Source organism: Schistocerca nitens, chromosome 2 (assembly GCF_023898315.1).
Source record: "Schistocerca nitens isolate TAMUIC-IGC-003100 chromosome 2, iqSchNite1.1, whole genome shotgun sequence".
Classification (NCBI taxonomy): domain Eukaryota; kingdom Metazoa; phylum Arthropoda; class Insecta; order Orthoptera; family Acrididae; genus Schistocerca; species Schistocerca nitens.
This window is the reverse complement of record NC_064615.1, coordinates 209546755-209618843: the sequence shown is the minus strand read 5'-3', so window position 1 is coordinate 209618843 and position 72089 is coordinate 209546755. Positions and strand designations below refer to the sequence as shown.

The following is a 72089-nucleotide window of genomic DNA, read 5'->3' as shown; positions in this document are numbered from 1 at the left end:
TTACAACCAAGCCACCTTCTAACCAACCCTCCGGCGTGGGGGGGGGGGGGGGCAACTTTGTGTTTTCAAATGGACCCTTCCCCCCCATTTTTTATTGAATATTCAGATTCTAGGCCGAAAAATACGTACGGACTGGTCAAACCATTCTTTTCCATTCGTGGTAAGTTAGATGGCACTGTAATGGACAAATATCAAGCGTGCCTGTTTTTGGAATTACGGACCGACGCATTTGAGGAACAGACATATTTTTATTATGTAAAACCTTGTGTTTTCAAATGGAACCTTCCTCTCATTTTTTATTGTATATTCAGATTCTACCCCAAAAAATACGTACGGACTACTCAAACCATTGTTATCATTCTTGGCAAGTTAGAGGCACTGTAATGGACAAATATCAATGCACCTGTTTTTGGAATCAAGGACCGACACATTTGAGGAACAGACATACTTTTACTATGTAAAATTATTTTTGTGTTCCAACGGTTGCTATTTAGGTTCGAAATTTACTTTATCATTTTAAATTTGATTGAACAGCACAATATGGTTATCCGTTTCTGGTTAGACACTAGGTTGAGCCAGGAACAATGACAAGGATGTAACAGTTTTCTGTTCCCAACGGGAGGCATTACATGGTGAGTCCCCCTTGCGTTTCACCATTTGGGTGCTTGATTTTGGTGAGAGGCCTTGCCTGTCACCATTGCGGTGCTTGATTTCGGCTAGTATCCATGACAGGCGGCGCCTCTTCATGGACATTTCACCTTATTACAACCATTATGGCTTGTATTGGGCCTATAGCCGTGTCGTGGTCATCGTGAGAGTTACGATGGTTGAAAGGAAACACACAGCGAAATCAGTCATACTGATACCGGGACTCGAGGACGCCGACCGAGAACATGCATTTGGGGACTCAAGACAGCCACCGCCGCAGGGTCCAGAAAACTATGTAACCATACAAGTAGCTTATTTGGCATAAATGTCAATGTCCAGCCATATTGTTTCTACTGTACAATCACATTTCCAACACTCAACTAATATCAACCGTTAGTCACCGCCGCAGAGTCCAGGAAATTATGTAACCATACAAATAGCTTACTTGCCAGAAATTTCGGTGTCTAGCCATACTGACTTTACTGTAAAATCACATTTCCAAAACTCAACTAACATTTGAACATCAATATCAACCGTTAAAGCACGAAGTTTACATTTACATCGTAAATGAAATGCAAAACCAAATACATCTGTTAGTAATTGCTTAAACAGGCAACCTTGTTGTTTGTCGATTACAGCGGCATCTACCACGAGTGAGAAACATTGGTTTGAGTGAACCGTACGTATTTTTTGGCGCAGGATCCGCACATATGTAACAACAATGGGGGAAGGGGGTGGGGTTCCATTTGAAGATACAAAGTTGACCCCTTCCAGGACGGACGGGTGATTAGGAGGTGGCCAGTTGTAGCACAGACGGAGGTTCCCTTAAGTAACATTAACTTTTCGTCTAGAAAATTTTTTTCGTACAATGCGTCGTTTTCGACATATTTAGTTTCCTGAAGCTGAAACAAAAACCCTCTAATACAGTTTTTTTAATCAGCCTTCTGACTAATTTGATCCGCCCCGCCACGAATTCCTCTCCTGTGCCACCCATTTCATTTCAGAGTACCAGTTGCATCCTACGTCCTCAATTATTTGCTGGATTTAGTTCAATCTCTGTCTTCCTCTACAGTTTGTGCCCTCTGCAGCCCCCTCTAGTGCCATGATAGTTATCCCCTGATGCCTTAACAGACGTCCTGACATCCTGTCCCTACTTCTTGTCAGTGTTTTCCATGTACTCCTTTCCTCGCCACTTCTGCGGAGAACCTCCTCATTCTTTACCGTATCAGTCCAACTAATTTTTAACATTTGTCTGTAGCACCACATCTCAAACGCTTCGGTTCTCTTCTGTTCCGGTTTTACCACAGCCCATGTCTCACTACTATACAGTGCTGTACTCAAAACGTATATTCTCGCAAATTTCTTCCTCACGTTACGACCGATGTTTGGTACCAGCAGAGTTCTCTTGGCCAGGAATGCCTTTTTCGCCGGGGCTAGTTTGCCTTTTATGTCCTTTTTGCTCCGTCCATCATAGCTAATTTTGCTGCCTAGGTAGCAAAATTCCTTAAGGGGCTCCGGAACGCCCTATACTTGCAATGTTAAAATAACGCTTATAAATTACATCTTTCCTCACAAAGTATTTGAGGTAGGAAGTTGAACTTTTCACAGATTATTTATTGGAATATGGGCTACAACTTAACACAGGGATTTTACAAAATTTTAGTTCAGTTATTAAAGATGATTTTTTTCAATTGTAATGAAAATTCACAACATTTTTTTGCAATTTTTTATTTATATATTCAAAAATATACAGTTTTTTGGAAAAAGGCTGTGTTAAATTATGCAGAAGGTACTGTGTAACATTTACTGAAAGTTTGAAACAAATATGTTTTGAAGATCCTTAGAAAACATGTAATTAGTATGAGAAAATAAAAGTTTTGGGAATCGAGCGACAAAGATTGGATTAACTTTTTAGTGCATTCCAGGTCCATAGGATGGATTATCTTCATCCTCTGCAAACTCCTCCTCCAGCTTCCTCTTGTTCCTCCTCCTGTTTACTCTTGCTTGTATTTCTAGACTCTTTACAGCCATGTCTGCAGCCCGAAGGTGTTCCTTGTCCAAAGCAGGCATCGCTCGTACCATGTTAGAACCTATCTTCATTCCCATATTTCTAAATACCTTTGGCTTTCCAACATTCCTCCTTTTCTTAAAAGCCTTCAGAGGATTTCTAATAAGTTTACTTTTACTCATTATTATACTTCAACAAAACAGAGACTCAATAAACAGAATTAATTACGAATATTTTCGAGATAACGACAGAGTAAATAAACATGAAACAATCGACAATCACACCAGCGATATACACTCCTGGAAATGGAAAAAAGAACACATTGACACCGGTGTGTCAGACTCACCATACTTGCTCCGGACACTGCGAGAGGGCTGTACAAGCAATGATCACACGCACGGCACAGCGGACACACCAGGAACCGCGGTGTTGGCCGTCGAATGGCGCTAGCTGCGCAGCATTTGTGCACCGCCGCCGTCAGTGTCAGCCAGTTTGCCGTGGCATACGGAGCTCCATCGCAGTCTTTAACACTGGTAGCATGCCGCGACAGCGTGGACGTGAACCGTATGTGCAGTTGACGGACTTTGAGCGAGGGCGTATAGTGGGCATGCGGGAGGCCGGGTGGACGTACCGCCGAATTGCTCAACACGTGGGGCGTGAGGTCTCCACAGTACATCGATGTTGTCGCCAGTGGTCGGCGGAAGGCGCACGTGCCCGTCGACCTGGGACCGGACCGCAGCGACGCACGGATGCACGCCAAGACCGTAGGATCCTACGCAGTGCCGTAGGGGACCGCACCGCCACTTCCCAGCAAATTAGGGACACTGTTGCTCCTGGGATATCGGCGAGGACCATTCGCAACCGTCTCCATGAAGCTGGGCTACGGTCCCGCACACCGTTAGGCCGTCTTCCGCTCACGCCCCAACATCGTGCAGCCCGCCTCCAGTGGTGTCGCGACAGGCGTGAATGGAGGGACGAATGGAGACGTGTCGTCTTCAGCGATGAGAGTCGCTTCTGCCTTGGTGCCAATGATGGTCGTATGCGTGTTTGGCGCCGTGCAGGTGAGCGCCACAATCAGGACTGCATACGACCGAGGCACACAGTGCCAACACCCGGCATCATGGTGTGGGGAGCGATCTCCTACACTGGCCGTACACCACTGGTGATCGTCGAGGGGACACTGAATAGTGCACGGTACATCCAAACCGTCATCGAACCCATCGTTCTACCATTCCTAGACCGGCAAGGGAACTTGCTGTTCCAACAGGACAATGCACGTCCGCATGTATCCCGTGCCACCCAACGTGCTCTAGAAGGTGTAAGTCAACTACCCTGGCCAGCAAGATCTCCGGATCTGTCCCGCATTGAGCATGTTTGGGACTGGATGAAGCGTCGTCTCACGCGGTCTGCACGTCCAGCACGAACGCTGGTCAAACTGAGGCGCCAGGTGGAAATGGCATGGCAAGCCGTTCCACAGGACTACATCCAGCATCTCTACGATCGTCTCCATGGGAGAATAGCAGCCTGCATTGCTGCGAAAGGTGGATATACACTGTACTAGTGCCGACATTGTGCATGCTGTGTTGCCTGTGTCTGTGTGCCTGTGGTTCTGTCAGTGTGATCATGTGATGTATCTGACCCCAGGAATGTGTCAATAAAGTTTCCCCTTCCTGGGACAATGAATTCACGGTGGTCTTATTTCAATTTCCAGGAGTGTATATTGAACCATCACAGGTTAGCCACAACACATACTTTATCTCACATCACTAAAATGTACCTGATGAACACGGACGTTAATAATAACACCATTTGACAGCAGTTTAACAGCGCCACAGTGGGTCACGCCCATGTAGAACACATTTCAAAAAAAATTTAAAAATAGTTGTAGTCTTCGAAATTGAATAAATTACATATCTATTAAAAGGCAATAGTCTGCAGATTCAGAAAACGCAAAAAAGTAAAAATTGAACTTTTCATGATTTTGAGCCTTTCCTGAGCCCCTTAACTTTGTCTACTTCGCAATCTCCAATTGTAATGTTAAGTTTCTCACTGTTCTCACTGCTACTTCTGATTGCTTTGGTGTTACTCCGATTTACTATTAATCCACATTTTGTAATCATTAGACTCTTCATTCAATTCAACATATCCGGTAATTATTTTTCACTTTAACTGAGGATAGCAATGACATAAGCGGATCTTATCATTGATATCCTTTCACCTTGAATTTTAATCCCTCTCTTGATTCTTTCTTTTATTTCAAATGGCTCCAAGCACTATGGGACTTAACATTTGAGGTCATCAGTCTCCTAGACTTAGAACTACTTAAACCTAACTAACCTAAGGACAACCACACAAATGCATGCCCGAGGCAGGATTCGAACCTGCTACAGTAGCAGCCGGTGGTTCCGGACTGAAGCGCCTAGAAACGCGTGGTCACAGCGGCCGGCTTCTTTTATTTCCGTCAATGCTTCTTTGATGTATAGATTGAACAGTAGGTGCGAAAGGCTGCATCCATCTCTTACACCCTTTTTAATCCGAGAACCTCTTTCTTGGTCTTCCAGTCTTATAAGACGTGGTTCTTGTACGTGTACCATTTTACATTGTCGGACGCTTTTTCCAGATCGACAAATCCAATGAACGTGTTCTGATTTTTCTTCAGTATCCAGTATTAAAGGATAAAGTTTTTGGTACCTCAAACCCAGAAGAATTTTATTGACCTTTATGTACCTACCCGTGACAGGGTTATTGCCCTGTCTGCAGATAGACTGCATCCTTTCTTCACCACGGCAGTGCGAGGGGGCGGGTGGCGAGCCCAATAATTCGGCCGCTTTTTACCCCCGGGAATGATCCCAGGTACTCCCACGATAGCGGCCTGATCTGACCTACGGCTGTCCTGGAGGTACTGGAACGAAGAAAATCACATTGCCCCTAACCCAGGAATTAACATGAGACCACCAGGGACAGATTCTTAGCGCTCTACCACTACGCCACAACGGCTAGAACATAATACCTTCCAACTGCTCTAAATGTCTTTCTGCCAGGGAAAGCTCGTAAAAGTCTCCCACGATTTGTAGGCATCGTTTAACTGTCTTCCTCTAGCTGAGTCGTGTATTTGAGACTTTCGGGAAATGAATTCTTTAGGAGAATGAATTCTCTTTCTAAGCAAGCGTACGTTTGTTCAAGAACCTAGTGTAGTAACAATAACAAAGCCAGGTGTGTGTATTAGATTTATTTAATTGCTACCAGTTTCAGTGATACAATCGACTATTTGCAGACCACTCTGCAAAATAGGGCGATAACGCTTACAACAGGTATCCTCGCAATATCACCAATAAAAGAAGCAGCAACCACCTGAATCTGCGGAATTTACCGTTTATACTGCATGGGGTTCCAGTACATCGAATCAAACTTTGTAGATGATGTGCTGCAACTCGGTGCACCATAAACGATAAATATGTTGATGTTCATCCCACAAAACGGTTGTAAATTGTGTTACCTCGTAATGTTGAATAGAGTGTACAGTGAAATTTTAAGAGGATCGTGTAAAATTGCCGTTGACGTAACTGACATAATGAATCAACCAAATATGTGTTACACTCATTTATTACGTACCACAATCACACGTATAAATCCTGTTAGGCGACCGGTATTCATCGGGCACTTGTTGTATGCATATTTACATCTACATCTACATCTACATCATTACTCTGCTATTCACAATAAAGTTCCTGGCAGAGCGTTCAGTGAACCACCTTCATGCTGTCTCTCTACCGTTCCACTCTCGAACCGAACGCGGGAAAAACGAGCACTTAAATTTTTCCGTACGAGCCGTAATTTCTCTTATTTTATCGTGATGATCATTTCTCCCTATGTAGGTGGATGCCAACAGAATGTTTTCGCAATGGGAGGAGAAAACTGGTAATTGAAATTTCATGAGCAGATCCCGTCGCAACGAAAAACGCCTTTGTTTTAACGATTGCCACTTCAATTCACGTATCATGTCTGTGACACTATCTCCCCTATTTCGCGATAATACAAAACGAGCTGCCATTCTTTGTACTTTTTCGATGTCATCCGTCAGTCCCACGACAAGCGTAGTGTAAGCAGTCTCTTTGGTAGACCTGTTGCACCTTCTAAGTGTTCTGCCAATAAATTGCAGTCTTTGGTTTGCTCTACTCACAATATTATCTATGTGTTCGTTCCAATTTAGGTTATTTGTAATTGTAATCCCTAAGTATTTAGTTCAATTTACAGCCCTCAGATTTGTGTGACTTATCGCGTAATCGAAATTTAGCTGATTTCTTAAGTACTCATGTGAATAACTTCGCACTTTTCTTTATTCAGGGTCAATTGCCGCTTTTCGCGCCATACAGATATCTTATCTAAATCATTTTGCAACTCGTTTTGATCATCTGATGACTTTACAAGACGGTAAATGACAGCATCATCTGCAAACAATCTATGCGGGCTACTCAGATTGTCTCCTATGTCATTAATATAGATCAGGAACAATAGAGGGCCTCCTTGGGGAACGCCGGTTATTACTTGTGTTTTACTCGGTGACTTTCCATCTATTATTACGAACTGTGACCTTTCTGACAGGAAATCACGAATCCAGTGATACTCCGTAGCCATGCAGTTTGATTAGAAGACGCTTGTGAGGAACGGTGTCGAAAGCCTTCTGGAAATCTAAAAATATGGAATCAATTTGACATCCCCTGTCGATAGCACTTGTTACTTCATGAGAATAAAGAGTGTCAATTACATCATGGATACAGAGAATTTCAGGTGCAAAGAATGTTTGAAAATTATAGTAAAAATACAAGCAATACTCACAGATTTTTGTCAACAGCAAGAGTTACATACAAAACATAAAAACTGTCGTGACTGTAATATTTATCAACAATGTTTAGCCATTCAGAAGTAGATGGACTATGTGTCAATTACAGACAGCTATGCAAGGGATACAAAAAATGATATGCCAAGGATTCACGAGTAGCCATTATTGTAAAACAGCCATTATTCTAAAACATAGCTAATCTGTAAAAACCGTAGATTTAGTTCTAATCAGTTGGGCCTCGTGATTAATGTTACATTTGAATCATGGTATCACAAAAATTTTCAGTAAATTATTGTTTTTTATTTCGAGTTGTTCATTCAAAATGGAATTAGGTTCTTTAACAGCTGTAAAAATCTTTTCTTTATGAGGTCCACATATTTACCATTCTCTGCTTTAAGTAAAATTATAATACTCTACTTAATTTTATCCACTGTGTGCTTCTCATCTCTTAAATGTTTAATAAATGTCGGTGGCTTGCTTTTGTCGGTAGTACAATGTTCTGTGTATTGTGTTCATATTTACCAACTGGTTTCTGCAACGCAATACTTATCACAGTCGTGTAATATTTATCGCTGACTGAATATAGGATATGTAAAGCTGAACTATCCCAGGTGTGAATGATTTTTCCGAGATTATTACCGGTTGTCTTCACTTACCACCTCACCATGCTTTCATATGCGTACAACAAGCAGTGCTATGTGTTTTACAATATGTAACTGAACCTTTCTCTCTCCAGATATCTCACGCTAGTGGTTGCATAGCTAATTATTTTGATCACTTTTAACTTTCAGCACCATAGGATAATTTGGCGAGCAGTGCATACAATGACCTCATGCAACACATTTCGTGGATTCAGAATCTAGCCTCCTATCTTCACTTGCTGAATCAATATGCTTATAATTTGCAGCCAGTGGCGTCTGCTCTTTTGTTAGCTTTTTCAATACAGTCATATGGGTTTGCATGTTATAGACTGCACTCAGATGTGCAGTGGACAGATGATTTCTGTAAGAAAGAATCCACTTACTTTAATATTCTCAGATGCAATGTTGTACGTTATCAAGCCAGTAACCATAATCCTATGGCATACCCTTCAGCAGATTACTTTAAATTGTCTTACGGTGGCAGGATCTATCCCCTGACGGAAATACAGTAACTTTTAATCATCAATCTAGTAAGCTTCAACGCTTCGTGCTCCATGCCAGTCCAGAATCTCAAACGTATTACATACTGATGGCTTCGAAGTACAGCAAGAACCATTAGTTGACTACCGTAGCTTGTATTTCACGACCTATATGCATCAAAAAATGGTTCAAATGGCTCTGAGCACTATGGGACTTAACTTCTAAGGTCATTAGTCCCCTAGAACGCAGAACTACTTAAACCTAACTAACATAAGGACATCACACACATCCATGCCCGAGGCAGGATTCGAACCTGCGACCATAGCGGTCGTGTGGTTCCAGAATGTAGCGCGTAGGACCGCTCGGCGACCCCGGCTGACCCTATATGCGTCACTGATTTGAATGTGTAGTGAACAACAACCTAACAAGGAAATGTTTATTAGCAAAAAAACTGTGTGTGTGTGTGTGTGTGTGTGTTTGTGTGTGTGTGTATGTGTGTGTGTGTGCGTGTGTGTGTGTGAGTGTGTGTCTGCTTTTGTGTGTGTACGCGCATGCACTTGCGTGGCTTGTTTACTGACAAGCTCCTAAGACGACCCAAATAAAACGCTTTCCGCCGTCTGGCATGAGAATGCTGTTATTTCAGAATTACCAGAAGTTCTCGCGGACGACGCTGCACTCAGCTTCATTTCCGAACCCTGGCTGTACTGAAACAGGAAAGTCATAAAGAGCTAACTTATAACAGGTAGCTACTACGCAGGCTTCTCTCGATTACTCCTCCGCTGTTTATGGCGCTCGTAATGTCCGATTAAATGAAGTTATGGAGCAGTAATGGGAATATATGTATCTGAAACATTCTCGATGTTCGTTGTGCTCGTTTAGCATCGAATGAGTTCTGAGAGAACTGCTAAGTCTAGGTTTCGTAGATTACAATTATTTCTCTTTTAGTACTAAAATCTATTGTCAGAAAGATGGCTTAGCAATGGGCAATTCTTTGGCTGGGACAGTTGCAGACATTTTCGTGAACCACACTGAGATGCAATTCCTGAAAAATAACCCTGATATCGCAAATAAAATCGTATATTACAAGCGATATGTAGATGATACATTATTGCTTTATAATGGTCAAAAGATGAAATTGAGAAGCTTCCTATAAAATTAAACTCTATGCATCCGAAGTTACAATTTACGGTTGAGCATGAAATTCGGAAATCTATTAACTACCTAGATCTCACTATAACTAATAACAATGGGAAACATTTCTTCACCATATACAGGAAACCTACAACCACTGATGTTATTATTAATGCCACATCATGTCATCCTGACAAGTATAAAAAAGCATTTTTTAAGTCTATGATACACCGAATACTAAAATTACCGCTAGAAGCTAATGAGATCAAAAAGGAAATGACCATCTTAAAACAAATTCCAAAAACCAACTCGTTCGACACACGACAGGTAGATATCATTTTTAATAAAGTGCAACAATCACAAAGTACTCCACTAATAGGTAATCCAAAATATATGAAGACGACATATATGGGAAACATATCAGGTAGAATTACTAATTTATTCAAATATTCTGGAGTAACAATAGCATTTACAACTGACAATACTTTACAACAAAAATTAAGACTTACCGTAAGTAAAGATAATGGAAAATTTACTAGATCAGGAGTGTACAAGATCCAATGTAGAGACTGTGAGAAAATATACATCGGCCAAACAGGTCGAAATTTTGCAGTAAGGTACAAAGAACATATGTCGGGTACCTCACGAACAAAGTCTGTATTCGGCCATCATATAGCATTCAATAATCATGCTGAGGGGACAGTAGAGCAGAATTTACCAGTTCTTCATTATGCAAATAAAGGCCTACTTATGAATATCTTAGAAGAAATCGAGATATATGCTCATTTGAAAACCAAATCATCAATGCTGCTCAATCAACAATTAGATTTTAGCGAAAAATATTTTTACAACCTTTTTGATGAAATTTTATAATAAGAGCACCTACTCTTTTGTTTTAAAATATAAGGCTAGTTATACCCATGGCAAAAGCTATGTATGTAAAATATGCTGTACAACATACAAAAAATTTTATTAAATTGACATTGATTATTATAAAAACTATTATATCGATGAGTTCTAAAAATTTAATCAGCGGTCTCATCAGTTATTCAGACATACATAATGCGGAACGTACTCTTGGCTGCTACCCTACTGCTATAAAGAATACTGCCATGAAAACTACAGTTAAAGTAAGATGATTCTACAGCATCCAAAAAAGATGCAATTGTGATGTATGCGACTCGGTATAATCGATATATACCACAACTCCAAGGACTTTCGCATCTTTGATGTAACCGACACTGTAATAGTATTAAGGTTGTCCATAGAGGGCACAACTATTACACATCGTAGTTTACTGTCTGTATGTAAAATATAAATAAGCTGTACACATACTAACTATCTGTTAATCAGACATTTTAAATGAATCAGTTTTATGCTATTAGTGTATATCCTACTTTTATACTTTGACGATGGCGTCATATTATGAACGCTGATTGGCAGTTGTGAAGTAGTGTGACAGGAAGCAGGCGGAGCCTCTGCATATTTCAACTTGTGCTCAGCACTCATAACCATCAGTTAACTTTGTAGCAGCTGAGGAGAGCTCCGCCTACCATCCTAAGGGAGCCATGGGTATAATTAATTTTATTTTATCTTGTTAAATTTTGACGTCATTAGACACTTTCATTTTATTTAAAGATTGGTTTCTAGTATTTCCTAAAATTAATCCACAGGTCTGATGATGGTTATGTAAAAATAACCGAAACCGGTTACCTATATCATTGAAACATAAATGGTGTGATCAAGACTGAACTTTAGTCAAAATATGACAAAAGAAGTGATTCACAAAACTGCCGCTATCATTCCACTTTGCATTGGCACAAACTAATATACCCAGGTATTTGTATGAGATGGCTTAGCTGAATTATGACTCTCTGATATTTTACACAATTGATACTACGTCTCTCTTTTTGTGAAACGCATAACTTAACATTTCTGAACACTTTAAGGAAGCTACCAATATGTACAGCACTTTGAAATCTCGTCATGATCTAAACATACTTTTGTATCTTTATTCCAATAGAACTTCATCACATAGGTCTGCATCATCTACAAAAATGCTGCTACTATTAATATTATTTGCTCTATATTTAGTATACAAAACGAAAGGCAGGGGTCGCACTATGCTTGAGTGGTGCACACCTGAAGTTATTTCTACATCTGTCGAGGACTCTCCATCGAAGGATGTTGCGCTCTCTTTATCACAAAATCCTCAGTCTAGCTACAAACTTGATTTGCTACCAATATGAACGTACTTTAGTTACTAAATGTTGGTATTGCTGGGTCTTGCCCACACCTTTCATATAGGGCGCCTAAAGGATACTGCATTCTCGGAATGCTATACAAAAATTCAAGCAAATGAAATTAGTAGTTTTATTTCAATAAAGGAAATTGACAATACTTAGCTTGTATTTACACAGGTGTAGGATACGATGGGCCAAATACAACATAAATCAGACACTTCACCTATATGTAATATTCCTGCAAGTTCGACACACATCACTAATAACTGATTTGTGTGTGCTGGTCTACAACTGTGCCTATACGGTTCACTAATATCCGTTACGGCGCGAATACTCGGCACTAATGTCCGTGTTCTGAGCCGAGGCTGTTTTTTTTTCTTTATTGTGATTTCATTCCCCTGCCCCATATGGGTAGGGGAGGGGTGCCAGCGGCACAATACACCGTTCTTCAGCCGAGTGACATAACAGCTAATAAAAGAAGAAAATTATACATATAAAGGCGATGAAAAAGGGGGACATAAAAACAGAGTAAGGGGAGGTAATGGAGGTAAAAATACACTGACATGGAGACGTTCATGGGGGGACAATTGAAAAATTCGACGTATTAAAAAAGTCGACATTCCCCCCGAGGATGGCAGGAGCGGCGCTTACATTCACTTTTTGCAGGTTTCGCTCCTGTCGTGGCCCTGTCCTAGTCAGTGCACCATTTGTCAACGTCATTTCACCGCCTTCTCTGGTCTTCAGTTCTTCATCTTCGTTCCGGCGCTTGTGGTTACACAAGAACAGGTATGCCCACGACTCCAGTGTTTTCCAGAAGCCAAGAAGTACGGCAGCTACCTGCCTTAATACATGTATTTCAGACTGTCATGTAAGAAAAGCTAGAGTTTAGTTCAGAATGACCACCATTGTGGTTGACATAGAGGACATCATTTTGTTCGGTGTTATTAAGTTCGAACCCAGAATATATTCCAAGGTTCTACGACAGATACTTTCTAACAATATTGACCTACAATTTTGTTACTCACTCCTGCCATATACGTGGAAGAGGGGTGTGACCTGTACTTTCTTCAAAGCATTGTGCACAGTTCTTTGAACGATATACAGCATAATTGACTAAAATAAGAGCTAACTTATATGGAAACTACACTCCTGGAAATGGAAAAAAGAACACATTGACACCGGTGTGTCAGGCCCACCATACTTGCTCCGGACACTGCGAGAGGGCTGTACAAGCAATGATCACACGCACGGCACAGCGGACACACCAGGACCCGCGGTGTTGGCCGTCGAATGGCGCTAGATGCGCAGCATTTGTGCACCGCCGCCGTCAGTGTCAGCCAGTTTGCCGTGGCATACGGAGCTCCATCGCAGTCTTTAACACTGGTAGCATGCCGCGACAGCGTGGACGTGAACCGTATGTGCAGTTGACGGACTTTGAGCGAGGGCGTATAGTGGGCATGCGGGAGGCCGGGTGGACGTACCGCCGAATTGCTCAACACGTGGGGCGTGAGGTCTCCACAGTACATCGATGTTGTCGCCAGTGGTCGGCGGAAGGTGCACGTGCCCGTCGACCTGGGACCGGACCGCAGCGACGCACGGATGCACGCCAAGACCGTAGGATCCTACGCAGTGCCGTAGGGGACCGCACCGCCACTTCCCAGCAAATTAGGGACACTGTTGCTCCTGGGGTATCGGCGAGGACCATTCGCAACCGTCTCCATGAAACTGGGCTACGGTCCCGCACACTGTTAGGCCGTCTTCCGCTCACGCCCCAACATCGTGCAGCCCGCCTCCAGTGGTGTCGCGACAGGCGTGAATGGAGGGACGAATGGAGACGTGTCGTCTTCAGCGATGAGAGTCGCTTCTGCCTTGGTGCCAATGATGGTCGTATGCGTGTTTGGCGCCGTGCAGGTGAGCGCTACAATCAGGACTGCATACGACCGAGGCACACAGGGCCAACACCCGGCATCATGGTGTGGGGAGCGATCTCCTACACTGGCCGTACACCACTGGTGATCGTCGAGGGGACACTGAATAGTGCACGGTACATCCAAACCGTCATCGAACCCATCGTTCTACCATTCCTAGACCGGCAAGGGAACTTGCTGTTCCAACAGGACAATGCACGTCCGCATGTATCCCGTGCCACCCAACGTGCTGTAGAAGGTGTAAGTCAACTACCCTGGCCAGCAAGATCTCCGGATCTGTCCCCCATTGAGCATGTTTGGGACTGGATGAAGCGTCGTCTCACGCGGTCTGCACGTCCAGCACGAACGCTGGTCCAACTGAGGCGCCAGGTGGAAATGGCATGGCAAGCCGTTCCACAGGACTACATCCAGCATCTCTACGATCGTCTCCATGGGAGAATAGCAGCCTGCATTGCTGCGAAAGGTGGATATACACTGTACTAGTGCCGACATTGTGCATGTTGTGTTGCCTGTGTCTATGTGCCTGTGGTTCTGTCAGTGTGATCATGTGATGTATCTGACCCCAGGAATGTGTCAATAAAGTTTCCCCTTCCTGGGACAATGAATTCACGGTGTTCTTATTTCAATTTCCAGGAGTGTATATCATCGGTTTCTCAATGAGTGTGACATTAATATCATTCAAATTAGCAGTGATGCGACAGTAAAGGTGAGGCATTACTGCTAGTTGTTCCTTTTAAAATTTATTTTGCTTTTCCAATCTCAATTTTAGTTCCAGTGTTTTAGGCCATCACGTATACTATTCATTTAATGTCTGATCAGTATAAGTCGTAATATATATTGATGTACTGAGATTGTAACTTCCTCTTTATGTGTAATATTTACAAATGATATAGAGAACGTGACAGAGGGTACATTTTACTAATATTATCGATCTTCTTTCCTATTTCATTCCTCCATTTAGCTAAGAAAGGATGGTTGTCTACATATTTCTGTATGTGCCCTGGTCGAGATACACGTTGGTAGTAGCGTTACAGTTGCGCAGTCTACAAATACAAGTTCTCTAAACTTTCTTGAAGATTATGCAGCGATAACTTTGTCCTGTTTCTTGCAAGGATTCCCACTGAAGCTATCAGAGCAGTTCTGTTACATTTCTGACAGAGTTATGTCACCTTGTTGCTATCCTAGCAGTGCGTTTCTGAATTCGAACGATGTCTGTTGTCATTCTTACTTGATAATGACACCAAACACTTAATAATAGGTTTTGTCGCTCTAGGGTCTTGGAAGCGATTTCCTTTACAGATGCATTTTCTCGGAACACTTTCAACAAAGCTAAACCGTCCATTCGAATTCCCTTAGTGTGACTCCGCGGGATCGTCTCATTTCATATTGATTCTTAACATCAGCCTTAAATACTGATACGTGGTGGACAAAGTAAAACTTAAGTTAAAATCTTCTGGGTTGTTAGGTCGCGTCATATTTCCTTCTAAAATAATCGACGTTTCGACCCCTCTGCTGGGAGCTACTTCAGGATGTTTCGGCGTCCACTATTGCTAGAGCACTGTCAAAGATCAGTGCCGCGTTCTCTTATAAAGGGGAGTTTCCCCGCGTTTTGTGCTGGAGAAGTGGGAGTATTGGTTAAAATTCTTGTGGTTACCATTTGTGGGCCATCGTCGTAGGCTAATATTCCCTCACGTATTGGCGAAACTCTTGTGGATACTATTGGTGACCCATCGTCACTGGATAGAAAGGCACTATTCCACATTTAACTGGAGAAGGGCTATTGGTTGAAATTCCTCCTACTGCTATTGGTTGGCCATCATCATTCGCTAGATGCGAAACGGACAGAGAAAGAGAGGGGGAATGTTTACGCAAAATATTATTGTCCGCCTAGGTGACTTGAAACGCGTTGTTTATATTGCTCGCACACCGCGGCCACATATTCACTTCCTTGATGGCGGGGAGCCACGATGCCTGAAACCTATAGCCATCCTCTCTATTGAAATTACATGAATTCTTGGAAATTTCAATCGCTTCTCGGACCTTCTTGTTGGCTTTCTTAGCCAGAAGACTTACGTTATTAAAATCGATGTCAGAGCCACAGTTGTCAGGATGTTCCGCTACTGCCGATTTTATACTTTGTTTTGGCCGCGTGTGCCGTTCGTATTACTTAACGCGAACTTTAACAGTTCTTCCCGTTTCGCCTAAATATGTCACAGCCACGTGTCACTTGATAGACGCCTGCATTGCGGGTGCAATCTGGTGCATCCGTTTTCGCCGAAAAAATCTTTTATTTTGTTTTGACTAAAGAAAGATTTCTGGATACAATTTTTCTGTAGAATTCTGGTCATGTGGTCAGTGACCACAGAAACGAACGGTAAACTATCGGAGTGAGATCTTCGTACATCCATAGTTGAAATGGACGACAGTGGACATCAGCTGATATAAATTTATATTAAAAATAGAGCACGTCCATATCTCACCACTTACTTCTAGTATCAGCCGCACGCAGTTGACGTCACCAAGTGTATGGGCCTGAAGAAGACGTTCTTACAACGTTGAAATTAGTTGCCAAAATAAAATCGATACCTTAAATACAGCTGGAGGAATTTCTTCATTTTTAATATAAAGGGAGCGAGAAGACGATTCCTCGTCATTCTTACTAGCGTGATAAATATTCCGCCTAAAAGCCCTCTCGATTTAACAACTATCATAGCCATTTTTCCTCATAGTTGTTGTTGTGGTCTTCAGTCCCGAGACTGGTTTGATGCAGCTCCCTCTACGATTTTTACCCTCCACGCTGCCCTCCAGTACTAAATTGGTGATCCCTTGATGCCTCAGAACATGTCCTACCAACCGATCCCTTCTTCTGGTCAAGTTGTGCCACAAACTCCTCTTCTCCCCAATTCTGTTCAACACCTCCTCATTAGTTATGTAATGTACCCATCTAATCTTCAGCATTCTTCTGTAGCACCATATTTCGAAAGCTTCTATTCTCACCTTGTCCAAACTATTTATCGTCCATATTTCACTTCCGTACATGGCTACACTCCATACAAATACTTTCAGAAACGACATCCTGACACTTAAATCTATACTCGACGTTAACAATTTTTTCTTCTTCAGAAACGCTTTCCTTGCCATTGCCAGTCTACATTTTATATCCTCTCTAATTCGACCATCATCAGTTATCTTGCTCCCCAAATAGCGAAATTCCTTTACTACTTTAAGCGTCTCATTTCCTAATCTAATTCCCTCAGCATCATCCGACTTAATTCGACTACATTCCATTATCCTCGTTTTGTTTTTGTTGATGTTCATCCTATAGCCTCCTTTCAAGACACTGTGCAATCTGTTCAACTGCTCTTTCCAAGTCCTTTGTGTTTCTGACAGAATTGGAATGTCATCGGCGAACCTTAAAGTTTTTATTTCTTCTCCATGGATTTTAAAACCTAGTCCGAATCTTTCTTTTGTTTCCTTTACTGATTGCTCAATATACAGATTGAATAACATCGGGGAGAGGCTACAACCCTGTCTCACTCCCTTACCAACCACTGCTTCCCTTTCATGCCCCTCGACTCTTATAACTGCCATCTGGTTTCTGTACAAATTGTAAATAGCCTTTCCTCCTTGCATTTTACACCTGCCACCTTTAGAATTTGAAAGAGATTATTCCACTCAACATTGTCAAAAGCTTTCTCTAAGTCTACAAATGCTAGAAAAGTAGGTCTGCCTTCCTTAATCTTTCTTCTAAGGTAAGTCGTAAGGTCAGTATTGCCTCATGTGTTCCAATATTTCTACGGAATCCAAACTGATCTTCCCCGAGGTCAGTTTCTACCAGTTTTTCCATTCGTCTGTAAAGAATTCGTATTAGTATTTTGCAGCTATGACTTATTAAACTGATAGTCCGGTAATTTTCACATCTGTCAACACCTGCTTTCTTTGGGATTGGAATTATTATATTCTTCTTGAAGTCTGAGGATATTTCGCCTGTCTCATACATCTTGCTCACCAGATGGTAGAGTTTTGTCAGGACTGGCGCTCCCAAGGCCGTCAGTGGTTCTAATGGAATGTTGTCTACTCCTGGAGCCTCGTTTCGGCTCAGGTCTTTCAGTGCTCTGTCAAATTCTTCAAACAGCATCGTATCTCCCATTTCATCTTCATCTATATTCTCTTCCATTTCCATAATATTGTCCTCAAGTACATTGCCCTTGTATAGAACCACTATATACCCCTATCACCTTTCTGCTTCCCCTTCTTTGCTTAGAACTGGGTTTCCATCCGAGCTCTTGATATTCATACAAGTGGTTCTCTTTTCTCCAAAGGTCTCTTTAATTTTCCTGTAGGCAGTATCTATCTTACCCCTAGTGATATAAGCCTCTAAATCCTTACATTTGTCCTCTAGCCATCCCTGCTTAGCCATTTTGCACTGTCTGTCGATCTCATTTTTGAGACGTTTGTCTTCCTTTTTGCCTGCTTCATGTACCGCATTTTTTTTTATTTTTTCCTTTCATCAATTAAATTCAACATTTCTTCTGTTACTCAAGGATTTCTACTAGCCGTCGTCTTTTTACCTACTTGATCCTCTGCTGCCCTGCTGCCTTCACTACTTCATCCCTCAGAGCTATCCATTCTTCTTCTACTGTATTTCTTTCCCCCATTCCTGTCTATTATTCCCTGATGCTCTCCCTGAAACTCTGTACAACCTCTGGTTTAGTCAGTTTATCCAGGTCCCATCTCCTTAAATTCCCACCTTTTTGCAGTTTCTTCATTTTTGGTTAATAACCAACAGATTGTGGTCAGAGTCCACATCTACCCCTGGAAATGTCTTACAATTTAAAACCTGGTTCCTAAATCTCTGTCTCACCATTATATAATCTATCTGATACCTTCTAGGATCTCCAGGATTCTTCCATGTATACAACCTTCTTTTATGATTCTTGAACCAAGTGTTAGCTATGATTAAGTTATGCTTTGTGCAAAGTTCTACCAGACGGCTTCCTCTTTCATTTCTTACCCCCAATCCGTATTCACCTACAACGTTTCCTTCTCTCCCTTTTTCTACTCCCGAATTACAGTCACCCATGACTATTAAATTTTCGTCTCCCTTCACTGCCTTTCTTTTATCTGATCATACATTTCTTCATCATCTGCAGAGCTAGTTGGCATATAAACTTGTACTACTTTAGTGGGCGTGGGCTTCGTGTCTGTCTTGGCCACAATAATGCTTTCACTGTGCTGTCTGTAGTAGCTTACCAGCACTCCTATTTTTTTAATTCATTATTAAACCTACTCCTGCGTTACCCCTATTTGATTTTGTGTTTATGACCCTGTATTCACTTGACCAAAAGTCTTGTTCCTCCTGCCACCGGACTTCACTGATTCCCACTATATCTAACTTTAACCTATCCATTTCCCTTTTTAAATTTTCTAACCTACCTGCCGATTAAGGGATCTGACATTCCACGCTCCGTTCCGTAGAACGCCAGTTTTCTTTCTCCTGATAACGTCCTCCTGAGTTGTCCCCGCCCGGAGATCCGAATGGGGGACTATTTTACCTCCGGAATATTTTACCCAAGAGGACGCCATCATCATTTAACCATACAGTAAAGCTGCATGCCCTTGGGAAAAAATACGGCTTTAGTTTCCCCTTGCTTTCAGCCGTTCGCAGTACCAGCACAGCAAGGCCGTTTTGGTTAGTGTTACAAGGCCAGGTCAGTCAATCATACAGACTGTTGCCCCTGCAACTACTGAAACGGCTGCTGCCCCTCTTCAGGAACCACACGTTTGTCTGGCCTCTCAACAGATACCCCTCCGTTGCGGTTGCACCTACGGTACGGCCATCTGTATCGCTGAGGCACGCAAGCCTCCCCACCAACGGCAGGGTCCATGGTTCATGGGAGTTTCCCTCATTGTCCTCTTTAAAAAATTCAACTCCGATTCCAAGTTGTCATCGCTGATACGGAAGACACGTTAAGACAGTGTGTTTGAGCACAGCTTGCGTTTGGCCTGGGTGGTGGTGCGAAGTGGCATCTACCTGTTTGTGTTGATCGGCTTTCTATACTCTCTGTGACCTAGAGTGTTATCAGATCTTCTGTATAACAACATATCTAGGAACGCGAGACCAGCCTCACTCTCAACCTCCAAGGTAAATTTGATTTTGGGATGAATTTGACTTGAGAAATTTTGGAACGCATAAAGTTCTTCTTCGCGGTGTGGCCATACAACAAATGTACCATCCACATGGCGGAGCCAACAAGAAGGCTTCAAAGGAGCCCTACTTAATGCCTGTTGCTCAGAATGGTCCATAAAAATGTCATCCGCAACCGGCGATATGAGTGAGGCGATATGAGCAAGGCCGTCAGCCTGTTGATAGAACTCACCATTGTGTTTCAATAGACATAATTCAGTTAAATCACAAACATCTGGAGCAACGTTCTCCGTTATCGTCTCTATTGTATCAGATAGTGGAACGTTAATAAATAACGATGTCGCATCGAAGCTAATAAAGACGTCACCTGCAGGTATCTTCACTGTGCGCATAATTTCTAAAATATGTGTCGAATCTTTGACAAAAGTGTTTGTCTTACCAACTAGATGTCTCAGATTACCAGATAAATGAAGTGCTAAAAAATAACTCGGCGAGTTAATCCCAATGACGATAGGCCTCAAAGGAACCGATTCTTCATGTATCTTTGGTAAACATTCTGGGTGAGACAGGCATTCGAGTTGTTAGATTCTTTGTAATAGAGCTGTCCAATCTGGAGTCTGATATCAGGTTTTTCACTTTCCGAACGATTCTATTCGTCGGATCGCTTTTTAACTTGTGATACACAGGATAAGCTAGTAGTTCTTCCACGGCTCTAAGCACTATGTGACTTAACATCTTAGGTCATCAGTCCCCTGGACTTAGAACTACTTAAACCTAACTAACCTAAGGACATCACACACATCCATGCCCGAGGCAGGATTCGAACCTGTGACGGTAGCAGCAGCGCGCTTCCGGACTGAAGCTCCTAGAACCGATCGTCCACAGCGGCCGGCTAGTTCTTCCATCTTCCTGTCATAATCCATAGCGTCCAAAACAACGGTAGCGTTCCTCTTGTCCGATTTCGTTACAACGATGCTTTCGTTTCTCATGAGTTCATTGAGAGATTTCCTTTCCTGCGCCGCTATATTGCTTTTGAGAGATTTCGATTACCGTAGAACTCTCGACACATCTTGTCTTACTTCTTCGGCCTGTACCTTCTGAAGACGAAACAAGGATGCTTCGACGGCACTTACTATTTCTTCAACGGGTATTCTCTTCCACGTAGTTGAGAAATTCTGCCCAGAACTGAAGCAGCTTCTTGTGAAAAATGCAGATCAGTTAAAACAAAGCTAACATAATTCGTCTCTGCGAGTGTTCTGGATTCTTCCTCGAAGAAGTGCTTGGCTCGCCCTTTGGTAAATTCTCCAGGCTTTCACTGTCTGGTGGATAATTCTGGCGAATTTTGGAATAACATCACTATCTCGACACCGGGAGAGAAAGGCCAAATCGCTTAGTAATTCCTCTTCTTCTGCGAAGGTTCTCCAGCGTAAGTGTGGAATAGTGCCTTTCCATCCAATGACGATGGGCCACCAACAGTACCCGCAAGAGTTTAGCCAATAACGCCCCTTCTGCATCAGCACGGGAATATTAGCCTGTGACGATGGCCCATCAATTGCAGCCACAAGAATTTTAACCAATACTTCCACTTCTGCAACACAAAACGAAGGAAAACTCCACTTTTTAAGAGACCCCGACACTGGCCTCTGGCAGTGTTCTAGCAGTAGTGGACACCGAAACATCCTGGTGAAGATCCTAGCAGAGGGGTTAAAACGTCGATTATTTTAGAAGGAAATATGACGCGACCTAACTACCCAGAAGATTTTAACTTTAGTGACAACGGCCACGAAAGCCTGCTGACTTACATTGGATAAAACTTACTTGGGAAATATTATATGCATCTTTTGATGAAACTTCCTCGAAGATTAAAACTGTGTGCTGGACTGAGACTCGAACTCGGGACCTTTGCCTTTCGCGGACAAGTGTTCTACCATCTGAGCTACCCAAGCACGACTCATGCCCCCTCCTCACAGCTTTATTTCTGCCAGTACCTCGTCTCCTACTTTCCAAACTTTACAGGAGCTCTCCTGCGAACCATGCTGTGAGGAAGGGGCGTGAGTCGTGCTTGGGTAGCTCAGATGGTAGAGCACTTGCCCGCGGAAGGCAAAGGTCCCGAGTTCGAGTCTCGGTCCTGCACGCAGTTTTAATCTGCCAGGAAGTTTCATATCAGCGCACACCCCGCTGAGAGTGAAAATCTCATTCTGGCACCTTATGATAGCTTATATTAGAGTCCCAGGTGTGTATGATGTAAACTGGGTTGCCTGTATTAAGGAACAGTGAGACAAGGTGGTCAATGCCTACATGGAGAAACGTTTGCGATTGGCTACGGAACCATGGTTGTACCCCTGCGTGCACTTCTTCGCCACGAATTTCTCCAGGGTTCAGGGGGTGAGATCAGTCTCACATGTTGCCAAGATTGTTTCGAGTACACTTGAAAGGTTTCGCTGGAAAGCCGTTACACATGCTCCATACAGCTGTAGAATAGAGTGATGACAATAAAAATTTGTACCACACTGAGACTCGAACCTGGATTTCCGGCTTATCCCGAGAGATCACCTTACGATTTGGTTAGCCGTGCACGACTCACAGCCAGACCGAGACTTAAATATGTCGTCAATCATGAATTTACAACCTGTACTCGTACATACATTACGTACGTATATATACATAAAAGTTGTGTGCCCGATGTCTACGCCGGCCGCGGTGGTCTCGCGGTTCTAGGCGCGCAATCCGGAACCGTGCGACTGCTACGGTCGCAGGTTCGAATCCTGCCTCGGGCATGGATGTGTGTGATGTCCTTAGGTTAGTTAGGTTTAAGTAGTTCTAAGTTCTAGGGGACTGATAACCACAGCAGTTGAGTCCCATAGTGCTCAGAGCCATTTGAACCATTTGATGTCTACGGATAAATACAATATTGCAGTGCCTGAATACGATGCAAAGTTGGTTTGGGCAAAGGTGCATGTCCAAAGGAACTTTGCATCCAGGCACTGCAATATCGTATACGTCTCCGTTATAGACATCACTTTGAATGCTATATATGGCGCCGCCTTGTGCATAAACTTCATGAAACTATGGCGACTGAAGCGGGAATAATCCACAATGTCCCACGACGTATTCTACATCTTTTCAAGCGAAATAGGCCGCGAAAAAATGTGTTGCATTATTTATTGAATGCGGCTGGTCCCGGCGGAGGTTCGAGTCCTCCCTCGGACATGTGTGTGTGTGTGTGTGTGTGTTTGTCCTTAGGATAATTTAGGTTAAGTAGTGTGTAAGCTGATGACCTTAGTAGTTAAGTCCCATAAGATTACATACACATTTGAACATTTGATTTATTGAATGCCCCTCGTATTACACTTTCTTGGCGTACATTCGATGCTACTTATGTTTCTGTACCGTCCAGTAAAACATAGTTGTTTCTATTAGCTAAATATAACCTTAAAGCCAAGTACATATTTGCGAAGATACACCGTATGATAGTATGACGATGTGGTACAATATCGGACACCTTTCGGAAATCTAGGAACACTGAATCTTCCTGTTTTCCAGCATATTCAAGATGAAATAAATTAGCAAACAAGTGAGTAGAAAAATCTGCGACACTGGCATTAACACTTTACGCAATTTCATTGAGATCTGAAGTCTGTTGAAATTAGATTTAGCTGTTTGCTCATTCTCGGAACTTCCCTTTAATCTTCCCATAACCGTGCTTCTACTACCCAAAGATTTCCTCACTGCCTGGACGAGCTCTAATCGAGCTCCGACAGAGCAAACACACCCCCACTTCATTGAGGCGACACTCCAGGTTCCTCTTTATTACTTCCTGGAGCGGAAACTCGTTAACAGATTTGACGACACTGTAAAACGATCACCTTATGGCGAATAGGACTGTCGCGCGCATGATCTGACGACTCTCTCACTCTCTCTCTCTCTCTCTCTCTCTCTCTCTCTCTCTCACACACACACACACACACATTCACACACACACACACATGGAGAGAGAGAGAGAGAGAGAGAGAGAGAGAGAGAGAGAGAGAGAGAGAGAGAGAACTGTGGCACGCAATTACATAATGTACACAGTGATTCCTTCAGCTGGCCATCAGTCCTCATTGCGCAATAGTTGATGCCGTTGACTTACAGCTCCACTTACCAGCCAATTAAATGCTGTATTATCTGTCCACTGCCATAAATAATTATACTCTTGCCAACCCTGTTACTGTGTTGCAGCTTTTGAATATCGACGACTTAGCAAAATGGCTCTGAGCGCTATGGGACTTAAAATCTGTGGTCATCAGTCCCCTAGAACTTAGAACTACTTAAACCTTACTAACCTAAGGACATCACACACATCCATGCTCGAGGCAGGATTCGAACCTGGGACCGTAGCGGTCCCGCGGTTCCAGAATGAATCGCCTAGAACCGCACGGCCACACCGGCCGGCGACGACTTAGCAAATAAAGCGTGCGAGAGGTAATCAAATAAAGATTTACTGCGAATTACGTGAGACGCCCTGCTAACCCCGCAGGACTGGACAGGTAGTTTAAATTATGGAAAGGGGCCAAAATAAGCGGCTGTCAGTTACACTCGAACATACTACTTTATTTATTTGACCAAACATTACAACAGCCAAGAAAATTACAAAAAAAAAACAGCATTAATTTCCGGAACTTAATAACCGGCTGAATACGCCATACAATCTCATGCCTTAAGGGCAAGAAAACTTTAATTTAATATCGGCCGAAAGCAAATAACTTAAGACTCAAACCAAAATCAGAATTTTTAAAAGGCAAAAGGCCTTATTTTAAAACAGTTCTTTAATTAGGCTGAAGGCCCAAACAGTCTTACGGCTTAAGGACAAAACAACCTTAATTTAAAAATTGGCTGGAAGCCACACAAATACAAACAACAAGAACAAATAACAAAAGGCAGTACACCCAATGCCGCTCAGAGGTTTCCGAGGGTCGGCCTGGAATCTAAACACTAACGCTCGCTTAGGGGAGACAGGCAGTCCGCCCAACCGTTCTCCATCCGACGACAACCATACCAAGAAGACAGTCAACGGACCCACCGACAAGATAACTTCCGCTCCGCCCGACCAGTACACAACAGGGAGTTCAATGGAACAACGTGGAAAGTATTGGCGCCCACAACCAACTATACATTGAGCTGTCAAACTACACACCGTGCTGGACAGCAACAACACGATGAGGAAAATACACTACCTGACTTTACGTCAGCGGTCAGTGCAGGTAACCGGAATGTTAACGGCCAGAAGGCAGAAGATTCCGCTGGTGCACTTCAATTCAGATAACCAAATACAGTGAAACTTCACCGGAGGGTGGCTAGAACTTTCCAACTTGAAAACCATGTTGTTGCTCGCGGGAATATTCCAACAGCCGACAACGAGCTCCAAACGACACAATGTGAACAGTCTTGACTTGCTGGTAGATTAAATCAAAACTCAACTTTGGTGTCCAGGGTCGGTGAGCCACGGACCTCGTAGCCACAGGAACAGCCCCACAGACTTTGACACCGCGTAGAGACCGCCAGCGGCCCCGGCCGGAACTACGTCCCGCGGAGAATTCCTCGCTGCTCCACGCCAAGCGACCAACTGTTCGCGCACAGCCCAGCCGGAAACTATAAGCGCTAGGCCAAAGATAGTACAAGATACACACCGCTGATGCCACTCGCAGAGAGAGAGGATGACAGCAAATCGCGATAACCGCGGGAGACTAAACGCAGAATAGCAACCGAGATTTAATCCAACGCATAATATGAGCCAGCCACGGCTTATTACATTCAGTACAATTTGTTGTATCCAGTCATCAGTGGAATACAGCATCATAGAATTGACCAATCCCATTGTGTCTGACGTAGTGAAACATACGAATAAAGTGTTGCACTTTATGTCTGTCTGAAGAGCATTATAAGGAAGGGGCATAATTTGTTATTTTAAACGAAAGAAAACTGTCAGAGGCAGGAAACGACTTGGAAGAGCAGTCGAACGGAATGGGTACTGTTTTGAAATGAGGTTATAATGTGAATAGCAACGAAAATAGAGAGGCTAGTGAATTTTTAGTCTAATTAGATCAAGCGATGCCAAAAGAATTAGATTAGGAAATGAGAAAATAAGAGTGATACATGAGTTTTATTGTTTGGGCAATCAATTAAATTTTTATTATTTAACAAGCTAAACAGCTAGAGTTGCCCTGGTATGTATTTGGTTCCGTTCTGTTGCTCCATCCTCTCTTTCCATTTCTCCCTGTACATCTCCTCCTCTTCCCTTTCTTTGTTCATCTTCTCCTCGCCCTCTCTCTGTCTGTCTCCTCTTTCCCCAATATTCCTTGAGCTATATTCGGAATAGAGTCGTTAGAAAATAAGCAATAAATGTAAACGTTGTCCCTGATACGTTGTCCCTGCGTGAACAGCGAAAAATGTAGTAAGCGATAAACTTTTTTCTTTCATTATTTTTAGGGAATTGTCAGCGAGGAAAAGTTACCTAAAAGTTTGAAATTATGTGTAATGTTTGTTGCAAGTCACTAAGTTCTCTCGTTCTCAAATACTCGATAGTATGCATAGCAGCTGTTAGTTACGTAGCGTGTAAGTTAGGCAACAAATATTGTGGAAGTTTGGAATAAACACCTTGAAGATTGTATAAGCATTGTATTCATTATCTAGAATCGTATCACGTAGTGCATATCAACCAAGGAAAGCATTTTCAAAAATATGATCAAGTTCAAAAGTCAAAGAAAAAATAGCTTTCTCAAAAGGTAAATATTTTTCCCTAATTCGCGTAATATTCTTCATTTCAGTACCTGTATTGTACTACATTCTTTCTAAAGTAATCTATGTTCGTCGTTAGGGTTCAAGCTATCTCCTTTCCAGATTTAGTCGAAATCGGTTCAGCGTCCGACAGAACACACCTCACTCAGATATGTACATTTCTGTAAGAGCACGTTGGCTTCTTGACGTTTGTTTCAGTGCGAAAGTACTTTTATCATCCGAACTCTCACGGGGATCAATAATTTTCGAGTAGGAATTTAACGGAAGAGGATAAAGCGATAAATTGAGCATTCGGGTAGAACATGAAGTGCGTCCTGATGACAGATGCGCTTCAAGCAATCGTTCTAGAGAAGCGGAGTATCCGGCTTCGATTCTCGGTCCGGCAAACATTTTCAATTTTCACCAGTGCGTGACCACAATGATCTGTGCGACTGGAAATCACAAAAATCCCTCCCGTCCTTTTCCTTTCCTTCCCCATCCTCTATTTCATATAATTTTAGCTGTTAAAAAGTTTGTTTTGATGGTATTTTTCTGGAGTTCAGCCTTATATAGGAGTGAAATGTCGTTAATAAATAGCTCAAAAACGAAGCTTTTAGAATGTGATGCTGCCGAAGAATTTTGAATGGGCTTAGATGGATGTATGGAATAATGACGAGGGAGAAAATAAATTTATGGCACAAGTTAATTAAAAAACGATCGGTTGATAGAACGCGTCCTGAGACATCAAAGAATCGACAGTTTGGTTATGGAGGGCAGCGTGGTGAGGTAAGAGGCCATGGCTGGATAAGACTAAGTAGCTTGCAATACAGGGCTACTTCCAACTGTGTCCAGTATTTCCTTATTTAACGGGTTTCAGACGTGGAACGATCTTTACACTATATACAGAACGCCGATTACAAAAGCTTACTAACAAACGAAATAAAGAATTACCAGTTCACTGTATTACCACACGAATAGATAACACATTACAGAGAATAGTTTCTAACTATTGCGACGTACTCTGTGTAGATCTACTCTCAGTACTCAGACTTTATAATGGTCGACTTCATTGAGTATCGGACCACCAAGACGTGACAAAATTTCACATTTACAAGAATTCTGTGTGGGAAATTTTTCCTTTTTTTCTCTTAGGCGTTAATCTGCAGTGCTGATGTTACAGACTGATCGATTGCTCTATTACCTACATCATTTACATTGCATTACACGTCTTTCAGAATAGCATTTGTCATCTTTAAAGAGAAAACTTTTTGAATCATCTGCCATGTTGATCGATAAATCATTCAGAAATGAAACTATATGATTCGAGACACTTTTTCAATTCTCAAACGTCTATGATGCTTTTCGAGTTTAGGGAGAATACCAAATGGGCTGAGGCATAAATGTGGGATAGGATTGAGGTGGTGGCATGTTAGGGTAGACCTTACAGTTAGGAGAAGCCACGTTTCCGGGGTGGCGTAGTGGTTATCGCATCTGCATACTTAGAAGGACATCCCGGTTCGAATCCCAGCTTTGGTACAAATTTTCATTCGTCACTTCAGTCTGTGTATATAAATCATTAATATACACAGACGGAAATGGAAAGTTTTACACTAAGAAGCACCAAACCGATACTTATCATCCTTTATATACATGATCAGCACACAGCAGGTATTAAATGATGCAACGTTTGTTTGTTTCATTTGGAAGTGAAGTGAATCATCAAAATTAGTATGAGCTGTGACCTTCACAGGAATGAATACATTCTTGTAATCATTATAGCTAAGATAGCTCATTTGTCTCGTAATGTCATAATCACGATTTCTTGTTATGCCAGAAACAAATGCTGTGTCAGTTCATGAAAACTGCTGGGTATAGGCTAGGACAAAAGCATACGTCTCCAATCGCATTGTGCACATGCCTTATTGGTGATAAATTAGGGGACAAGTCAAGCCACTCAAGTACTTCCCATTCCTCTATATGTTTCTTGCGTGAACTGCAGTGTGGGTCATTCCGAAATATGCCATTTGACACCCTAAATTACCATTCTTGCCACATACTGGTATTATGTCTTTCTTCAACAATTACCAAATCATTTCTGTTGTCATTACCAACATCTCCCCACACTAAAATTTCAACACTTGGAGACGTGTGGATATGGAATGTCGCTGCTTCCTATGACTTTCAACTAGTCGTGTATGGACACGTTAACGTCAGTCTGACTGTCGCAGGCAGAATCAGGACTCAGTTCTAAACAAGACCCGCGAATGGTTTCAATCCGGCACGCGGAAGACATTCGTAAAGTAGCTCCTAATTGTTTGTCGACTGTGACTGCCTATCTCTGTGCTGTACTTTGTTGCTCAATTTTGTCTCGTACTAACATTACTATATAATACTTGTCCGTTGTGGACGTATTGGAATACTGCAATTTCTTAAATTGAAGGTAATTTACAACGAATTATCTGTAAGCAGTTGCCTCTATAGGCATTTGTTTTTCCATGATGACTTTTCAAGGTGCGAGGCAATCCTTATCCTGTTATTTACATTTATTTATATGTCTTGAATATTGTTTCTTTAAAAATCGATGTTGCTAGATTATACAACGGAAGTTTTAAGGGCAGCTCTCGTAAAACGTCGAAGTAAAGATACAGTGTTCATGCCGCATAAGTAAATATAAACATCCGGGGCTGGGATGAACATAAAATGAATTTACTCTCAAAACTCGTATTTTGAGGCAAAATTTGGTGTCGTGGGGTGTAGAGAAAAAGGTACCAATCATATCGGTTCCTTACCCCACAAACATTAACGTCATGTACACTATAGTTTTCACTTTATCCGCTAGGAACTCTGCTGTCGCGTCTCGTGACAAGGCAGCCAGTGGGCTTAGGAAAGCATGTGAATCAGACCCGCGGCTCACCAAAAGTTGCCTAAGCCTGCTCTAGACTATGCAAGTGCGTTGTCTTTGTAATCAGGTCAGCAGTAAACGACATACGCTGTGATCAAAAGTATCTGGACACTTGGCTGAAAATGACTTACAAGTTCGTGGCACCCTCCATCGGTAATCCTGTAATCCAGTATCGTGTTGGCCCACCCTTAGGCTTGATGATAGCTTCCAATCTCACAGGCATGCGTTCAATCAGGTGCTGGAAGATTTCTTGGTGAATGGCAGCCCACTCTTCACGGAGTGCTGCACTGTGGAGAGATATCGATGTCTCTCTTTGAAATCTGGCACTAATTCTGCGTTCCAAAACATTCCAAAGGTGTTCTGTAGTATTCAGGTCAGGACTCTGTACAGGCCAGTCCATTACAGGGATATTATTGTCGTGTAACCACTCCGCCACAGACCGTGCATTATGAACAGGTGCTCGATCATGTTGAAAGATGCAATCGCCATCCCCGAATTGTTCTACAACGGTGGGATGCAAGAAGTTGCTTAAAACATCAGTGTATTCCTGTGCTGTGATAGATCCACGCAAAACAACAAGGGGTGGAAGCCTCCTCCATGAAAACCACGACCACACCATAACACCACCGTCTCCGAATTTTACTGTTAGCACTACACACGCTGGCGGATGACGTTCACAGGACATTCGCCATACCCAAGCCCTGCCATCGGATCGCCACATTGTGTACCGTGATCTGACACTCCACACAACGTTTTTCCACTGCCCAATCGTCCAATGTTTATGCTCCTTACACCAAGCGAGGAGGCGTCGCTTGGCATTTACCGGCGTGATGTGTGGCTTATGAACAGCCGCTCGACCATGAAATTCAAGTTTCCTCACCTCCCGCCTAAATGTCATAGTACTTGCAATGGCTGCTGATGCGGCTTGGAATTCCTGTGTGATGGTCTGGATAGATGTCTGCCTATTAAACATTACGACCCTCTTCAACTGTCAGTGGTCTCCATCGGTCAACAGACGAGGTCGGCCTGTACGCTTTTGTGCTGTATGTGCCCTTCAAGTTTCCACTTCACTATCACATCGGTAACAGTGGACCTAGGGATGCTTAGGAGTGTGGAAAGCTCGTGTACAGATGTATGTTACAAGTGACACCCAATTACCTGACCACGTTCGAAGTCCGTGAGTTTCGCGGAGCGCCCCATTCCACTCTCTCACGATGTCTAAGGACTGCTGAGGTCACTGACAAGAAGTACCTGGCTGTAGGTGGCAGCACAATGCACCTAATACGAAAAACGTATGTTTTTGGGGGTTTCCGGATACTTAACCTGAAATGTCAGCCCAGTTACAAGTATTCTGTTCCCGACTGACCTTGATGTCACGTTGCGGGTATCCCCTGCCCAGACGCAGCTGTTGTCATCCAACTATACGTCACAGCGAATGCAGTCCTGGAAGGACCCGTGAGTAAACTACTCACACCAGAGGGGTAGAGCGAATGCAGTCCTGGAAGGACCTGTGAGTACACTACTTGCACCATAGGGGTCCTAATTCTGTCCCTTCGCCTCTCGTACTGCAGTCATTTGTAAGGCTACTGTTTTCACAACTCGTCCGAACATCGACACGTGCACACGAGCCTAGCGACCAGCAGCATTGACCGATGGTGAGAATAAGTTGAACCGCAACTCTGACTGCGCCGATAGGTTGGCCTTGCACTGTGTTCAGCATCCCAAGCAGTAGAACTTGGACGGCAGAGTCATTGGTGAACTGTTATAGTGAATGATTGTACGGGGAGGCCGCGATAAAATGACTCTGTGTTGCCTGCGTGTGATAAATAACTTGATGCTGCGAAGTGGTACACGATTAAATTAACCCTCCCATCGTTAGAATTTATTTTGAATATAGCTGAAAAACAAAAGCTCAAAACCTGTCTACCTTTGTGATCAATGACATACGGTCTTCACTAAAAACTTTTTTAGCTGACCGATTTTGAAAATCAGTGACACGGGACAGATGTGTCCCACGATCCAAACTAGATCCATGTTGTCATGTGAATCTAGCATTTTCAGAACGAAAAATTTAATCTTAAAGAGGGTTTATAAGAATGGTAAATATCCAAAAATAACAAATCTGTACCAAAAAACATTATTCCCCTGACAATTAAAACTATGAAATTGTAAAATAATAAACTGGTAGCCAAGATCGCAGGAATTCTTTTCAGTACATGATTACCAGTTTCGGCGAAACTAAAGCCGCCACCATCGGATCTAGGGAGGACAGAAAACACTGTAAAAGTGTTCTTGGATTCCACTTGTATAACAAGATGGTTAGATCACATAACTAATGAGGAGGTATTGAACAGAATTGGGGAGAAGAGGAGTTTGTGGCACAACTTGACTAGAAGAAGGGATCGGTTCGTGGGACATGTTCTGAGGCATCAAGGGATCACCAGTTTAGTATTGGAGGGCAGCGTGGAGGGTAAAAATCGTAGAGGGAGACCAAGAGATGAATACACTAAGCAGATTCAGAAGGATGTAGGCTGCAGTAGGTACTGGGAGATGAAGAGGTTTGCACAGGATAGAGTAGCATGGAGAGCTGCATCAAACCAGACTCAGGACTGAAGACCACAACAACAACAACATATAAATTTAGTTGCATACCTTAGGACACATACAGGTTACAACATCAAGTCACAAAATGGCGGTATTAATAGTTGCCTATAACACACAGGCCTTACAAAATTGTTGTAAGTAGCACATAGGCGAGATGACATTATAAATGTTAGGTGTCTCCATCACATATAAACGCAAGCCAGGTACTACTGCAACCCCGGCTCTGTTCTTACACTACAGGCCGCTTTGCGAGATGGTGCTAGTAGAAGAGGCGCCAATGAATGTCGCAGCTCCCGTCATAACAGGCTCTGCGTATATGGTAACACTACGTCATAAGGGCTTGTGCATAATTCTAGAGACTAGTGTATCACGTAAACATATACAAAACTTATGAAAGCTGCAGACCTACGCAATTGTACACCTGCCTGGTCACATATACGACATATCGAAAAGCAAATGCAGATTTCATGAGAACTGCGGAATTACAAAAACTTACATCTGTCTGGTCCTATACGTTATAAGATACGATCATACATAGATGTTTTATGGGATCTGCTGGGTTATACACAGCACTTCAGTCTGGTGTTATATAAAAACTAACGAGAGTATATACAAATTTTAAGAACAGAGACTCCTACATCCCTCATGACAATGATTCTACCTTTTCAAAGTCTGAATGATTGCGCATAGCTGCATGTGCACGTCTTCTGGACATACTATGCTGCAATATCCACCAGAAGAGTTCAAGTACCCATCATGTACTTTCACCATATATCTGTAGGGACGGCTTTTTTCTGCATTAAAAAGTACTGACAAAATCTCGCAAATAAATGAAATTAAAATTAACATGTTCTAGGTCATGTATTTACGATGTAACTCTATTTTCGTCAGGATATCAAGAAAAGCAGCGGGCCCAGAACCGAACCCTATGGCACTCCTTATTTCACGTTAACCCAGTCAGCTGCTTCCTCTTTCCAGACAGAAATCCGCATCGCTCTGCAGATGTACAGTCCTTCGGGACAGCGAAGTGAGAAAGCAATTTCCTTGCGCGTGACGACCAACTTGCGGACTTCGGCTGTCTGTTGTGGCTGGGTTGGGAGGAGGGGCGGGGAACAGTCGCACCCCAAGCGAGGAAATTGCGCGTTCGGTGGTCTTCCACAGGGTCATTACGGACGCTGTTTGTACACGTGGCCGCGAGACGAAGTTTCACGTGTAAACACACACACACACACACACAGACACACACGCGAACAAGCGCACACAGGGACACGCGTAAACTAGAGTGTGCTCCCTCTATTAAACACTTTGTACACGCGGCCGCGAGACGAAGTGTCACGTGTAAACACTCACACACACACACGAACAAGCGCACACAGAGACACGCTATACTGGAGAGTGCTCCCTCTTACTAAACACTTTAAGTCAATGAATATGATCTGCCTGAGACACAAACTGAATCACACAGTACACAACTTTGTAATATGGACAGCAACAGCTGTTGAACTCCAAGGTTAATTGAACTTCAACAAAAGAGCAAAAAGCTGTCAAGTGAAGATTTAATCGCGACCGGTTTTACTGCATTAAAGCAGCATCCTCAAGTGGTTCAACATGGTAAGGAAAGCATACTTGTAACTCATGCATTTAAAAAAGCAGTAAAGGTAAAGGCCTTGCCGCAGTGGTAACACCGGTTCCCGTCAGATCACCGAAGTTAAGCGCTGTCGGGCTGGGCTAGCACTTGGATGGGTGACCATCCGGTCTGTCTAGCGCTGTTGGCAAGCGGGGTGCACTCAGCCCTTGTGAGGCAAACTGAGGAGTTACTTGACTGAGAAGTAGCTGCTCCGGTCACGGAAACCGATATACGGCCGGGAGAACGGTGTACTGACCACATGCCCCTCCATATCCACATCCAGTGATGCCCGTGGGCCGAGAATAACACGACGGCCGGTAGGTACCGTTGGGCCTTCATGGCCTGTTAGGGAGGAGTTTAGTTTAGTTTTAGTAAAAGTAAACCTAAATAAAAGCACTTATAGCAGTGTCACATATATTAGCACACGGAGATGCCCCGAGTAATCGTAGTCACACAGTCCAACCCTCTGAAGAGAGTAAGTCATTAACAAATAATAATCGATAGTGCAATGGGGCGAGAAGTGCAGGGAATGAGGCACTAAACGGAACGTAGTTAATGTAATAAACATGGTTAAGTATAAAATAAGATACCACCAGTGGAATGTCTGTCTGAGAAACGTAACTCATTGGCCGGGAAGCCAGACGTTAGTTAAGCTGTTGGGTCTACATGTACATCCATGTGCAAACTGAATGCAGTTGAAGTACAAAAAGCCGTATGAAGTTACATTCTTTATACAGGGTGAAGAAAAATTCGAGCATTCGAACTTCGCAGAGCGATTCCTCTCTTACTAGCAATACAGAAATATCTCTCACAAAATTTAATCCTGCGCATATTTCTAGTAGTAGGCCTACATGAACGTTAAAGTTTGGAAATCTGGCAATAATGTAATCACATGTACGGTAACTACCTTTATCGGCATATCGGATGAGGTTGTGTAGGTGGTGCAGTTGATAAGAGTTTTGGGTTAGCGCGCAGGAGGTCGAGGATTCAATACAGCGTCGAGGCGTATTAGTTTTTTTTTTTTTCAGTTTTATTCTGCTATATAATAATACAGTATTCGTGTGCCTCATGTTTCTGAGATTTACTTAGCAAATGTTTGGGAATTATTTGCAAAGCGCGCTGATAGCCCTGCTGGTGACGTAAGGCCACAACGAAATGTAGTGGACCTGAACTCGGCAAGAATAATAGTTGGTACTAATCGATGGAACCATTGGCGGATGGTACACGGAGAACAGGTTTGGAATCTAGTAGATACAATGGTGTGACTCAATTCGCGTCCACGACGTGCAAAAGGCTTCTTTAAAAGCTGACGAGTGAAAACGATTGTATTTCCACTTCTGTGTTCGTAGTATGTAAGTGAAAATGTTTTGTAGAAGATCCACTGTAATCGCTATATGACGATTAAGACACCAGATATCGTACCACACAGACTACATTTAGCAAATAAAAACAAATACGCCTTGACCCAGAATCGAACTCCCAACCTCCTGCACGCTAAACCAAAGTGCTACCCACTGCAGTAACTGTACAGCGTTACGGCAATATGCTGACAAAGGTAGTTACCATACATATGATTAGTGTTACCAGATTGCCAACCTTTAACATTATTTACTGCCGGAAATAGGCGCAGGACGAAATTTTGTGAGAGATACTTTTGTATTGCTAGTAAATGAGGAATCACTCTGCGAAGTCAGGGTGCGCGAATTTTTCTTCACCTTGTATATAGATCACAAGGATGCTTTGCTATCCATGTAGTACCACCTGAAGATGCTGCTTTAACGCAGCGAAACTGGTCGTGATTAAATCGTCAAATTGGAGTTTTTTCTGTTTTATTCAAGTTCAATATACCCACAGGCCATAATCCTGGTCCCTCCTATATTTAATCTCAGATATTTTTATTGACTTACTGCTTATCAGTATTTCTTTCTATACTGCGTCACTTCCTTCTTTTCACATAGTCCACACTCTACGCACCAGTTTACAAGGCACGTTCCAGTCTTTGCTGTCTCAAATGCTCCTCCCTTTTCCTCCTACCAGCATTTCCAAATCCCTTTGTAGGGCATTGCACACGTCTTCATCCAGTCATGCATATTTTGTACCTCAGTTTTTTTAATCTTTCAGTTACGTCACATTTGAAAATGTCTTCAGTGCATATTTATTTCCTGCTTTTCGCTTTAAACAGTCTGTAAATGTGCTGCATATTTAATTTGGAAAATACTGTGCTCAAAGTCATATCAAAATACAGTAGAAGTAGATTTGTTTCGTTGATTGAAGATTTGTTTTCTCGTACAACCTTTCCTTATCAACTCTTCCTCAATCTGATCATCTTCTGCAGCCAAGCTTCATAGGAAAGAAAAATCATTTACTTTATGCTACCATCTGTAACTGTGACCTTTGTCTAGTTATTACATTCGTTCTTCCTTTTGTTCACCCTTAGCAAGTACTTTACGCCACATACACTACGTGATCAAAAGTATCCGGACACCCCCAAAACATACGTTTTGCATATTAGGTGCATTGTGCTGCCACCTACTGCCAGGTACCACATTTTAGCGAACTCAGTAGTCATTAGACATCGTGGGAGAGCAGAATGGGACGCTCCGCGGAACTCACGGACTTTGAACTTGGTCAGGTGACTGGGTGACATTTGTGTCATACGTCTATACGCGAGATTTCCACACTCCTAAACAAGCCTAGGTCCACTGTTAACGATGTGACAGTGAAGTGGAAACATGAAGGGACACATACAGCACAAAAGCGTACAGGCCGACCTCGTCTGTTGACCGACAGAGACCGCTGAAAGTTGAAGATGTTCATAACGTGTAATAGGCAGACACCTATCCAGACCAACACCCAGGAATTCCAAACTGCATCAGAATCCACTTCAAGTACTATGACACTTAGGCGGGAGGTGAGGAAACTTGGATTTTATGTTCGAGGGGCTGCTCATAAGCCACACATCACGCCGATAAATACCAAACGGCGCCTCGCTTGGTGTGAGGAGCAAGACATTGGACGATTGAACAGTGAAAAACGTTGTGTGGAGTGACGAATCACGGTACATAATGTGGCGATCCGATGGCAGGGGTCGGCCTTTTTGACCGAGCGGTTCTAGGCGCTTCAGACCGAAACCGCGCTGCTACTACGGTCGCAGGTTCGAATCTTGCCTCGGACATGGATGTGTGTGATGTCCTTGGGTTAGTTAGGTTAAAGTAGTTCTATGGGACTGATGACCTCAGATGTTAAGTCCCATAGTGCTCAGAGCCATTTGAACCATTTTGATGGCAGGGTGTGGGGATGGCGAATGCCCGGTGAACGTCATCCGCCAGCGTGTGTAGTGTCAACAGCAAAATTCGGAGGCGGTGGTGCTATGGTGTGGTCGTGGTTTTCATGGAGTGGGCTTGTACCCCTTGTTGTTTTGCGTGGCGCTATCACAGCACAGGCCTACACTGATGTTTTAAGCATTTTCTTGCATCCCACTGTTGATGAGCAATTCGGGTATGGCGACTGCATCCTTCAAAACGATCGAGCGCCTGTTCATAATGTATGGGCTGTAGCGGAGTGGCTACACGACAATAACATCCCTGTAATGGACTGGCCTGCACAGAGTCCTGACCTGAATCCCATGGAACACCTTTGGGATGTTTTGGAACGCAGACTTCGTGCCAGGCCACACGGACCGTCATCGATACCTCTCCACAGTCCGTGAAGAATGGGCTCCCATTCCCCAAGAAACCTTCCAGCACATGATTGAACGTATGCCTGCGAGAGTGGAAGCTGTCATCAAGGCTAATGGTGGGCCAACGCCATATTGAATTCCAGAATTACCGATGTAGAGCGCCACGAACTTGTAATTAATTTTCAGTCAAGTGTGCGGATACTTTTGATCACGATCTCCACATCAATCATCAAAAAGTAAGAAATTTATGAGTTTTGCAGTTACTAGTTATAAATTTACACTGCTAAAACCATAGATGAATTTAGAGTGAAATGATATTAGCGATAGCAAATGTAAGTATTAAATGAATCATTGAGAGAAGTGGCAACACAGTTAAGACATTAGTGTGGTATTCGAAAGTGGGTGTAAATCTTGGAACGTTCACATAGACTTACGTTTCCTGTGATTTTCTGCATGAAATTGTTAAGACGATCTACATAAGAGTCTGTCTTCCGTGTCACCGAACTGAAAAGTTGCTGGTCCATACACGTATCTGTCATTCACGCTCAGTCCCATTCAATGCTCAGCCATGTTGGAAACACATTTATTTAGCTGCTGGGTCTGGTGAAAACAACGAAAGTGTTAGTGTAGCTTATTATTTGTGTCAAAGTATAATATCAGAAGCATGTTTCTTGCCGTGCTACAGGATCACAAAATAGCGTATTTTACTGGGGGATAACCACTGTAGACCTTCCAGCATGTTGTTTTAAACGAAACTTACATCCGAACGGAGACTTAGGAGTGAAATATGAAAGTATTTTATAGTGCAATATATGGACGCTTGGGAATGAGGGATATTAATGGTATGGTACATAAGTTCGTAACGTTCTTCCGTACACATATTAAGCACAACAGATACGCATAACACAGGCTTTAGTCATTAACAACATATTTTCCTTCCCTATTGACAACAGTTTGGCAGTTTTTCTATTCCCCGACTGTAGAAATCACGTCGTTTTTAGGCGAAAAACTCGTCGAGCCATGTTCGGAACGCATTTTCATCCGGAAAGGAAGATCCTTGAAGGTTGTTCAACATAGAGCGGAAAATGTGAAAATCTAGGGGGCAAGATCAGGCGAATAAGGTGGGTGCGGAAAGATTTCGCAGCCCAACTCGTGTATACTGCGTCTTCATGGTTGCTGTTCCCAATTTGCGACTACAAGTCGTCTCAGTTGTTGCCAATAAATATCAGCAGTAATGGGTTCACCTTGAGGAAGCAATTCGTGGTATACCACACCGTCGCTGTTACACCAGATGTATAACATAACCTTTTGCTGATGCGCGGGAAAGTATTTGGATGAGGATTTGCTGCTTTTTTCCCTCAACCATTTCTTTTTTACGTTATGTTAGCATAAATGACCATTTCTAGTCACCAGTAACGATACAGGTTGTTCACGAACCAATTGACGAGGAGCAAGCCGAAATGAACAGAAGACCACCTGCTGCTTTTCGAGATTTTGGCTTAGAGCATGCGGTACCCACACAGCCGAATTTTGAGCCTCCTTACTGCATGCAAATGTCGCACGATGCTGGAATGATCACAGTTCATCACATCTGCCAGTTTTCGAGTACACCGACTTGGGTCATTGGGGATTAATGCGTTTAAACGATCTTAATGAAATCCCGAAGGTTTACCTGAACGTTGTTGACAATAAATATCAGTTTTCTTGCCGTGCTCTGACAGTGGGGTTATCCCCACATAGGGCGCAAATGTTTCTGGCTGCTTCCGCTACCGTCACCCTTCTATTGAACTCAAACGGAGGAATACAGTACGTCGGAAATGTTCCGACTTCTCCACTTGGCACTCAATTTTCTACCGTCCACAGCTCCATCTACTATCTCCAGACGACAAATTGTCAATATATAAACTCTAGTAGTAACAGTGAACTTCAAATAAAAAATCACAATCGATAAATAAACCAATATCAAACGGAATACCAACATGAAAAACAAAAATACTACAAACTGACGCACCAACTTAATACAAACGCAGATGGGAATTTTTAGTGTTCCATGTTCCAATGTAAGACCTCTTTCTCTTACATCTTATCCTCTCCTGTTTTGTGTCATCAGGTATGTACTAAATACATATATTTCGAACTAACAATAAAAAACAGCTGCGTGTGGCTCAGTAGACACTTACGTGCAACAAAATATTCTGTGTCTCGCGTAAAAAGGCAACAGTTTGCAGAGCTTATACAATAAAATTTTGGCATCCTATGCAGTATCAAGACACCAGCTAATAACAGACTCAGCTACGGTACCTGTTTCTCTTTTGTATCACCATTCTGCAAGAATTCGGAATATAATATGGTCAAAACAAAGTATACAGGGTGAGTCAAAGAGGACTTTAAAACTCTGGGATGATACAGAAATTTATTGAGATAACTTACAGAAACGGTAGATGTTCATTTTGTAGCCAACGACGTCAAGTTTGATTCAAGTAGTTACAACTGTACTGGACACTACGCACTGTAGACTGGATAGTTTGGCTCGAGCCCCCACATGCTATGGCACGAAAAAAAAAAAAAAAAAAAATATATATATATATATATATATATATATATATATATATATATATATATATATATATATATACTACCTCAAGATGCGCGGCACGTCCGGCTCTTAGCGTCGCTCAAACTCAACTCCCCTCTCGACAAAGATGGCTGCCCTATGCACCCTGGAATCGAATGCCTAGCTCAAAAGAATGTTTGAGAATAAAATTACGAGTATTCTAAACACATATGATACACTGAAAAGTATGGAAATTTTCCGGCCAATGACAATCTAAAGTCCATTTTTTTTATATCTGCCACCGTTTTCTCACAAATAATGATCTTGTGGCGCGATTTTGCTTCTCCCAGATTTTTTATACTAAAGATAAATAAAAATACATACTTAATTACTCATCTACCTCTTTAAACTTTAGATTTCTGCCGTTATTTTCGTCTCTTTAAAATTATTTGTTACCAAAAACACAGTTTCTCTCAGTCGAATCCCATATTCCAACCACTCATTCAAAAATGGTACAGATTCCTCTAAATCGGCTATGACTGCTCGGTGCAGCTCTACTAGCCGCATCCGTATGCACTTCGTTTAAGTTTATCGGCCAAAGCGTTGCCGAGATATTAGCTTTTAAACTTCCATAAATTTACAATTTTTAAGACAACAATAACTTTTAAAGTATTATATGTTTTGTGGCACGTTTAGATACTTTAGCTTTACATATTTTTCTGTCAATGAGTGCCAACTCGCACCTCCGTGTCACTGTTTGTTCTGTTTTTATCAATTTTTCTCTGGCATATAAATTTATCCAAGCGCGCCAACGTGGCTATACGCGCCCCTGCCAAGCGTCTGCTCGGATTTTTCCAAGGCCGCGTAAATGCTAGTCGCTCGCCACGGCCCCGTAGCAACCGCCATCCACGTGCTCTGCGACGGGAAATTGCCGCTCTCATCTCCCTTCACAGCTTGTACCTTGACATAGTGCATTAGTACACCCATCGCGCCAACAGGAGCGCTAGAGTATTGCAGAGTTAAAACGGCTGCTTTCACTGGTGCAGAGCGTGCTAGTATGTGTTTTGGTTTCATGAAACGCACTCTGCAACGATAAGGATTAAGGTGACTGAGGTGGGATGGTTTACTTCCAGGAAGACCGTGCACCACCTCATTTCCTTACGGAAGTCCAAGTTTCCTCGATAATCGCTTCTCAGGTCAGTGGATTGGCCGTGATGGGCCAATCGTATGCCCCCCTCGCTCCCCAGGTTTGTACCATTGGATTTCTTTCTCTGGGGTTTCATTAAAGTCGGTGTGTATGGTCCTCCCCTGCCAAATAATTTAGAGGACCTGAAAAATCGGGTCTACCCTGCCGTTGCACAAGTTACGCCCGATTTGCTGCAACAAGTCTGGGAAGAAACTGATTACCGTGGGAAGTTTGCCACATCACAAATGATAGGCACATCGAACAAAAATTACACTTTACACTTTTATGTAAAACTTGAGGCTGTTTCTTCTCTAAGCGATACTGTGTAATTTAAATTGAAAATTGAGGGGCAGAGCAAGAAGCTGAGGTGAGTTAGACGGAAATCGTTTCCCACGAGGGACTACTTTCTAATCCATTTTCTTTGGCAATTAACAGCTGTTTTCAAAAAAATTTAGTTGTTATAAATCATCCTTACACAGTATTCACTTGGCGATTTATTTCCGTATAATGTGCTGAAAGTTGAAGTTTTATTATCTGATATGATTTATTTTGTTTATTTTCTTCTGGGTAGGATCTACTACCTCAATATGTTTGGAAAACTACGTGATTCCGCCAGGCTTTGTTTTAAATTACTTTACCTGCCCTGTTAGTTTCAAACACTGTCCATTTTGAAGTGAACAGTGTTCATTATTATGTAACACACCATAATAATGAAATAAAAAATAAAAAAGGGAACAGAATCATGAAATTCATGTAACTACATTTGATAAAGCGTTAAACAAAAATCATACTTACCTATAGAAACCATACCGTTATTATTTCCTGTAAGGGCATCGGCTATCTATGGACCTAACACGTGTGTTTTCGCCGGCCACGGTGGCCGAGCGCTTCAGTCCGGAGCCGCGCTGCTGCTACTGTCGCAGGTTCGAATCCTGCCACGGGCATGGATGTGTGTGATGTCCTTAGGTTAGTTAGGTTTAACCCTTCCGTGGGCAGAATTATTGAGCAGTTTTTTTTTAATGAATGATCAGATAGTAGTTAACAGATAGGTGTATTTATCATACTGAATATCAAATTTACTCCAACTGTGAAAGTGAAGTCACACAACAAGGTGGGAAGCATTCTTCCCACTGCCCTTCCTTGGAGTTAAATGACAAAAACAACTTTTTCAATATATGTCATATTTATTTGATAAATTTACTTCTCCTGTTACAATTATTTTCCACAATTACTTGCCATGAAATTTTCTGAAACATGGGTCTATGCAAAATGGTGTTTCACAATATGTACAAACACAGCGAGTGCTCTTTTCCGTAGCTTTGGTACTACAATGACGGCACATCCAGTAGGTTTCCCTAAAATGGGTTGATGCTCCCCTACAGCCACATGACGCAAATCTTCAGGTACTTTACCCCTTTTTGCCAGAAAGACAGGTTTTTGTCCACGCCTTTTTTGAGATGAGAAGCCAGCGATCAATTGTCTGGCTAGATGGATCCTGTATGTGAGCTGATCATGCTGTCCACTTTCCCTTTTACTAATTTTCCACAGGATAAATCTGTTAACTGCAGCAACATCCACCAGGAAATAAAATATTCTGTGCCACCCTTTTACAGAACGTCTGCCAATAGCATACCTTTCTCGGAATTGATCCAACTTATCGACACCACCCATTATTCTGCTGTATTCTGCCACAACTTCAGGACAAGAAATCTCTGTACTAGTACCATCCTTGTTTTTCCTTTTCACTGTGGCTGTTTCTCATGGGTCATGAATTGAGGACAGGAAAGTGACTGAATGGTTTCAAACTGGAATTCTCCTCGTTCCAATTTTACGTGTTCCTTCATAAATTTTAGTAAATCAAAAGTATTTAGCTTATACTATAGCTTTGAGGAAAAAGTCACAAAATGTCACGCAAACAGCTATACAATGCCTCTGCGCGAAGGTACAGTAAAACGGCGGGAACTTCCGATTGGAAGTAGTACACTATACTGTTCACTAGGTGGTAAAACCGTACAGAGGTGGGAACTGTGAATCCCACGGGACTAGGAGCGAGTTAATTGTAGTGGTAAGCATGTTTCCCACGGCTCACGAAAGAGCTGAGTAGTTCTGAGTCTATGGGAGGTATGACCTCCGATGTTAAGTCCCATAGTGCTCAGAGCAATTTCAACCCCTGCATTTCACTTCTGATGTCTGTTCATATTATGATGTTCTGTAGTTCTGAACACGTGATTTAGAAGAAAGACATACACTATGTGATCAAAAGTATCCGGACTCCTAGTTGGAAATGACTCACAAGTTCATGGCGCCCTCCATCGTTAGCGCTCGAATTCAATATGATGTTGGCCCACTCTTAGCCTTGATGACAGCTTCCACTCTCGCAGGCATACGTTCAACCAGTTGCTGGAAGGTTTCTTGGGCAATGGCAGCCTATTCTTCACGAAGTGCTGCACTGTGGAGAGGTATCGAAATCGGTCGGTGAGGCCCTCGCACGACGTCGGCGTTCCAAAATACCCCCAAGGTGTTCTATAGGATTCAGGCCAGGATTCTGTGCAGGGCAGTTCATTATAGGGATGTTATTGTAGTGTAATCTCTCCGTCACAGTCCGTACATTATGAACAGATGCTCGATCGCGTTGAAAGATGCAATCGCCATCCCCGAATTGCTCTTCGACAGTTGGAAGCAAGAAGATGCTTAAAACATCAGTGCAGGTCTGTGCTGTGATAGTGAGACCCAAAACAACAAGGGGTGCAAGCCTCTTCCATGAAAACCGCCACCACATCATAACACCACCGCCTCCGGATTTTACTGTTGTCACTGCACACCCTGGCAGATGACGTTCACCAGGCATTCGCCATACCGACACCTGCCATCGGATCGCCACAATGTGTATCGTGATTTGTCACACCACACAGCGTTTTTCCACTGTTCAATCATCCAATGTTTACGCTCCTTACACCAAGCGAGGCGTCGTTTGGCATTTACCGACGTGATATGTGGCTTATGAACAGCCGCTCGACCATGAGATCCAAGTTTTCTCAGCTCCGGCCTAACTATCATAGTACGTGCAGTGGATCCTGATGCAGTTTCGAATTCCTGTGTGATGGTCTGGATAGATGTTGCGTATTACACATTACGACCCTCTTCAACATTCGGCGGTCTCTGTCAGTCAACAGACGAGGTCGGCATGTACGCTTTTGAGCTGTACGTGTCCCTTCACGTTTCCTCTTCACTATCATATGGGAAACAGTGGACCTAGGGATGTTTAGGAGTGTGGAAATATTGCGTTCAGATGTATGACAAAAGCGGCACCCAATCACGTGGCTACGTTCGAAGTCCGTGAGTTCCGCGGAGTGGCCCATTCTCCTCTCTCTCGATGTCCAATGACTACTGAGGTCGCTGCTATGGGGTACCTGGCTATAGGTGGCAGCGCAATGCACCTAATATGAAAAACGTATGTTTTAAGGGGTGTCCGGATACTTTTGATCATATAGTATAGGTATAATGTAACACATTCTTTGACGTCTTGCATTAAGATGTTGTGTTCGAGAATCGACACTACATGTGTGTGTCACTTATCAATAGTATAGTGAACATATATGATATAAATATTTATGTTCTGTCGATGATATGTGTTTTGACAGTAATACCAATAACCTCTTTATGTGTGCTTACGTGTGACACCTATTTGTATATTCAAGTGAACATGTCTCTGTTACTATAAGGCACAGTTATATTCTGAAATCGTATCGATAGTACAATAGGATCCTTGTATTTTTATTCTCTGACTGACACTTTAGATTTTTTGCGCATTCATGCGCATTTGACAATCATTTTAACAGTTGTATATATTGGGGTTCATAGTGTAGAATATTTCTTCGTTTGTTCCGATGGTGCTTCTTTCTAGATGTAACATTTTAATAAAATAGTAATGTTATCGTTCTCGAGAGCATTTTGCATATCATGGACCTCATATTTCAGAAGATGTCTGCTGACGATAATGTTGTGCACATCGAAAATGAGCATCTCCTCTACAAAAATCAACATGGATTTCGCAAACAGAGATGCTGCGAAACTCAGCTCGCTCTGTTCCTCCACGAGATCCACAGCGTAGTGGACAACGGCGCTCAGGTTTATGCCTTGTTCCTTGATTTCAGTGAGGCATTTGACACCATCCCGCATTGCCGTTTAACGAAAAAAATACAAGCTTACGGAGTATAGAAGCAGACTTGCGATTGTATTCTAGTTTTTCTTGCAGATAGAACTCAACAACTCGCTCTTAACGGAACAAAATCGATAGATGTAAAGATAATACCCGGGGTACAACAAGGAAATGTGATGGGACCGTTGCTACTCTTATTTACAATATGTATAAATGATCTAGTAGAAAGCGTCAGATGCTCTTTAAGGCTATTCGCAGACGATTCAGTTGTCTGTACTACGGCAGCAACGCCATAAGATAGAATTTGCAGAACGACTTGCAGAGAACTGATGAATGGTGCAGGCTCTGGCAGTTGACCCTGAACGTAAATAAATGTAACACATTGCGCATACATACTATACAGCTTCACTATTGATGACAAACAGCTGGAGACAGCGTCTGCCGTAAAATATCTAGGCGTAAAAATACAGAGCGACCTAACGTGGAATGACCACATAAAACAGATAATGGGAAAAGCAGATACCAGACTCAGATTCAGAGGGAAAAGTCTTGAGGAAATGTAACTCATCCACGAAAGACGTGGCTTATAAGGCGCTTGCTCGCCCGATTCTTGAGTATTGTTCATCTATCTGGGATGCCCATCAGGTAGGACTGACAGAGGAGATAGAGAAGACCCAACGAAGAGTGGTGCACTTCGTCACGGGATCGTTTAGCTGGCGAGGTAGTGTTATGGAGATGCTAAACAAACTCCACTGGCAGACGTTACAAGAGAGGCGTTGTGCATCACGGAGAGATATACTATTGAAATTTGGTGACAGCAGTTTTCAGAAGGAGTCGGAGAACATACTACTTCCCCAACAAACGCCCGCATCTCGTGGTCGTGCGGTAGCGTTCTCGCTTCCCACGCCCGGGTTCCCGGGTTCGATTCCCGGCGGGGTCAGGGATTTTCTCTGCCTCGTGATGGCTGGGTGTTGTGTGCTGTCCTTAGGTTAGTTAGGTTTAAGTAGTTCTAAGTTCTAGGGGACTGATGACCATAGATGTTAAGTCCCATAGTGCTCAGAGCCATTTTTCCCCAACAAACATCTCGCATGTTGACCACGAGGAGAAAATTCGAGAAATCAGAGCCAATACACTTATCGACAATCATTCTTCCCAAGCACTATTCTTGAGTGGAACAGTGTTGGAAGGATCAGATAGTAGTACCGAAAGTAACATCCGCCACACACCTGGCTTGCGGAGTGTGACGTCGATGTATAAATATGCGTGGCATGCGATATTTTAAGGAAATGGCAATAATGTATCCACATCTGTTACAGAGGTAGTAGCTATTATGCTTATTTAACGCTGTAGTCAGTGCAGTTACATGACCTTCATGTGCTTGCTCTCTTTTTATTTTTTACCATTATGGCGTGTTGAGCGTTTTTCAGATGCACTTGAAAATGGACAGTTTCTGAAACTAACAGTACAAACAAAGTAATTTAAAACACAGTCTGGTGGAATCATGTCACATTTAAAAACAATATATGTCCGGTATCATTAATTACTTTTGAAGCCACTGCTGGTTGCTCATCAGATAACGGTTTTACGGCATCATCATCTAGGCCGGGAGCGGCTGGATGCTATGGTCATGGTGATTGCATCGTCTCCTGATATCCACGACAAATTAATTCTCATAATGTAAATTTTGCAGGTTATGCACACACATAGACACGGGGTTCAGCTGCACTTGGTGTCACACTCATTCACAGAAAGTAAGCACTGAAGGCTGTCGTCACAAATGCCGGATATGTACCGTCTGGATGTAAAATAAGATTGAAGATCGGATCACATTCAAATGTCCCGCTTCACGGTATTCTCACAGCGGAGACAGCGAGCTCTGACCTGTGTGTTGTACAGGAGGCCATGGCACGGGCAGTGTTTCGAGCACTCGCCGTCGGGTCCTCTTCAGTGACGACTATGCGGCGCATCCGTGGAGCACCACAGTCCACCCTCCCACTTACGCACACATCAGTGTCAGGCGGCCCTTGTTGTAGCAACATAGATAGACGAGGCGCCTTCCTCTCATTCTGTGTGTCTATCATTAAGAGGAAGATTTGGTAATGATTGGATCTTTAAGCTTATTTTCACGAAGTACTCTCTACACCCCTTGAAGCCTATAGTAATAAATGTGCAACGCCCTGTAGTTTCGAAAGTACGTGGGTTGTCTAGAAAGTAATTCACCGCAGTTTTTCCTTAGCCGAAAACAATGCTACGAATGCGAAACGTTATGTACGTATTATTTGAAGTCTTCTGAGTGAGCGTGCCAAGTTTCCGTCACTTCCGAAAGATAGCGTAGCTTCAGGACAGTTTCAAAATAGCGTCTCTTGGTGATGTACGTTACAGGGAATGTGCCGTGACCGAATTTCTCAACTGTGGGGAAAATTCACAAACGCTTGTGCAAAGTCTATGGAGCATCTGCTGTCGACAGAAGTATAACTAGTCGCTGGGCACAGAGGGTGGGGTCATCAGAAGGTGGTTCGGCGGGGTTCCACGATTTGCATCGGTCGGAGAGACTGTAACACCTCCGATTTATGTATCCCGCTCGATCGGGATCTGAATAGCAGCCCAAATAAATATTAATTAATGTGACCATGTACCTAATGGGGCTGGCAATCGGATTTGACTGCTACGGAGTTGTTACATTCTATTTTTAGCCTTCCCAAATGCTGTAATAATGAAATGTCTGGTGGCAAGAAGAACAACAACACAGCTTCACTAATCAAGACCTATATTCGTCTCAAAAACACAAGAAAAAGGAGACAGCCACTGCCTTCGTCATACATATTTAATAACGGCTAATCTCAGCACAGGCCTCTTCGTTATTCATTACTGTCACACGCAAATTCAATCACTGTAATCCAACACTGCAATCCAACGCTGCAATCCAAATGATGCCGGCGCGGTAGACGCGAAACCACAAATATTGGCACAGAAATATCACTGATCACTCTCGTAATTATACTTTTCCACTTTCCCGTATTATTCTAACACAAAGGGGTTAAACCGCGGCGATGGCCACTCCCTTTGTCGGTCAGCCTTGTACTACATCGACAGGCCTCCACACGGCACGGCCTGCAACCCGGAAACTGAACTCAACTCACACTCGCTCTCGCAACCCGACACTATCGGTTGTTTGCCCTGTCGACCTGTGCCGAGTGCAAACTTATAGTAAGGGCCTACGGACCCCTTAAAAGACCATCCACGGCTGTCACACCTGACGTTGCAGCGAGCTTCCACTTGTCTGGGCCATAAAATGATGCCATTCGTGGAAAAAGTTTTGAGGACAATGAGGAGGTGATTCACAAAGTGAAGCACTGACTCCGCCACAAGGACAAGGATTGATACCGACAGGGCGTACACGCCCTTGTTTCGCGCTGGAGGAAGACCATAGAACGGGGTGGAGGTTACGTGGGAAAATAGAATGTGTGGATAAAACACCATTGTTTCGTGTGTGCAATTCTCATTATATTCAATAAAGAGTTGTTGAAGAAAAAATGATGTTCATTACTTTCTAGGCAACATTCGTATTTCTATTACTTAAGAGGGGTGATCAGTGAAGACACGAGAAAAGTATCGCTCTTTTTTTTTAATCAGTAGGTCAAAGAATAACAATTGCAAGCCCATGTAATGCTTATCTCTCAACAGTTCGTTTGGGAATATTTTGATATATGAACCTTAGTTTTTGATCTCAAACTGGTTTTCTGAATTGTGTATTGTGTAGCAAGTGAAATAAAGTATATTACTTACTCATGCACAGCACAGGTACACAAATCACGAAATAAAAACAAAGCAGAAGCTTGATTTTTTTCTGTAAATCCTTTAAAGTAGTATTTTAGAAAGATATTTCTGTCACGAATGATTGTTCACAAAATTCAGTAAATAACCAATAGTTTATGTCGGAAACACTCTTCAATTTTCAAATTTAAGTCATGCGCTAATATATGTTTTATTTCAGTATATTTCAAGACAGTATGCAAAACTTCAACCATCTACCTTCAATAGTTTTTAACCAATGTGTGTCTTAACTTGAAAAATTTGAACGTCTGGGAAACTGAGTTTAAAGTTAATACCTCTTTCTCAACTACTAGGCATAACACTAACATATCCCAGGTCCATTCTCATCTCGTTTCTGATGTTGCTCTCCCACCGTGTTCTTTTTCAGCTTCTTCTTCTCCTTATTCTTCTTTGGTGGCTTCCAGCACTGATATCCCTGCTTCGAAAAGTTTTCTGCGTTATTAGTCTACCAGGCACTACCATCAATTCCATAACCTTAAACCTTGACTCTACATCATTAGTGAAACATAACAGAGCATCCAGCATAATTATTTTCAAAGTATTTAGTCTTACCAGAACAATTTTTGGTATAAGTTCCCAAATACAGTTGTTAAAAGCGCTCGTTTCGGTTTTGAGTCCTATCATGTAATTACTTCTCTAATGATCTAGTGTCACTAAGACATTAGAAACGAAAAGGCCATAAAAAAACAAGCAATTGACAAAAAAGTTCTCTTTTTAACAGAACTCTAAGCGTGACATGAATTTATCTAATTTTGTGGCTTGCTTCGGCACAATTTTCTCGACGTAATCTTTTCTTGTTCAGAAGACGAAAGAGAATTTTTAATGACAAAAATTACGAAATCGAATTTTTTGACATTTATTTATGTTCTATTGCTCTTAAAAAAGAATACAATTACTTTTTTGTGAACAGCAAACACAGAAGAAATGCAGTCACTTTCACTAGCTGGCTTTGACGGCCATACGAGGCTCTTGCAAACATTTCTGGCTTGCAAATATATTGACTTAAACGTTGCTTGGTAATGTGGCCGAACATATGATTGCAGTTCATCTGGGCGGCTATATTGCATTTACACACATTGAAAAGAGAGCGAGCAGTCACTACACCAACTGGGAATTTTGGCCAAGTGTTACCGTATCTTTTTAAGATCGTCTAAAATCAATACTTTCTGGAAGATAAGACGAACGTGAGCGAACAGTTTTAGAGCATTTGATCCTATCCGATAAATCGCTCACATGTACTGTGAACATTAGAAGTCCTATTACCTTACCTTGGGGTGCACCCGATGTTAACTTTATTACTATAGAGCATGCGCCGTCTAGAATAATACATCAGATTCTCTTAATCAAACATTTATTTGCGAACTTCCAGCATGCTGGAGTAACCGAAGGTCACCAATTTGTGTCAAAAAACGGAAAAACAGCCAAAGTTGCAAATTTAACTTTTATTTACTTGATGACTAGTTGGGAATCGGAACTTACATTCAGAATATGCAGATAGTCAAAATGGTGAAACCCAAAATATAAGGAACATGTCAAGATAACAAAATGCAAATGAACAGTCACAGTGTGTGCTAAGTAACTGTTCATTTGCACTCGTTGCACATCTATATTTGTTACCTTGATGTGGTTCTTATATTTTGGGAAATACCATTTTGACTTTCTGGATGATTTGAAAGTGGGTCCCGACCCGAAACTAGTCATCAAGTAAAGAAAAGTGGAATTTGCAACTTTTGCTGTTTTCTGTTGCATTAAATATTCATTTATTGTCTCGTATCTGTGAAGATACTCTCTATGATCGTATCATTTTTAATGAGTACAGTACGTGATAAAGCATCCAACGCATTTCAGAACTCTAAGTAGCTGAAAACTAACTGTTCGCCTGAATCTGTTTCTTGCAGGGTATCGTGTATGACTGAAGTAAACTGCGTTTCATATCTATTGGCTTTGCTGAATCTTTGAGAGACGCTTTTTTTTCAGAAATCACAGTATTTGAGGATGCTGCAATTGATAGATGTAAGTGATATTGTTCTGTAATTCTGTAATTTGATCAGAAAGGGAATTAATAGTGGAAAAGAAGTCCACTTTTTGCCACAATATAAGTAACGGCATTCCAATACTCAAAGAAAATTTCACCTTGACCCCATATCGAGCAGTTTGAGCTAAACCTGTGTTAATTACAAAACTGTCTGACGAAGAAGGAACTCCTTATACAGCATAATACTTTATACTAACATGTAATATGACATTCAATTTGCTCTTACACACAAATACTCGACGCCCTTTAGAGAGTTAACAGACAAAGGACTCTGTGCTTTGTGGCGGGACGAGATCAGTCCCTTCTCTTTGCAGCCAGTACCTGGTAATCTTATCTCGCGCTCAGTGCCAGCGATACGCGATAACCTGAAACGCTTTATATGTACGTTCTGATACACGACAGCATCTATTATACACGCCTCATGAATTATTATCTATCTGGCTTCGACACGAACTATTTTGCAGAGCACTGTTGCCTAACTACCATGATACAGATTATATTAAGAAGGTTGTCGGAAAAACTGGCACTTACGTCTACAGGCGTACCCATACATCGTAAATTACAAGTGTGAATTTTGTAAGGTACCATCAGTTGTATGAAAATGTGAAACTGCGTTAGGCGTTTGCGTTTTTACAATATACGTGGAACGAGAATTTCTGTGACATTAACGACACTGCACTGGATATCCTCCTTCCTATCTATTGCTGTTTCTTCTTACGTTTCTTTTGATAACGTTACTTTCTTTCCTTCCTCATTCCCAGATAGGTAAACTTCTTCTCCAGACCTGATTCAGGACTGTTACGATGAACTACTATTATTATACCGATACTCCAATTCGAGAGCAACATTATGCTTCGAGAAAGTTGTTTAATACAATGATAAGTGGACTGAAATTACTGTAATTCCGTATAATAATTGCTGTAGCTACTCTTCTTCTTACAATAATTTAATAATAATAATAATAATAATAATAATAATAATGGTTATTATTATCATTATCATTATTATTATTACGTCTAGCTCATGGACTGTGCACTTTGCAGTGTTCATTCTGCACAGCTGTATAGATAAATGTAATAGAGGGCCGAAAAGGCGTAATTTGCAAGGTGAAATTAACGCACAGGTAAATAAAGTAAATTATACATTACTAAGTGAATCGGCTAAAATACTGATGCTCATCACATCTGAATTAGTTTTACAGCATTAACACGCTGTTATCTGTAAATAAGTGATAATGTCGGGGAGCCTATGGCCACTAACACTCTAGCTATCATTTTCACTGATTAAAATGTGATTTCTTGGTAACACAGTGCATATTGTATCAGCTAAACAAAACACTTTTTTGGGTTGTTTCACATAACTTTATGTTTCTGATACGATCTAGGTACAGGGTTGTTAGTCCATTGTCCAGTGCACATATGATTCCCAAGATGGCAACCAAGCGAAGAAGAACATGTGTCAACATCTTAATTAATCGCTTCTCGACTTAAACTATGTAAGCTAGCTCTCTTTTGACTCTCGAGATCCAGCTACGTTTATAATGTACAATCTTATGTTATTAACTACGATAACATTTACTCTAGCTATGACTAATGTTACCAAAATATTATTGCATTAAAATTGCACAGAGGAACAGCGGCTCTAAAATAAGTAGTATTCTTACAGTACACTGGAGGCATCTAAGGCATGCTACAACAGATATATCTAGAACAGGTAAATACAGCGATGTGCAATTTGTATGAAGCTATGGTCAACAATGCGACAAAAATTTTGACGTACGCAAGTAGTTTTAAAGTTTATTACTGGTGATTATGGCAGAGATTGTTTTGTTTCTTAAATGGGGCCATATACTCTTTGCAGTGGCACTGGAGACAGCCTTACAAGAAGACGTGTGAAGTAATGTACCAAACGTAAGTAAACGAATGACTGAGGTAAGGTTCGTGTGATTAGTATTATTCTGACTGTAATAGCAAGTATTCAGCATACTGACCTTGAGCGTTGGTACATATCGGAAAGTGATCCTTGGCAAACAATACTCGACGTGTGTAGACCCCTTCTAATACCATGTACGCAGTAACCCCGATTTTCGTTCATGTGAGTTGACACAACTGAGTACACAGAAATGAGAGAATAAATTTGACTGACGTAAATTGAGCATATAGTAGGACGACCTCCCGTGTGCGGTTTCTACAAGTAATCTGCTACGATGATGAAATGCTGTTTATAACTATAAAGAAAAGGAATATAAAATATAATATCTACTTTATTGTTGAAGTTCTAAAATCTATTTGGTCAATTTTCTGTTACACTTCCCCACCAGAAAAGGACACACACAAAATGAAACATTAGGGTCCAGTTGGGAGACAAATTAAAACAAATTAAAATGGAGTCAATAATTTGACATACAATACCAGTCACGAAGCTGGCCTCTTTGTATTTTGCATCTGAAAATACCTCTCAGTTGTAGAAAAGGGTGCTAGTACTTTAAATACATTTACTCCTACTTATTTTGTTTAGCGTTTTGCTACATCACTAACAATTACTGTTTAGAATTATCTCAAATTACAAACTAATATCCTGTCTAGGATTGTAATCTATTGATGTCTCCGCAATGTCCAGGAACTCTGCTGGACCGCCAGGGGAAGCTCTCGCAGGACATTTTTGAACTACGTGGTGAATAGTCTGCTTTAGCGCCACACTCACAACTTGGAGAAGTTGTTTTCTTGTTCTTGTGCAGAGAATCCGCACAACTGCCATTGTTGGTTGTTATTCGGTTAAGAACCGACCAGATCTTGCTTGGACGAATGCACTGCGCCTTAAGTTTTCTCGAAGTGACACTGAGCTGCCTACGTTTCTCCAGCAGTCATTGGTTTCATTGCCGTTGCTAACTAATATCTTCGCAGTTTCCGGACAATAGGTGACGAGAGCGAAGCCTTTCTCTAGTGGTGCTTGGAATGTCTGCCGTGAACGGGGAGGTGAGCATTTTTGTATAGTTTTTTGCACTCCTGTACAAGTGGAGTTTCCTTTCACAGAGTTTCAGATGATATGTGGTTATGTATAACTAGGAAATAGGTGTACGGGTGATTGAACCAGATACAAGGAACACGGTATGGCTGAGTTGTGTGTCAACAAATGTTGTGTAAGTGTGCTATTCATACCAGCTGCGGAGCAAGTATTTCGCAACAGGGTAATCAGTCCCAGTGCCACAGTACGGAGTCTCGAGGCAAAGGATACCCATGATGTCCCACAGAATATTACTTTGATTTTGATTTGGGCAGCAGTTCTTTATAAATGTTGTTTGTGACTGGGTGCTCTAACAAGCCTGACACTCCACCCCAGGATGTTTCTGGTTTCTGCTGTGCCTGAGTGGCCCATCGTCAGAGTAGACTGTGAGCTTCTTGTTAGCGAACCTGTTCTTTAGCTGAGAATGTTGTGGTACAGAAATATCATCTGAGGTAATCTGTATAGAGTAAATGAGGTAATTATTTACAAAATGCAAGCATTAAAACCATCCAAATTAGATTTATAGAGGCCTCTAGAGAGATCTCTGCTTCTTCATATTAAGTTATCTACACATTTAATCATCACTGACATCTGTATCTAATGGTAAAAATAAATATCAATTAAATTGTGATTTACACAGTCCATTAACAGTTTACGTGTATAGTCTGCCACTATGCCTAGGCTCCATATTACATTCTGTATTGTAGTGCAAAGGTCTTCCACCAGTTCCCTTGAAGCATAAGGCAACAAATCGAAGTACCTGTAAATACAAAACAAAATTAATATTGCCCCTTATTAGCCACTTCTACCAATTTTCTAGCTAGAGAGATTCAAGAACTGAATGCTTCTGAGAATCATCTCACTGTAGACGAGCCTCTGTTTTATGTCACACAGATAACTATTATTTGCTTTTTACGTTCGGAATTACTTGAAAGAAAAAAAGGGAAGGAAGACTGGTAAATAACGTCCCATCTATGACGATGTTGTGGCAGATGCACCACAACGTAACTGTTGCCTTTATCATTCTAGAGCTACCGCAGACAACCTAAGCCTGGATAGTCAGATAGGTGTTTGAATCACATTCCATGCAATTGGAAGTGCAGTATCCTAACCATTGGTAAACCTATCCTAAGCGAGAATGTTTTATACAAGTTAGTAGCGTGAAGTTTACCTTTTAGATTAACTGAAATCGTCCATTGCGTCTAAATCTTTGTACCATTTTCATCTAAAATGTTTTATGTATTGTATTAGGCACTCGAACATGTCAAATGTTTGACAATGAGTGACTCTCAGAGTAGCGACGCGTCATATTAGTTCCAGTGCTTTGAAAATACACATTCCTCGAAAACGTTCAAGATGTGGGACTTGAGTTTCTCCCAGCTTACATAATGATCAAATAAAATACGGGAATGCAGCCGGTGACGTCGACAACCGCCGATATTTCGACAGAAGAACACCCCCCCCCTCCCCCCCATTTTCAAGACATAACTGAAAATGACTTGAAAATGGCACGGTGTGCTCCTCTCCAAATATCGGTGATTGCCGACAACGTCACCTGGCTTTATTCCTGTAAGTTGTTTGAATTTTCAAGATATCTCTATGGTACTGGGTTGGTGCATAGGTTCCTACCTTTTTCGCATGCGTTTATTACAACAGATGCATATAGCAGACACTTAAGGCATCAATAATATATTTGCCTTCACTATTTACAACTGTCTGACAGCTCTGGGACAACTTTCCCACTCAGCGACTATAATAAATCATGTGATTTTTAGGCTAAGAACTGATCTAGCTGTATTCGGAGCGCATTTTCATCTGGAATGGAATGTCCTTGAAGGATGTTTGATAGAGAGGCGGAAAGGTGAAAATATGAGTGCTTAAGATCAAATGAATAAAGAAGTTGCTGAAAGACTTCGCAACCCAACTGCGGTATAGTGTTTTTTGTCAGTGTAGCAGAATGCGGGCGGGCGTTATCGTGGTGTGGCATCACTTCATGCAGCCTTCCTGGTAGTTGATCTCGGACTACGTCTGCAAGACGTCAGTTGTTGAAAATAAATGTCAGAAGTGATGGTTACACCTGGGGAAAGCAATTCGTAGTACACCATACCGTCGCTGTTGCACCAGATGCATAACACTATCTTTTGTGGATGAACTCAGGTTATTGACGGGGAGTCGCTGCTTTGTTTGGGCTCAACCACTCCCTTCTTTTCCTTATGTTAACATGAAGACACCATTTCTCGACACCAGTAACGATACGGGAGAGAAGTGGTCGGCACCGGTCACGAGCCGAGTGATGACGAGCAAGCAGAGGTGCACATACGGCCGGCCGTTGATTTTTGTGATTTTGGCTCAGAGCATGCGGTATCCACACACCCGACTTTTGAGCAGTCCACACTGCACGTGAACGTCGCACAATAGTGGAATGATCACATCAGCCAGTTCTAGAGAACACTGAAAGTGGATCATTCCCGGTTATGCGTTTAAACTATCTTCATCAAACCCCGACTGTCTTCCTGAATATGGAGAGTCACTAACATCAAAACGATCCTCCTTAAAAAGAGAAACTATTTTCTTGCCCTAATCTGCGCAACAGCATTATCCCCATACAAGCCGCAAATGTTTCTGGTTGCCTTCACTGTCGTCACCCCTCTGCTGAACTCAAACAGAAGCATGTATATGAAATGTTCCGATTTCTCCACTTGGCACTCCATTTCCTAGCGTCATCAGCTTTACTCACTATTTCCAAATGACAAAATGTCAATATGTCAGCAACAGTGAACTAAAAATAAAAAATGATGGTCGTTAAATACGAGTAAACTCACTGCAACCGGAATACTATTATGCAAAACAAACACGAAGTTATGCACAACCTTAATACATTTGCTTGACCCTTTAACGTCTTTAGTGCTAAGAAGTAATACATTGTTTTGTTCAAATTTTACTTAGAAGTATTTTATTGGGCATAAGTGACTGAGAATTTAAATAATTCTCCAGTACCTGGCTCAGAAGTTTATAATTACAACGTTGCTATTGATTTGTCAAATGCCATACACAGAAAGTGATGAGCTGTTGATTGTATCTTTTGGGGTAGGTTGACCGACATCTAAGATGGAAACATACCTGCTAAAATACTTTTTTTTATGGAACGGTAATCCGTGATCTGAAAAATAAAGTGTAATACCGATTTGTTATCCAACAACAGCAGAAATACAATTTCATAAAAAGTTTTCACAAAGCCAAACAAATTCTTGAATATGAGATTGCTCTTGTGAACTACGTTTTTCAACGCTGCAGTTGCTATTTAATATTACTGTACAAATATCGGTGGGTTCCACATAATTTTCATATTTACCACACAAATAGATATCTAATTACAGGCTTGTCAGTGGAATAGAGTACGATCTCTCCTCTTCCATTTTATTCTTGTTTACATTACACATCATACATATTTAGTATGAACAATGCAAAAATATATTTAACCAACAAAATAGATATGAAAAAAGAAAAAAAGAAATTTTTCCTTCAGGAAAACAATTCTTAATTTTCTTTGCAGAGAACAAGATTTTTTACAATAATTTAACGACTTCATATGGCTATATCTTCACACACACACACACACACACACACACACACACACACACACACACATATATATATATATATATATATATATATATATATATATATATATATATATATATATATATATATTCTTACCATCTCCTTTAAAATATAAGTGGTTATTTTATTGCCTATGCCATCTAGAGGAAAACATGTACACTGATGAAAGATAAATTATAGGTTTCACTGATCTATCATAAATGATGTCTGCTTATTCTATTTGAATACGACCTGGAAGATTATAAGAAGGTAAGCTTCATATCTGGAGCCCACTCCAACATATTTCTTCTGTGTTTGTGAGACCACATCATGCTGTCATTAATCTACAATCATTTCAGGTATAAGTGCTAGCAGACTTCAGCAGGGCAACCCTGAGAGAAAGATTCATCTTGCATGCACATCAGCTACCTCACCCTGAGAATGTATTACTCTGTGACATCAATGAAAATCTTGCAGGCCAAACTGTTTTCTTACCTGTGATGACAACACTCATCTGTTGGTAAGAAGATTCTATGAGATTATATCTACATCAGACACAGCTCGTAGTTAAAGGATCCAAGCAAATCGCCGCAAATTATATTTTTCAATATTTTTTTACAGAATCTCAACAATCAGGATACATTTCAAATATTTCACGAACGGATTTCAATAACAGTTTTCACCATGTTTAGGACTATCGATAATGGGTGATGTTTATTCGAACTTGTAGGTTGCGCATTGAAATGCCATTTAGCTCATTGAAGTAGTGATTTGGAGGTGTGGCTTCCGCCACAATTTTCACATTCAGCTGCTCATAATGAAAGTGACCCAGCCCAGTGACTGAACCTTCACTGTGGAATACCTGTCTCGATTTATCTCTATTACTCTTTGATGTGTCATTAATCAATGTTCAGTAACAACCTTTTGATAGTGTTAGTGTACCATAGCGTGAACACATAAATTCCTTATATTGGACATGTGAGAAACATTAAGTTTCAAGTGGAGAACTGCAAAAAAAAAAAAAAATGAAATTAAGCATGTAGTTTAGTTAACAAGCCCTATCTGGTGGTTTTCGTATTTACTCTTGTGCCTTGCAAAAATGTGCGGCTTAAGCGATACATTGCTTTAAAGAGCTCTTCAAATGGCATAATTTTTAGTACATTTCGCTGTGTCATGAGACTGGTGACTGAACGATGTCAGGAAACTTGATGTTGGTGCTAAAATGCTTTGTGTAGATCTTATCTTGAAATTCGTTTTTACTATTGGTTAGTAGTTGATTGCGAAATGAGACAATGTCTGAAATTTTTAGTTCATATTGATAAATGTCACAAACTTCCGCAGTATGAAAACTATGTGCTGTGCCTGATCTGTGTATACAAGGGGATTCAGCTGACCCCACTGATAGATTTTATGCAAAATACACCTTCAAAGACCACACAAGAGAGTTTCTCATACTCTCTTGCCCACTATGTGCAAAGTAATAGTCCTGCAGAAAAAATGAACAGGACCTCTTTATAACAAATTTAATTTAGTTAAATTTTGTATTCAGATATGTTTTCGCTGGAGGCCTCTGTTGTCAAGTTATACAAGGGAAACACATTTGATAATACTTTTGTAAGTTTTTATTGAATGATTCAGAAACCATTAGCACAATGTATCACAGTACAGAATTTGATTAAACTAAATTTGCTACAAAAAAGGTCCTACAGCACTAATAGTTTGGATGCTGCAAGGGAGAAAATATGAAAATTTTGTGCATGGTACTTGAAGACATTGCGATTTGCATAAAAACTATGGGTAGCAGCAAATGAATCATCCTGTAGCGAGGAAAAGGAGGAGATCTTTCACATCATTCATTCATATTATTCCTACTGCTAATATCCCTAATAAATACATAATTGTATGTCAGACCTCGAACTGGGTGCATTACCAGATAACTGAGCATCATTCATGTTGTAAGAGTACAGGAAAGCTGTTATTTGAGACATTACTCATTGAGAAGTCATCTGGTACAATAATTCCAGGTGACATACTGGAATCAGAAGTGTCACTCATTCCGATAGTTATTAGGTCTTTACTATCAAAAACAGTCTTGATCACAATTTATTTATTATGGTGAGTGGTTCTCCAGCAGAAGGAGGTTCTTACTTGTTGGTCTGAAGATGACCACAGTAGTGGTCGAACCATTCACCATAACATATAAATTGTGATCAAGACTGTTTTTGATAGTAAATATTTATAACACATTGACCACTGTCACTCCCATAATGAATTCAAAAGTTATTCGGTCTTTGATCACTGTCGTCAGAACCAGGGCACAGAAGTCCTTCTGCTGGGAAGAGCACTGAGGCATTTCACCTGCCTCACTCTGACAACACATTTAACATCGGCGTCATTGAGAATTCTGTGCAGCTCTTCACCTTCCACTATGGCACTCTTCTCCAGGCAGAAGGGTTCGTCCTCCGGGAGAGGTTCGTCTTCGGGCGCCGGTGCGACAGGCAGCACTTGCCTCACAGTGCCCGCTGCAGACGTCAGTTCGAAGCTGAACCGGAAGTTGGAGGCGTTCTCGTGCAGGCCGACGTAGTGCAGTGCGGCGAGCAGGCGAGCGCCGCCCGAGTCGAGCCGGTAGCGGAAGACGAAGACGTCTCCCGAGTCGGCGACGATGAGCCGGTGGCCGCGGTCGACGCGCAAGAGCGCGCCCGCGTCCAGGTGGCAGCCGGCGGGCAGTGCGCGCTCAGCGTGCGCGTCGGCGACGTGCGCGGCCAGGTGGTGGGGAGGCGCGCGCCACGCGCAGCCGGGCAGCGCGCAGGGCGCGAGGCGCGCGTCGCAGCAGCGCTGGTGGCGCACGAGCGCGTCGAGGCCCGCGCGGTACTGGCAGCCGCGCGCGCGGTTCTGGCAGGGCGCGTCGCGCACCGCGCGCGCCACCGCCTCGAGCCGCGAGTCGCGCAGCTCGAGCACCAGGTCTCCGCAGAGCGGGCAGGCGCCGCGGTGGTGGCGCGCGCACACGCTGTGGCCCTCCGTGCACAGCCGGATGGGCGCCGCCATCAGCCGGCCGCACGAACCGGGGCACCGCAGGCTCTGCAGCACCGTCTCCAGGGACTCTGGCGTCTCCTCTGTCACATCCACTGCGCCGTCGCCCATAACTGAACACAGTCTCTCAGCCTTCAGATCCGTTACCTTTGAACGAAATGCAACTCGTCAGTTAGGGCTCCAATGACAACTGAGTTTACATACTTCACCCCCAAAAAGGTGAATTCTTTTTGGAGCACCTTGGATACTCAGAACTGCATCAGAATGTTCTTTCAATGCTGAGTGTTGAGAAAGTCTCATTACAGACTTTTAGGACCTGTAAAGGGGAGTGACTATGTACTATTTTTAATCCGAAATCTACCATTTCCATGTTACAACCACTTCAAATGATGTTTGCTACGTAGGTATTCAATGGGTAGTTATGGTGAGTGGTGGTTACATCAGATCAGCGGATATCATTTGACATCTGTCATACCTCTCTGATCTGGTCCAACCACATTCATGTGTCTGTCAGTGTTAGAGAAACATGGCTGAGTACATGTTCGCAGAATGCTGAAACATGATGCTTCTGAATGGTGAAATTCACATTTGTGGAACAAGTCACCTTTATGTACATTGTTCCCAACATCTGATTCTATCGGATACCCTTTTGTTGTCGCTATACCAACATGTTTTCAAATGGTTGTAGCAAGTAAATGGTATGTTTCTGGACATGCTTTCCAATTCAAAATATTATCTACTCTCTCCCTCTACGAGTCCTAGAAGTCTGTAACAGGAATTTTTGAACACGTTGTATAACTCGTTCACTTTGAAATCTGCGGTATGAGCTGCCTGCCTGCAAAATGCAGCTTTGCACATTGTTCCTCCACTAACAGACATTTACTTAGTTGTATGATTAATATAGCTGCAGTAGGAGACTGTCATTTTGAGTGTTCAGTTGTGTTTTCTTTAGTCTTATGAGCAACTTGATGTCAAGATTGTTGTCAAATTTTTAAAGGCAGATTTTGACATGCTGAACAAGTTAACACAATCAGAGTAGAGGATATAGACTTCATGGGTATTTAATGAAGTGTAATAACTTACAAACACAATGGAGATGTTGCAGAAATGCATGAACACACACTGGATTGGTATAACGATTTTGGAGGACAGGAAAACCATGTACCCAAGTTGGCTAGTTCAGCAGTACAAGATTTCTTAATCAGAGTAAGAGGAACCTTCAGGTGGGAGTAAGTATGAACTATATCAACCCAAAATATTGCCAATCAGTACATTATATTAATAACAACACAAAAAAGTCTAACTTATGTGTTCTGGTTCCAGACAGGCCAATTAGGCACGATAAACCTCAGTGCCATCCTCTGCCAATCATGTTATCGGATGCAGTATCAAGGTGCATGTGGTCAGCAAACTACTCTCCTCGTTGCTGTCAGATTTGTTGCCCTTGCAACTGCTACTATTCTTTTAGCACTACGTTGCTGCATCCTCTACCAGTCCTCTCACCATGGAGAAATGCCCAGCAGTACTGGGAATTAAACCCAGTACCCCTGCAGGGTAGCCAGCTGCACTGACCCCTCAGCTATGGAGGCAAACAATGACAACATACTGGAGAAAATTTATTAAAATGAGTTTAACATCTATAGCAAGTATATGTTGTACTATAGGTGCATTCAGAGTAAATCAAATTGCAAGGTAATATTAGACAATGTGACTAGCCAAATTCGATATCAAGCTCACTTCAAGAGAAATAAGGTGTAACAGTTAAAAAGTTTTTAAAGAGTATCGAATGTGACTTTCATACACATTCAATAGGTGGTCATTCGCAGTACGACACGCAGCTTTGGATGCTAATGGCTACCACTGCTTTTGGGATGAGAAATTTGTATTTCATGTACATTTTCCTAAGGTTTCGAGCATTTGAGGTCGCACACTTTCCTTGTAAGGATATTTTCGCACTAATTTTCACTCATCTTTGTTTGTAGTTTACTTCATATTTGCAATCGATTTTGAAGCCTTTTATATTTTCATTTTCAGGGCTATAGAAACAGCTATTGAAGTAAAGAGCACTCCCAAGAATATCTCATTGCTTTACAACAGCATTCTCTAATGTAGTAAACGTAAGTCTTGCGAGGGGACCTTACATACAGACCCTTTCCGATTTTCTTCATGAAAACAGGAAGTCAGTCTCAGTGTCCAGTCATCAATTATTCAGAATAATATGAGGCAGTTTTCAAAAAGAATCGATAAAATTCGCTTAGAAGATTTGATTTCTGAGTACTAAAAGTAAAGAACCTTTCTTTTACACTACATACTTGCCTGCACTTGAAGTGTTAGGACAAGAGTTTTGTAATTGTGACTTTACTAGTTCGAATCTTGCCGGCAGCAACACTTTATTTTCTTCAAATTCCATATTTATTAACAAATGGAACAGTTAACTGATAAATATTGTATCACAATTTTTTAATAAAAATATCTTTTTACATCTGATTACTAACTGAATAAAAATGCAAGTATTCACAAGAAATGAAAATTTGTAAAAATGTGAGACATCATATAGAAATAAAATATTTTTTTTAATTTCTGGTTGGAAAGTGTTGTATAAGGTCATATTACTTTCATTTAACAGTAAAGTGTTTCGTTTATCACTATGAAATTTTAATTTACCTTATACAACCAATGGTTGACAGTAAAAACTTAATTACTGAAAATATTCAAAATTTGTTAATTAGCGTATCTACTGACGGTAAGTATAGAATTTAAATAACATCTTCATGAATGCAACATATATTCTATGCACTCAGCCACTACCAACTATGTTAATAAGTTTGAAATGTTTTCTGCGTAACACCGCTCGGTAATCTAATCCTCAAAGCCGTTTTGGTAATAATGCTGCCATGCTCCTTTAGGAAATTAATGCCTGTGCACAGATCTTCAAATCCAAGTCGTGTTATGAAAATCGAAGAATGCAGAGCAGTCCATATGTTAGTACCCTTATCAGAGTCTCTCAGTAACTACGCTCAAGTGTCAGAAGAAATGCCTTCGAAGAAAATAGGCTGTTTGCTCTGGAACAAAATAACTTACAATTGAAGTCCCCCTTATCCTCTATCATGGAAGTTACAAGAAGGAAGACTTCCTTAGCGTCATGTTGATGACAAGATGTCTTCAATTGCTGAGAGATCTGGACAACGTGCTGGCAAGGGCAGCAGTCGAATATTTTCTGTATCAATTAAGGCCCGTACAGGACCTGCAACATGCGGTCGTGCATTATCCTGCTGAAATGTATGGTTTCGCAGGGATCGAATGAAGGGTAGAGCCACGGGTCGTAACACATATGAAATGTAACGTCCGCTGTTCAAAGTGCCGTCAATGCGAACACGAGGTGACCGAGACGTGTAACCAATGACACTCCACATACAATCACGCCGGGTGATACGCCAGAATGGCGATGACGAATACACGCTTCCAATGTGCGTTCACCGCGATGTCGCCAAACACAGATGCGACCATCATTATGCTGTAAACAGAACCTGGATTCATCCGAAAAAATGGGGTTTTGCCATTCGTGCACCCAGGTTTGTCGTTGAGTATACCATTGCAGGCGCTCCTGTCTGTGATGCAGCGTCAAGGGTAACCGCAGCCATGGTCTCCGAGCTGATAGTCCATGCTGCTGCAAACGTCGTCGAACTGTTCGTGCAGATGGTTGTTGCCTTGCAAACGTCCCCATCTGTTGACTCAGGGATCGAGACGTGGCTGCACGATCCGTTACAGCCAAGCGGATAAGATGCCCATCATCTCGACTGTTAGTGATACGAGGTCGTTGGGATCCAGCGCGGCGTTCCGTATTACCCTCCTGAACCCACCTATGCCATATTCTGGTAACAGTCATTGAATCTCGACCAACGCGAGCAGCAATGTCGCGATACGATAAACCGCAATTGCGATAGGCTACAATCCGACCTTTGTCAAAGTCCGAAACGCGATGGTAAGCATTTCTCCTCGTTACACGAGACATCACAACAATGTTTCACCAGGCAACGCCGGTCAACTGCTGTTTGTGTATGAGATATCGGTTGGAAGCTTTCCCCATGTCAGCACGTTGTAGGTGTCGCCACCGTCGCCAACCTTGTGTGGATGCTCTGAAAAGCTAATCATTTGCATATCACAGCATCTTCTTCCTGTCGGTTAAATTTCGCGTCTGTAGCACGTCATCTTCGTGGTGTAGCAATTTTAATGGCCAGTAGTGTATCTTCCTCAAGAGCCAAAACCCTATAAAATAGAGATGTTACACGTTGGGGTCTTGAGAGAAGTCGACGCTCTCATCCCAAAGAGGTTCCGTTAGGTTCAGATCGGGACTCTTTAACACGCTAATTAATTTCAAGAATATTTTTGTCGAAAAACCATCTCCTCACAGGTGCTGCTCCATGACTGTCGTACTGATATGATCATCGTCCTGACCATTCCTCCGCTGTACATGGTACATTACAATTTAAATTAAGTACATATCCTTCCGAATTTAGATTTTTAAAACGTAGTAAGGGGACCACATACCGTAGCACAACCTCCTTCGTACTTTGTTGGCACTATACATGTTGGTTTTTAAAGTTCTTAAGGGCTGTGTCAAACTCAAACCCCTCTATCGGATGTCCACAGGGTACAGCGTGGGTTATCACCCCAAATCATTCGTTTCCAGTCATCCACTGTCGAGTGGCGTTGCTCTTTACATGACATCAAGCGTCCCTTACTACTGGCTACAGAAATGTGTGGTTGACGAGGAGCTACTCAACCATTCTACCCCATTCTCTTTAATTCAATACTCGCAAACATTGTGCTACCTAGTTTACTGGTACAGTTTGGCACTCATGAGTGATTCCTTTAGCTGGTTTCTTGCGATTTCTTATAACCACCGTCCGCAATGCTCGAAGGCTCCTGTCCATCAGTTCATGTAGTCTGCCTGGTCTTGCCTGAGCTGTCGTTGTTGCTTCGTGTTTCCACTTCACAATCCCCTCATCAGTAGTCGACTTGGCGAGATTTTGAAGGGTTGAAACGTCCTGAAAGATTTGTTACTCAAGTACTCAAGTGACATCTAGTGACTAGTTCCACGTTCGAAGCCACTGAGCTCTCCTGGCCTAACCATTCTGGACACTTTTTACTAGGTGGTGCATGGTGGAGAGGAGTACGCCAGGCACATCTTTTTCAGTTATATTAATCGATGCGAACCCACAAATATCTCATCTAGAGATCACATGAACCTTAAATGTCTCGTAAAACTTTCCACAATGTCGTTATTATTGGAAAACACTTATAAGGTTGGTTGGTTGGTTGATTCGGGGTGGGACCCAAAAAGCGAGTTCATCGGTCCCATAGGATTACGGAAGGATGGAGAAGGAACCACCTCGGCATTTTCCTGATGACATTTAGGGACATCACGGAAAACCTAAATCAGGATCAGCGGACGCGTGTTTGAACAGTAGTCCTTCCGAATGTGAGTCCAGTGTGATAACACTGCGCCACCTCGCTCTTCAGATTGATGTCCCCCTTTACCAGTGATGTACACTCCTGGAAATTGAAATAAGAACACCGTGAATTCATTGTCCCAGGAAGGGAAAACTTTATTGACACATTCCTGGGGTCAGATACATCACATGATCACACTGACAGAACCACAGGCACATAGACACAGGCAACAGAGCATGCACAATGTCGGCACTAGTACAGTGTATATCCACCTTTCGCAGCAATGCAGGCTGCTATTCTCCCATGGAGACGATCGTAGAGATGCTGGATGTAGTCCTGTGGAACGGCTTGCCATGCCATTTCCACCTGGCGCCTCAGTTGGACCAGCGTTCGTGCTGGACGTGCAGACCGCGTGAGACGACGCTTCATCCAGTCCCAAACATGCTCAATGGGGGACAGATCCGGAGATCTTGCTGGCCAGGGTAGTTGACTTACACCTTCTAGAGCACGTTGGGTGGCACGGGATACATGCGGACGTGCATTGTCCTGTTGGAACAGCAAGTTCCCTTGCCGGTCTAGGAATGGTAGAACGATGGGTTCGATGACGGTTCGGATGTACCGTGCACTATTCAGTGTCCCCTCGACGATCACCAGTGGTGTACGGCCAGTGTAGGAGATCGCTCCCCACACCATGATGCCGGGTGTTGGCCCTGTGTGCCTCGGTCGTATGCAGTCCTGATTGTGGCGCTCACCTGCACGGCGCCAAACACGCATACGACCATCATTGGCACCAAGGCAGAAGCGACTCTCATCGCTGAAGACGACACGTCTCCATTCGTCCCTCCATTCACGCCTGTCGCGACACCACTGGAGGCGGGCTGCACGATGTTGGGGCGTGAGCGGAAGACGGCCTAACGGTGTGCGGGACCGTAGCCCAGCTTCATGGAGACGGTTGCGAATGGTCCTCGCCGATACCCCAGGAGCAACAGTGTCCCTAATTTGCTGGGAAGTGGCGGTGCGGTCCCCTACGGCACTGCGTAGGATCCTACGGTCTTGGCGTGCATCCGTGCGTCGCTGCGGTCCGGTCCCAGGTCGACGGGCACGTGCACCTTCCGCCGACCACTGGCGACAACATCGATGTACTGTGGAGACCTCACGCCCCACGTGTTGAGCAATTCGGCGGTACGTCCACCCGGCCTCCCGCATGCCCACTATACGCCCTCGCTCAAAGTCCGTCAACTGCACATACGGTTCACGTCCACGCTGTCGCGGCATGCTACCAGTGTTAAAGACTGCGATGGAGCTCCGTATGCCACGGCAAACTGGCTGACACTGACGGCGGCGGTGCACAAATGCTGCGCAGCTAGCGCCATTCGACGGCCAACACCGCGGTTCCTGGTGTGTCCGCTGTGCCGTGCGTGTGATCATTGCTTGTACAGCCCTCTCGCAGTGTCCGGAGCAAGTATGGTGGGTCTGACACACCGGTGTCAATGTGTTCTTTTTTCCATTTCCAGGAGTGTATATACACACATCATAAAAAGTTGTGCCTCACCTCGGTTCCGAGAGTTCCGGAACCTGTACTGAAAATTGGAATACAGAACAACATAAAAATCATTTCTGTCCTTTTTATTGCTCATGAAAACCTCACATTTCATGTTGTACCGCCACACAGCGAGAACTTAAGAGGTGGTGGTCCAGATTGCAGTACACACCGGTACCTCTAATACCCAGTAGCACGTCCCCTTGCATTGATGCATGCCTATATTCGTCGTGTCATACTATCCACAAGTTCATCAAGGCACTGCAGGTCCAGATTGTCCCACTTCTTTACGGCGATTCGGCATAGATACCTCAAAGTGGTTGGTGGGTCACGTCGTCCATAAACAGCCCCTTTGAATCTCTCCCAGGCATGATCGATAGCGTTCATGTCTGGAGAACATGCTAGCCACTCTAGTCGAGTGATGTTATTCTGAAGGAAGTCATTCACAAGATCACGATGACGGCACAAATTATCGCCTATGAAGACTAATGCCTTGCCAATATTTGCGCTATTGGTCGGAGGATGGGATTCACGTATCGTACAGCCGCTACGGCGCCTTCCATGGCCACCAGGGGCCTACGTCGGCCCCACATAATGCCACCCCAAAACAACAGGGAACCTCCACCTTTGTGCACTCGCTGAACAGTGTGTCTAAGGCGATCAGGCATATGCGACACTCATCGGTGATCCTTATCGGTCCATTCGGCATGTTGTTGGGCCCATCTGTACCGCGCTGGATTGTGTCGTGGTTGCATAGATGGACCTCGCCATGGACGTCGGGAGTGAAGTTGCGCGTCATGCAGCCTATTGCGCACAGTTTGAGGCGTAACACGACGTCCTGTGGCTGCACGGAAAGCAGTATTCAACACGGTGGCGATGTTATCAGGGTTCCTCCGAGCCTTAATCTGCAGGTAGCGGTCATCCACTGCAGTAGTAGCCCTTGGGCGGCCTGAGTGAGGCATGTCATCTACAGTTCCTGTCTCTCTGTATCTCCTCCAAGTCCGACCAACATCGCTTTGGTTCACTACGAGACGCCTGGACACTTCCCTTGTTGAGAGCCCTTCCTGGCACAAAGTAACAGTGCGGACGCGATCGAACCGTGGTATTGACCATCAAGGCGTGGTAGAACTACAGACAACACGAGCTTTCCTGGTGGAATGACTGGAACTAGTCGGCTGTCGGACCCCCCCCCCCCCCCCCATCTAATAGGCGCTGCTCATGCATGGTTTTTTACATCTCTGGGCGGGTTAGGTGATATCTCTAACAGTCAAAGAGTCAGTGTCTGTGATACAATATCCACAGTCAACGTCTGGGAACTGAGGTGATGCAAAACTTTTTTTGATGTGTGCAATGTTGTGTCAAACTGGTAAAAAATTGTAAACTGTTGATTGGTGTTAGTTGACTTTATAAAACATTAAAAAGACCTTGTAAACCCCAATAAATACTAATAATATTTGTATTGATTGCCTATTCCTCGGTTCTTGGTGAAATATTTTATGTGATATGAAACACACACAACATTGGTGTAATATTCTACAGTATTTATTATTTCTTAAACGAAGTGGTTTCGGCTGTTACGCCATTATCAGGTACAAAGTTACGTATGTGGTGCAGTGAAATTTTGCTGGACCAAAGATTTAAACTATAGTAACTACAGAGTACCTCTATTTCCGTAGATGAAAAGTGTTAACGATAGGATTTGGAATAAAACAAAGGGACTATTTCAGCGTAAATGGGATGTAACTAATGAACTATGGACCAATTACAACAGTTGTACAGAGAAGAAAATAATTGGACAATAAACTTTGGTGACTTCTTGTAAAGCTGGGGTGAACAAAATAGTCTTGTAACTTTCTGGCAGATTAAAACTGTGTGCCAGACCGAGACTCGAACTCGGGACCTTTGCCTTTGGAAGGTAGGAGACGAGGTACTGGCAGAAGTAAAGCTGTGAGGACGGGGCGTGAGTCGTGCTTGGGTAGCTCAGTTGGTAGAGCACTTGCCCGCGAAAGGTAAAGGTGCGGAGTTCGAGTCTCGGTCCGGCACACAGTTTTAATCTGCCAGGAAGTTTCATATCAGCGCACACTCCGCTGCAGAGTGAAAATCTCATTCTGAAAATAGTCTTGTCTTTAATAGGTCCTAAATTAGAAACAGATAAGATATAGTAGTAATATTAAACGATTTAGTGAAGCATCTATGAATATACAAAGCAAATTTTTTTAACAAGACGATCGAAATTATTTTAACTGAAATAAAGGAATGTATGGCTTGTGAGTAAGAGGTGTATTTATATCATGGCCTGAATGGAATTAGGAGTAGTATCTGCAGTTAGAAGTGGCGAGTAAGCGAACTGTCTCTGGCTAATGGATATGTGTTTATTAATTTCCATTATTTCAAAATATTTCATCTTCCTTCCTCTGTGGACGTGCTGTAATATTTCATTTTCATCTTTTAACTATGGCCTTCATTAAGCAGGTGGTGTGGAAATAAAGAGTCTTTTTTTTTAAGTTTCCTTCAGGTGGGGACCGATGGCCTTTGTAGTCTGGTCCCTTCAACGCCCACAAATCAACCAACCAACCTTCAGGTGGGTGCATATTGCCCTGTGAGACTGACCTGTATAGAATTTGCCACAGTTAGAAGAAATTTTATGTATTCCACTCTCTTCCAAACCTGGAGTGCTCTCTTTACCGCCAGACAAAAAGTGTCCAACAGTGAGACTTTTTCGAAGTATGGAATTGTGCACCAGTTACCTGTGTTCTTGAGGTGGTGGGTCAAGGAGAGGCTAAATAGAGTACACTTGTTGTTTCTGCTTTTTGTGCATTATGGACTAAGATAGGAGGACAGCCATTATTTGATGCTATTTGTTTGACTGCATTTAATTCCGTTCTTTAGTCATGGGGTTGGGTATTAGGTTATTTATCACTGAATGAAAGGCAGCATGTTAGGCGTCACTGGGTGTTGAGAATTGACTTGCATTACCATATCTTTGGTGGTAGTTTTCCTGCATATCTTGAATGTATGAATACGGTCACTGATGTCTAGGGTTGGATCTAAATAATTTATGCAGTCAACCCAAACTCCATTGTGTCACATATTTTATCTTAGTTAAAAAATCTTTCATCGTATTTATAATGAAATAATTGCTCTTGTTTTATTCCTAATTCTAATTTTAACATTTTTCAACCCTATAAATGGAGATACTTTTTAGATGCATTAGTTTAAGATGTTTTATACAAAAAAATTCACTGCACCACTTGCCTATCTTTGTACTTGATTACGCTGTAGCAGCCGGAAACCGCTTCGTGTAGTAAATAATAAATGTTGTACACAAATGTTGTATGTGTTTCATTCGTAACAGTAATAATAATACCAACGAAATCAAAACCACCTTCCGTATTATCGCTGATAAAAGCTCCGATATCTTTCTTCTTATTTACTGCCCCATATCAAAGACCCTAGTGTAGTCGAAACGCCACGTTCTATGTAAGTCGTGTGTACATGTTTAGTGTAAACAGATTCTATTGCGCTATATTGACGGAACTATGGCGCTGTGTTGCCCTTTGTGCAACAATGCTAATTGGAGCCGTGCGTCATAGTGACTGACGTTAATGAACTCGTGTGTGCGCTATGTCAGCAAGCCTCAGGGATGACGCAACAGGGTTCCGGGAGCAAATCCCTTCAGTCGGTCGGTAACTGACTCCTAATCTATGTACCATCTCTTCCCCGTCAATAACAAGATTTACAAGATGTTTAACAACTACTATTATAGACCTCTAGAGGCTGTAGAGGGACTTACTGTTAGCAGATATAAGTTTAATAAGGAACCACTGTTCGGAAATATACTGGTTAGGTATACATTAAGTCTGAATATCGGATCACATTCAAATCTCCCATTTCACGGCACACACAGAAATGAGAAGAGGATACCTACGTCAGTTCCTGTTCTAATTATTGCTTCACATACAATTTTCGTCCCACCACAGTAACGTCCGTGAAAACTTGTACGTTCGCAACTAGTAGGGTTGACTGCAGTGCTCCAAGGACGCACTTCACTCTAGACTT

At 42.5% G+C, this 72089-nt stretch overlaps 1 protein-coding gene and 1 pseudogene across 1 annotated transcript; one reads left to right on the top strand and one right to left on the bottom strand.

The window, feature by feature from the left end:
* Positions 1-33986: 33986 nt before the first annotated feature.
* On the top strand, positions 33987-34104 carry LOC126238020 (5S ribosomal RNA; annotated as a pseudogene).
* A 25553-nt stretch (positions 34105-59657) lies between these two features.
* On the bottom strand, positions 59658-61147 carry LOC126234928 (uncharacterized). Its single transcript, XM_049943668.1, has one exon. The coding sequence runs from the start codon at positions 61145-61147 to the stop codon at positions 60311-60313; it is 837 nt and encodes a 278-aa protein (XP_049799625.1). The 3' UTR covers positions 59658-60310.
* Between the last annotated feature and the right edge of the window lie 10942 nt (positions 61148-72089).

Bases quoted from the DNA above. Each gene is read 5' to 3' on its own strand.
- LOC126234928 (XM_049943668.1), bottom strand. From the start codon at position 61,147: ATGGGCGACGGCGCAGTGGATGTGACAGAGGAGACGCCAGAGTCCCTG.